Genomic DNA, 72,089 nt, shown 5'->3' with positions numbered 1-72,089 from the left:
TAGTCATGTGAATTTGGTATTCGTTCGATATTTTGATGAGATGTATGTTGTCTCTCCTCTAGTGGTGTTATGTGAACGTCGACTACATGACACTTTACCATTATTTGGGCCTAGAGGAAGGCATTGGGAAGTAACAAGTAGATGATGGGTTGCTAGAGTAACAGAAGCTTAAACCCTAGTTTATGTGTTGCTTCGTAAGGGGCTGATTTGGATCCATATGTTTCATGCTATGGTTAGGTTTACCTTAATACTTCTGTTGTAGTTGCGGATGCTTGCAATGGGGGTTAATCATATGTGGGATGCTTGTCCAAGTAAGGACAGCACCCAAGTATCGGTCCACCCACATATCAGATTATCAAAGTACCGAACGCGAATCATATGATCGTGATGAAAACTAGCTTGACGATAATTCCCATGTGTCCTCGGGAGCGCTTTCCTTCATATAAGAGTTTGTCCAGGCTTGTCCTTTACTACAAAAAGGATTGGGCCACCTTGCTGCACTTTATTTACTTTTGTTACTTGTTGCTCGTTACAAAATATCTTATCACAAAACTATCTATTACCTATAATTCCAGTGCTTGTAGAGAATACCTTGCTGAAAACCGCTTATCATTTCCTTCTGCTCCTCGCTGGGTTCGACACTTTTACTTATCGAAAGGACTACGATAGATCCGCTATACTTGTGGGTCATCAGCGCCTTGTAGGGCGCCGGAACCAGCATCTTCGTCAAGCACGGGATGGTTGGGTCCTCGGGCAGCAGAGCCGGACACTGAATCCGCTCCACCTTCTTCGTCCAAGCCTGAAAGAACAAATGGGAAAGTTCAGACACCCTCCTTGAATAAGCAAGTAAGGAATACACCTTGAAACAACGGAAAACTTACCGAACTGGCGGGATGAGCCAGGTCATGCCCACGATCCTCGATGGTCTTTGGCCACGTCTCGTTGGCCTTGAAGAGCACCTTCCAGATATCTTCGTGTGTAGTTCCGAAGAACCGTTGCAGGGTCTTGTGCTCGGCCGAATCGAACTCCCATAAGTGGCAAGCCCGGCTCTGGCATGGAGGATCCGGCGAATTAGCATCACCTGAATCACATCAACAAGCTGGACGTTCTTGTCCATCATGCTCTGGATGCGCATCTGAAGCGCTATCAGCTCGTCCGATGAGGACCAGTCCATGCCCTTCTCTTACCAAGAGGTAAGCCGCGTTGGGGCCCCGGATTTGAATTCGGGAGCCGCGGCCCAGGAGGAGCCGCAGGGCTCTGTGACGTAGAACCACAGCTTCTGCCACCCCTTGACGGTCTCCACGAAGGTGCCTTTGGGCCATGGGACGTTGGGCATCTTGCTCACCATGGCGCCTCCGCACTCTGCGTGTTGGTCGTCCACCACCTTCGGCTTCATGTTGAAGATCTTAATCCATAGTTCGAAGTGGGGTGGAATGCGGATGAAGGACTCACACATGACAATGAATCTCGAGATATTGAGGAAGGAGTTTGGGGCTAGATCATGGAAATCTAGCCCGTAATAGAACATGAGTCCGCGGACGAAAGGGTGGAGAGGAAACCCTAACCCACGGATGAAATGGGGGATGAATACCACCCTCTCATTGGGCTTCATGGTGGGGACGATTTGCCCCTTGGCCGGAAGCTGGTGGGCAATTTCTTTCGCCAGGTACCCAGCCTCCCAAAGATCGGTGATGTTCTTATCCTTGACGGAGGAGGCCATCCACTTGCCTTGCGCTCCAAATCCGGACATGGTCGAGTGCTTTCTTGAGGCGGAAAGGATGAGGACTTGGGCGTTGGAGCTCGAGAATGGGAGGGCAGAGAGAGAAAGAAGGTGTGGGGTGAAAGAAGGGAATCCTTATCTCCTTATAAAGGCAGTGAATATCAAGCGCCTCCCCACTCAACTTAAAACTCGCCTGTTCCCAAGGGCTGTGCAAATGGCACGGTTGGATTACCCATGCTCGTATTGATGAGAATCTCGTAATAAGGGGACATGATCTCTACTTTGACATGACGTGCCAATGAGACCGCATCTCGAAGCGGCAGGCCGAAAAATGGTTTGAAATAATTACCGGCAGTGACGTGGTGTCACATTATCAAAAATTGTCAGCATATTGGACTCATGAAATATTATACTCTCTACGGTGGTGTGTGATACTTGTTTTGCATATCCGGACATGTTAGTCGTATTCGAAGACTGTGTTGGAGTATTCGGAGGAGGAACCCGTCTTGCAATGCCGAAGACAATCTGCGTGTCGGACACCTCGTCTTTGAAGCCTGGTTCACGGGCTACTGAGGGAGTCCTGGACTAAGGGGTCCTCGGGTGTCCGGCCTGTTGGACATGGGCCGGACTGATGGGCTACAAAGATACAAGACCGAAGACTCTCACCCCTGTCCGGATGGGACTCTCCTTGGCGTGGATGGAAAGCCTGGCGTTAGGATATGAAGATTCCTTTCTCTATAACCGACTTTGTATAACCCTAGTCCCCTCCGGTGCCTATAAAAAACGGAGGGCTTAGTCCATAGGGACAATCATAATCAGATAGGCTAGACTTCTAGGGTTTTAGCCATTACGATCTCGTGGTAGATCAACTCTTGTAACCCCCATACTCATCAATATTAATCTAGTATGACGTAGGGTTTTACCTCCATCGAGAGGGCCCGAACCTGGGAAAACATTGTGTTCCCTGTCTCCTGTTACCATCAACCTCAGACGCATAGTTCGGGACCCCCTACCAGAGATCCGCCGGTTTTGACACCGACACCACCTACCACCTCCGGCCTCCCCTGCCACGCCTCGCCAGCACCGGCGCTGCCCGCTATCGCCGGAGCCGGCCAGAGCCTCTCCGCCTCCCCCTGCTGCCCGCCGTCGTTGCCTTCCACTTGGTCGTGCTCCGCACCTCCCCAGGTCGCGCTCGGCCGCGGCAGGCCCCCGCTTGTGCTCGCCCAGGCGTCCGCCCGCCGTGGCTGGCCGTTCCCGCCGTAGCCCCTGCTGGCTGGTGGCGCCGCGCCCAGCTCCCGGCAATGGCCTCTGTTGCCCGTGCCCGGCCGATCAACTCTTCAGCTTAGCGGGGTTAACCCACATTTTAATTTAAGCGTTACCCCACTGTGACACTGACACGTGGGGCCCCACCCCCTGTTAAAGTTAAAAAAAGAAACAGAAAAATTAGTTAAATAAATAAATTAATTAATTAACTTAATTAATTTGTCTAATTACCTAATTGATTAATTAGTTAACACTAATAGAAACTGACATGTGGGTCCCCTTCCTAGTTGACCAGTCAACTGGTCAATAGTTGACCTGGTCAACGGGGCCCACTATCAGCCTCTGGTGGGCCTGCTGTGTGCACTCTGCTGGGTGCACATAGCAATTTCACCTTTTAATTTGAATTAGAAATAATTTTAGAAATTGTTAAATTTAGGAAATTCATAGAAAACAACCCGTAACTCGGATGAAAATACTTTGTACATGAAAGTTGCTCAGACCGATGAGACGAATCCGAATATGCAGTCCGTTTGTCCGCCACACGTCCCTAGCATAGCGAACATGCAAAAATACCCCTTCATTTCATCTGTCTGGAAATGTCAAACACCGGGAATACTTTCCCGGATGTTTTCCCCACTTCACCGATATCACCTACTACTGCTTAGGTCACCTCTGGCATCGCGTATTGCCATGTTACGCTTTGTGATGCTTTGATTGCTCTGTTATTTATTGTGTTCCCCCTCCGTTACTTCTTTCCAGTAGACCCCGAGACTGCCGGCGACCCCTAGTTCGACTATGGTGTTGACGATCCCTCCTTCTTGCCAGAGCAACCAGGCAAGCCCCCCCTTGATCAATCCGATATCGCCTATTCCTTCTCTCTATTGCTTGCATTAGAGTAGTATAGCATGTTACTGCTTTCCGTTAATCCTATTATGATGCATAGCCTGTCTTTGCTACTACTATTGTTACCTTTACCTGCAATCCTAAATGCTTAGTATAGGATGCTAGTAATCCATCAGTGGCCCTCATTCTTGTCCGTCTGCTATGCTATATTATCGGGTCATGGTCACTTCAGGAGGTCATCACAGGTATATACATATTACACTATTATACATGATAAAAGGTGGTGACTAAAGTCGGGTCGGCTCGTAGAGTACCCGCAAGTGATTCCGATGTGGGGGCTGAAGGGGCAGGTGGTTCCATCCAGGTAGTGGTGGGCCTGGGTTCCCGATGGCCCCCGACTATTACTTTGTGGTGGAGCGACAGGGCAGGGAATTTTATCAATTCGAATAGCCATGTCCCTCTGTAAAAGGACGACCCGGAGTTGTACCTTGACCTTATGACCACTAGAACCGGATACTTAATAAAATACACCCTTCCAAGTGCCAGATACAACCCGGTGATCGCTCTCTCATAGGGCGACGAGGGGAGGATCGCTGGGTAGGATTATGCTATGCGATGATACTTGGTTAACTTATCATCTACTCTCTTCTACTGCTTCAAGATGAAGGCTGCTAGAAGCGTAGTCTTTGATAGGACTAGCTATCTCCCTCTTATTCTGGCATTCTACAGTTCGGTCCACATATTCTACCCCTTTCATTGATAACAATGCATATGTAGTGTAGCTCCTTGCTTGCGAGTACTTTGGATGAGTACTCATGGTTGCTTTGCTTGCCCCTTTTCCCCCTTTCTATACCTGGTTGTTGCGACCAGATGTTGGAGCCCAGGAGCCAGACGCCACCGACGACGACTCCTTCTACACTGGAGGTGCCTACTACTACGTGCAGGCCGCCGCCGACGACCAGGACTAGTTTAGGAGGATCCTAGGCAGGAGGCTTGCGCCTCTTTTGATCTGTATCCCAGTTTGTGCTAGCCATCTTATGGCAACTTGTTTAACTTATGTCTGTACTCAGACATTGTTGCTTCCGCTGACTCGTCTATCATCGAGCTCTTGTATTCGAGCCCTCGAGGCCCCTGGCTTGTAATATGATGCTTGTATGACTTATTTTATTTGTAGAGTTGTGTTGTGATATCTTCCCGTGAGTCCCTGATCTTGATAGTACATGTTTGCGTGTATGATTAGTGTACGATTGAATCGGGGGCGTCACAGTAACAGATAGTTTCGTGATAAGATAAATCGTAATGGGTAACAAGTAAATAAAGTAACTAAGGTGCAGCAAGGTGGCCCAATCCTTTTTGTAGCAACGGACAATCCTGGACAAACTCTTATATAAGTCAAAGCGCTCCCGAGGACACATGGGAATTGTTGTCAAGCTAGTTTTCATCATGCTCACATGATTCGCGTTCGTTACTTTGATAATTTGATATGTGGGTGGACCGGTGCTTGGGCACTGCCCTTCCTTGGACAAGCCTCCCACTTATGATTAACCCCTCTCGCAAGCATCCGCAACTACAGAAGAAGTATTAATGTAAACCTAACCATAACATGAAACATATGGATCCAAATCAACCCCTTACGAAGCAATGCATAAACTAGGGTTTAAGCTTCTGTCACTCTAGCAACCCAGCATCTACTTATTACTTCTCAATTCCTTCCCCTAGGCCCAAATAATGGTGAAGTGTCATGTAGTCGACGTTCACATAACACCACTAGAGAAGAGACAACATACATCTCATCAAAATATCGAAGGAATACCAAATTCACATGATTACTAATAACAAGACTTCTCCCATGTCCTCAGGAACAAACATAACTACTCACAAAGCATATTCATAATCATAATCAGAGGAATATTAATTATCATTAAGGATCTGAAAATATAATCTTCCATAGGATAAACCAACTAGCATCAACTACAAGGAGTAATCAACACTACTAGCAACCCACAGATACCAATCTAAGGTTTTGGGACCAAGATCGAATACAAGAGATGAACTAGGGTGAGAGGAGATGGTGTTGGTGAAGATGTTGATGGATATTGACCCCCTCTCGATGAGAGGATTGTTGATGATGATGATGGCGATGATTTCCCCCTCCCAGAGGGATATTTCCCCGACAGAACAGCTCCACCGAAGCCCTAGATTGGTTCTGCCCAGGTTCCGCCTTGAGACGGCGGTGCTTCGTCGTCCCGAAAGCTCATTCTTGATTTTTTTTTTCCAGATCAAAATACACCATATAGCCAAAGATGGGCACCAGAGGCCTGCCAGGGGGCCCACAAGGTAGGGGGCGTGCCCTCCACCCTTGTGGCTGGTTGGTGGCCCCCCTCTGGTACTTTCTTTGCCCAATATTTTTTATATATTCAAAAAACATGCTCCGTGAAATTTTAAGACTTTTGGAGTTGCACAAAATAGGTCTCTAATATTTGCTCCTTTTACAGTCCAGAATTCCAGCTGCCGGCATTCTCCCTCTTCATGTAAACCTTCTAAAATAAGAGAGAATATACATAAGTATTGTGATATAATGTGTAATAACAACCCATAATGCATTAAATATCAATATAAAAGCATGGTGCAAAATGGACGTATCAATATGCCTGTAGATAGGGGATCTATTCTTCAAAATACAAATTGCTAGGGTAGATGTTATTTACATGTTTGTCATTAAATTAGAAATAGAATTTATACATATCCATCCGGCCTTACAAAAGATATTTTGTGAACTCCACAATATACATGATCCTAAGGCTAAGAAAATTGCTACCATTATCCTTATGCGTGAATTTGATTATGTAGTCTGAGTGGCTAGAGAAATATCTACTTACTATAATATAAACTTTTAGCATCCCCCAATAGAAGAAATTCTTTATGATAAGTAAACCTTAATTGGATTGGAATATAAAGATTATGTTGCTTTTAGTAACAATCTAAGAAAAAGAGTCCCTTATGCGGAAGTTATCCAAGCTTTATATGTTGGTGCATATGATAGATATGATCGGGTCACTAAGGGAATTGATAAAGGGTTTAATAAAGAATGGATTGAAGAGATGTCTAGAGAACCTATTAAAAGTGAGATACATGTTTCATATGAAGATGTTTATGGTGATGATCATGAGTATGAAATTATGAATGTCAAAATTACTAATCAAAGTCTTTTCCATGCATTAAGCTCCCCCGCTAAAAGGAAGAACATGAGAAAAGAAATTTGCTAAGAAACGTGTTGGAAGATTTGATTATAAAGGAATTGAATACCAAAGATGACAACACCTAGATCTATGCAATAGGCCTAGCTAGGAGCGTAAAACAATAGCGCTTGTTGGGAGGCAACCCAATTTTATTCTTCTATTTTTACTTTTTGCTTCTGTTTTCAAGAAATATGCAATTATACTTCTGTTATGATTGTGTTTTAGTGTTTTAATTATTGTTTGTCTCAAGTAAGACCTTTGGGATGACTTGGAAGATTGTTGATTTGATTCTGTGAAAAATAGAAACTTTTGCGCCCAATAGAAGAATTGTTAAAATTCATTGGAGTGTGATAAAATTCTGATTTTTCGCACTTTATTGATATACAAATTTCCCACGTTGTCTTAATATTTCATAATTTTTGGATTTAAATAAGTTTGGCTAAAGTCCACATTACCCGAGACTATTCTATTTTTGACAGATTCTGTTTTCATTGTGTTGTTCGCTTATTTTGATGAATCTATGGGTTGTATCCGGGGGTATGAACCATGGTGAAGTTAGAATACAGTAGATATAATTCAAGTATAAAACTAGAATGAGTTTACAACAATACCTAAAAGTGGTGATTTGCTTTATTATACTAACGGATCTCATGAGTTTTCTGTTGAGTTTTGTGTTATGAAGTTTTCAAGTTTTGGGTGAAGTTTCGATGGACTACGAAATAAGGAGTGGCAAGAGCCTAAGCTTGGGGATGCCCATGGCACCCCAAGGTAATATTCATGGATAACCAAGCATCTAAGCTTGGGGATGCCCCAGAAGGCATCCCCTCTTTTGTCTACAATCCATCGGTAAATTACTTGGGCTATATTTTTATTCACTAAATGATATGTGTTTTGCTTGGAGCGTCTTGTATTATATGAGTCTTTGATTTATTTGTTTTTTAGTTTGCCACAATCATCCTTGCTGGACACACATTAATCGTGAATTTGTTAGAATACTTTATGTGCTTCACTTATATTTTTTGAGCTAGGTAGTTGCTCTAGTGCTTCACTTATATCTTTTAGAGCACGGTGATGGCTATATTTTAAAGAAATTGATGAGCTCTAATGCTTCACTTATATTACTTTGAGAGTCTTGTAAATAGTATTGCAATTTGCTTAGGTTATGAATTTATTCCTAATATGATGGGTATTCAAGAAGGATATAATAAAAACTTTCATGAAGATCATTGAATATATGAGAAGTTTGATTCCTTGCATTTGTTTTGAGATATAAAGATGGTGATATTAGAGTCATGATAGTGAGTAATTGTGGTTTAGTAAGGATATTTGTGTTAAGGTTTTTGATTCCCGAAGCATGTGCGTATGGTCTCTCGTTATGCGATGAAATTGGAGCATGCTTCATTATTGATTGTCATCCTTTGTGTTGAGGTCGGGAGCGCGCGATGGTTAACTCCTACCAACCTCTCCCCTAGGAGCATGCGTAGTAGTACTTTGCTTAGAGGGCTAATAAACTTTCGAAATAAGTATGTGAGTTCTTTATGACTAATTAGAGTCCATGGATTATACACACTCTCACCTTTCCGCATTTTGCTAGCCTCTTCAGTACCGTGCATTGCCCTTTCTCACCTTGAGTTGTCATGCAAACTTCACCCGGTGCATCCAAACCCCGTTTTATGATACGCTCTTTCACACATAAGCCACCTTATATCTTCCTCAAAACAGCCTCCATACCTACCTACTATGGCATTTCCATAGTCATCCAATATATATTGCCATGCAACTTCCACCGTTCCATTTCATTATGACACATATCATCATTGTCATATTGTTTTGCAAGATCATATAGTTGGCATAATATTTGTGGCTTGGCCATCGTTCATATTTTTTATACATGTCACACTAGATCATTGCACATCCCAGTACACCGCCGGAGGCATTCATATAGAGTCATATTATTGTTCTAGTATCGAGTTGTAATTCTTGAGTTGTAAGTAAATAAAAGTGTGATGATCATCATTATTAGAGCATTGCCCCGTGTGAGGAAAGGATGATGGAGACAATGATTCCCTCATAGGTTGGGATGAGACTCCGGAGGAAATAAAAAAGAAGAGGCCAAAGAGCCCAAAAAGAAAAGAAAAGGAGAAAAAAAGAAAAAAAATAGAGAAAGAGAGAGAAGGGACAATGTTACTATCCTTTTGCACACTTGTGCTTCAAAGTAGCACCATGTTCTTCATGATAGAGAGTCTCCTATTTTGTCACTTCAATATATTACTAGTGGGAATTTTCCATTATAGAACTTGGCTTGTATATTCCAATGATGGGCTTCCTCAAATGCCCTAGGTCTTCATGAGCAAGCCGGTTGGATGCACACCCACTTAGTTTTCTTTTGAGCTTTCATACACTTATAGCTCTAGTGCATCCGTCGAATGGCAATCCCTACTCCTTGCATTGATATCAATTGATGGGCCTCCATAGCCCGTTGATTAGCCTCGTCAATGTGAGACTTTCTCCTTTTTTTTCTTCTCCACACGACCTCCAACATCACGAAATACATGAGCGTGAGCCATGTATATATTAAAATTTTGTTTTAAATCTTGTGGATATGAATATTCATGCCACATAAAGAAAGATTACATGATAAACATGTTAGGTAGTGATGTCTACGACACAACCTTCTTCTTGTAGGCTCGTGTTGGGCCTCCAAGCATAGAGTTTTGTAGGACAATATCAATTTTCCCTCAAGTGGATGACCTAAGGTTTATCAATCCGTGGGAGGCATAGGATGAAGATGGTCTCTCTCAAACAACCCTGCAAGCAAATAACAAAGAGTCTCTTGTGTCCCCAGCACACCCAATACAATGGTAAATTGCATAGATGCACTAGTTCGGCGAAGAGATGGTGATACAAGTGCAATATGGATAGTAGATATAGGTTTTTATAATCTGAAAATATAAAAACAGCAAGGTAACTAGTAACAAAAGTGAGCAAAAACGGTATTGCAATGCTTCAAAACAAGGCGTAGGGTTCATACTTTCACTAGTGCAAGTTCTCTCAACAATCATAACATAATTAGATCATATAGCAATCGCTCAATGTGCAAAAAAGAGTCACTCCAAAGTCACTAATAGCGGAGAACAAACGAAGAGATTATTGTAGGCTATGAAACCACCTCAAAGTTATTCTTTCTGATCGATCTATTGGGCTATTCCTATAAGTGGCACAAACAACCCTAGAGTTCATACTAAAATAACACCTTAAGACACACATCAACCAAAACCCTAATGTCACCTAGATACTCCAATGTCACCACAAGTATCCGCGGGTTTGATTATATGATATGCATCACACAATCTCAGATTCATCTATTCAAACCAACACTAAGAATTTCAAAGAGTGCCCCAAAGTTTCTACGGGAGAGTCAAGACGAAAACATGTGCCAACCCCTATGCATAAGTTCACAAGGTCACAGAACCCGCAAGTTGATCACCAAAACATACATCAAGTAGATCACGTGAATATCCCATTGTAACCATAGATAAGCACATGCAAGACATACATGAAGTTTCCTCAAATCCTTAAAGACTCAATCCGATAAGATAACTTCAAAGGGAAAACTCAATCCATTACAAGAAGGTAGAGGGGGAGAAACATCATAAGATCCAACTATAATAGCAAAGCTTGCGGTACATCAAGATCGTGCCCAATCAAGAACACGAGAGAGAGAGAGAGAGATCAAACACATAGCTACTGGTACATACCCTCAGCCCCAAGGGTGAACTACTCCCTCCTCGTCATGGAGAGCACCGGGATGATGAAGATGGCCACCGGTGATGATTTCCCCCTCTGGCGGGGTGCCGGAACAGGGTCCCGATTGGTTTTTGGTGGCTACAGAGGCTTGCGGTGGCAGAACTCCTAGTTTGGGTCCTGTTCTGGAGATTTGGGGTATATAAGAGGTGTTGGCGTTGAGAACAAGTCAGGGAAGTCCACAAGGGGCCCACAAGGTTGGGTGGCGCGCCCCCACCCTTGTGGTGGCCTCGGGACTCCTCTGGTGCATCTCCGGTACTCCGTGTGCTTCTTTTGGTCCATAAATGTGATGCCCCCAATTCGACTGTGCACTAATCATACACGCAAATGTGTACGATCAAGATCAGGGACTCATGGGAATATATCACAACACAACTCTAGACACAAGAAGAAATAATACAAGCTTTATATTACAAGCCAGGGGCCTCGAGGGCTCGAATACATAGCTCGATACACAAGAGTCAGTGGAAGCAACAATATATGAGTACATACATTACCTAAACAAGACTACCTTAAGAAGGCAAACACAAAAGCAACAATGATCGAAGAGGCAAGGCCTCCTGCCTGGGACCTCCTAACTACTCCTGGTTGTCGGCGGTCTCCATGTAGTAGTATCCGTCGGCAGTGACTTCTGATTCCAGGGATCAAACATCTGGTTGCACAATCGGAAAGAAGATAGAAGGAGGAAAAGGGGTAGCAAAGAAACCGTGAGTACTCATCCAAAGTACTCGCAAGCATGAGATCTATACTAAGTATGCATTGGTATCAAATGGGAGGGTTGTATCCGTGGACTGAACTGCAAAATGCCATAATACAAGGGAAGGCCTAGCCTATCAAAGACTAGCATCTTCAAGCAGCTCCAAGCATCTTGCAGCATGTAGAAGAGTAAAGAATAGTAGTTTATATTTAACAAACATGTCGTAGCATTAATGCCTAGAGATCCTTTCTCGACTCCCTGCGAGAAAGCAATCCTGGAGCCACATATCCATCACATGTCTCAAGTATCCATTGCTAGTTATATAAGATCAGGATACAAGTCTGAACGTCCATTACCATGGACACAATATTCAAATATATATCTTCCATGCAGGGGTGCACCACGTTACCCAACATGCTCGATCACTTTGGCCGGACACACCTTTCTGGGTCAATGCCCGGCCTTGGAAGATCAACACGTCGCAGCCCTACCTAGGCTCAGCAGAGAGGTCCCCGCCAGTCTACATCCTAAGCACTCCTGGATCTGGGCCCATCGCCCGTTGCACTCTGGATCATTGTGTGCAGGGTGGATACTAGCACCACCCGTGTAGTGGATGGCACGATCCGACTATGCCACAATGCTGAACTGGACATCTAACAAAGCTTCGGCTGATATGACGACGTCGAGGCCCATATCTATTCTCGCATGGTGGTTAGCGCATAAAGGCCAAAGGCCAACTCAGAACAAATACCCAAACCTGTTAGTGCATTGGGGGCTCGCGGAGACGAGCAGAGACTCACGATAATGTGACCCCGTCGCCCCGTCTCGTGGACTTACGGCAAGGACCCAGAATGCCCGGCTGTGCCTCGTGGAAAACTCGCGGGTGCACAACAGGCCCGCTCGATTTTCACATCAACACACGGGTACCCCTCAGGGCCGACCCGACTTCCATAATGGTCTCAAGTAATGTCAAGGTAACCGTGTGTCCAAACATCAAGGGGTAGACCCGAGGAATCACCCTCGGTGGATTCCACTCGATGTAATCATCAAGGTGAACGTAAGAGGAACCACCCTTGAGGTTCACACTTGAGGGGTTGCACGACAGTCGTATCGGGAGTGGTAAAGGAGGAACCACCCTCGTTGACCACGACCGAATAGTGCTACCTCTTGAGCACTGCGTTGGATTTCCCCGAAGAGGAGAGGATGATGCAGCAAAGTAGCGTAAGTATTTCCCTCAGTTTTTGAGAACCAAGGTATCAATCCAGTAGGAGGCTACGCACGAGTCCCTCGTACCTACACAAAAACAATAGCTCAACGCAACCAACGCGCTTAGGGGTTGTCAATCCCTTCACGGTCACTTACGAAAGTGAGATCTGATAGAGATGATAAATGATATTTTTGGTATAGAGATGCAAAGTAAAAAGTAAAAGCAAAGCAATAATAAAGTGATGGAGATTGATATGATGAGAAAGAGACCCGGGGGCCATAGGTTTCACTAGTGGCTTCTCTCAAGAGCATAAGTACTCTATGGTGGGTGAACAAATTACTATTGAGCAATTGACATAATTGAGCATAGTTATGAGAATATCTAGGTATGATCATGTATATAGGCATCACGTCCGAGACAAGTAGACCGAAACGATTCTGCATCTACTACTATTACTCCACTCATCGACCGCTATCCAGCATGCATCTAGAGTATTAAGTTAAAAACAGAGTAACGCCTTAAGCAAGATGACATGATGTAGAGGGATAGTTTCATGCAATATGATAAAAACCCCATCTTGTTATCCTCGATGGCAACGATACAATACGTGCCTTGCTGCCCCTTCTGTCACTGGGAAAGGACACCGCAAGATCGAACCCAAAGCTAAGCACTTCTCCCATGGCAAGAACAACCAATCTAGTAGGCCAAACCAAACTGATAGTTCGAAGAGACTTGCAAAGATAAACAATCATACATAAAAGAATTCAGAGAAGATTCAAATATTATTCATAGATAGACTTGATCATAAACCCACAATTCATCGGTCTCAATAAACACACCGCAAAAAGAAGATTACATCGAATAGATCTCCATGAGAGAGGGGGAGAACATTGTATTGAGATCCAAAAACAGAGAAGAAGCCATCTAGATACTAACTATGGACCCGTAGGTCTGAAGTAAACTACTCACACTTCATCAGAGGGGCTTGGATGATGATGTAGAAGCCCTCCGTGATCGATGCCCCCTCCGGCGGAGCTCCGGAACAGGCCCCAAGATGGGATCTCGTGGATACAGAAAGTTGCGGCGGCAGAATTAGGTTTTTGGCTTCGTCTCTGATCGTTTGGGGGTACGTGGATATATATAGGAGGAAGAAGTATGTCGGTGGAGCTTTGAGGGGCCCACGAGGCAGGGCGCGCCCTAGGGGGTGGCGCCCTCCACCCTCGTGACCGCCTCGTGGCTTTCTTGCTGGAGGGTCCAAGTCTCCTGGATCTTATCTGATGAGAAAATCACGTTTCCGAAGGTTTCATTCCGTTTGGACTCCGTTTGATATTCCTTTTCTTCAAAACCCTAAAACAGGCAAAAAACAACAATTCTAGGCTGGGCCTCCGGTTAATAGGTTAGTCCCAAAAAATAATATAAAAGTGGATAATAAAGCCCAATAATGTCCAAAACAGTAGATAATATAGCATGGAGCAATCAAAAATTATAGATACGTTGGAGACGTATCAAGCATCCCCAAGCTTAATTCCTGCTCATCCTCGAGTAGATAAATGATAAAAACAGAATTTTTGATGCGGAGTGCTACTTGGCATAATTTCAATGTAAATCTTCTTAATTGTGGTATGAATATTCAGATTCAAAAGATTCAAGACAAAAGTTTATGTTGACATAAAAATAATAATACTTCAAGCATACTAACAAAGCAATTATGTCTTCTCAAAATAACATGGCCAAAGAAAGCTATCCCTACAAAATCATATAGTCTGGCTATGCTCTATCTTCACCACACAAAGTATTTAAATCATGCACAACCCCGATGACAAGCCAAGCAATTGTTTCATACTTTTGACATTTTCAAAACTTTTTCGATCTTCACGCAATACATGAGCGTGAGCCATGGATATAGCACTATATGTGGAATAGAATGGTGGTTGTGGAGAAGACAAAAAGGGAGAAGATAGTCTCACATCAACTAGGCGTATCAACGGGCTATGGAGATGCCCATCAATAGATATCAATGTGAGTGAGTAGGGATTGCCATGCAACGGATGCACTAGAGCTATAAGTATATGAAAGCTCAACAAAAGAAACTAAGTGAGTGTGCATCCAACTCACTTGCTCACGAAGACCTAGGGCATTTTGAGGAAGCCCATCATTGGAATATACAAGCCAAGTTCTATAATGAAAAATTCCCACTAGTATATGAAAGTGACATAATGAGAGACTCTCTATCATGAAGATCATGGTGCTACTTTGAAGCACAAGTGTGGTAAAAGGATAGTAACATTGTCCCTTCTCTCTTTTTCTCTCATTTTTTTGTTTGGGCCTTCTCTTTTTTTTGGCCTTTTTTCATTTTTCGTCCGGATTCTCATCCCGACTTGTGGGGGAATCATAGTCTCCATCATCCTTTCCTCACTTGGGACAATGCTCTAAAAATGATGATCATCACACTTTTTATTTTTCTTACAACTCAACAATTACAACTCAATACTTAGAACAAAATATGACTCTATATGAATGCCTCCGGCGGTGTACCGGGATATGCAATGAATCAAGAGTGACATGTATGAAAGAATTATGAACGGTGGCTTTGCCACAAATACGATGTCAACTACATGATCATGCTAGCAATATGACAATGATGGAGCGTTTCATAATGAACGGAACGGTGGAAAGTTGCATGGCAATATATCTCAGAATGGCTATGGAAATGCCATGATAGGTAGGTATGGTGGCTGTTTTGAGGAAGGTATTTGGTGGGTGTATGATACCAACGAAAAGTGTGCGGTATTAGAGAGGCTAGCAATGGTTGAAGGGAGGAAAGTGCGTATAATCCATGGACTCAACATTACATAAATAACTCATATACTTATTGCAAAAATCTAGAAGTTATCAAAGCAAAGTATGACGCGCATGCTACTAGGGGGATAGATTGGTAGGAAAAGACCATCGCTCGTCCCCGACCGCCACTCATAAGGAAGACAATCAATAAATAAATCATGCTTCGACTTCATCACATAACGGTTCACCATACGTGCATGCTACAGGAATCACAAACTTTAACACATGCATTTCTCAAATTCACAACTACTCAACTAGCATGACTCTAATATCACCATCCTCATATCTCAAAACAATTATCAAGCATCAATTTTTTTCTTAGTATTCAACGCACTCAAAAGAAAGTTTTACAAATCTTGAATACCAAGCATATTATTATTAAGCAAATTACCATGCTATTAGGACTCTTAAAATAATCTAAGTGAATCATGAGAGATCAATAGTTTCTATAAAACAAATCCACCACCTTGCTCTAAAAGATATAAGTGAGGCACTAGAGCAAAATTATATAACTCAAAAGATATAAGTGAAGCACATAGAGTATTCTATCAAATTCCAAATTATGTATGGCTCTCTCAAAAGGTGTGTACAGCAAGGATGATTGTGGTAGACTAACAAGCAAAGACTCAAATCATAAAAGACGCTCCAAGCAAAACACATATCATGTGGTGAATAAAAATATAGCTCCAAGTAAAGTTACCGATAGAAGTAGACGAAAGAGGGGATGCCTTCCGGGGCATCCCCAAGCTTTGGCTTTTAGGTGTCCTTAGATTATCTTGGGGGTGCCATGGGCATCCCCAAGCTTAGGCTCTTGCCACTCCTTGTTCCATAATCCATCAAATTTTTACCCAAAACTTGAAAACTTCACAACACAAAACTTAAAGTAGAAAATCTCGTGAGCTCCGTTAGCGAAAGAAAACAAAAGACCACTTCAAGGTACTGTAATGAACTCATTATTTATTTATATGGGTGTTATACCTACTGTATTCCAACTTCTCTATGGATTATAAACTATTTTACTAGCCATAGATTCATCAAAATAAGCAAACAACACACGAAAATCAGAATCTGTCAAAAACAGAACAGTCTGTAGTAATCTATAGCTAGCGCAAGATCTGGAACCCCAAAAATTCTAAAATAAATTTCTGTACGTGAGGAATTTATCTATTAATCATATGCAAAACGAATTAACTAAATATCACTTTCCAAATAAAAATGACAGCAGTTCTCGTGAGCGCTAAAGTTTCTGTTTTTTACAGCAAGTTCAACAAGACTTTCCCCAAGTCTTCCCAACGGTTCTACTTGGCACAAACACTAATTAAACACAAAAAACACAAACAAAACAGAGGCTAAATAAATTATTTATTACTAAACAGGAGCAAAAATCAAGGAATAAAAATAAAATTGGGTTGCCTCCCAACAAGCGCTATCGTTTAACGCCCCTAGCTAGGCATAATAAGCAAGAATAGATCTAGGTATTGCCATCTTTGGTAGGCAATCCATAAGTGGCTCTGATGATAGATTCATATGGTAATTTTATTTTCTTTCTAGGGAAGTGTTCCATGCCCTTTTTTAATGGAAATTGGAATCTAATATTCCCTTCCTTCATATCAATAATTGCACCAACCGTTCTAAGGAAAGGTGTACCGAGAATAATAGGGCAAGAAGGATTGCAATCTATATCAAGAACGATAAAATCTACGGGCACATAATTCCTATTTGGCAAAATAAGAACACCATTAATTCTTCCCATAGGTTTCTTAATAGTGGAATCTGCAAGATGCAAGTTTAGAGAGCAATCATCGAAATCACGGAAATCTAGCAAATCACACAAAGTTTTGGGAATAGTAGAGACACTAGCACCCAAATCACACAAAGCATAAAACTCATGACCTTTAATTTTAGTTTTAATAGTTGGTTCCCACACATCATAAAGTTTTCTAGGGATAGAAATTTCCAATTCAAGTTTTTCTTCATAAGATTGCATAGGGCATCAACGATATGTTTAGTAAACGCTTTATTTTGACTATAAGCGTGAGGAGAATTTAGCACGGATTGCAACAAGGAAATAAAATCAATCAAAGAGCAATTTTCATAGTTAAATTCCTTGAAATCCGTAATAGTGGGTTTAGCAACATTTAGGGTTTTAATTTCTTCAATCCCACTTTTATCAAATTTAGCATCAAGATCAACAAATTCCGAATTCTTAGAACGCCTTCTAGGTAAAGGTGGATAATATTCAGTCCCATCATTATCAAGATTCATATTGCAAAACAAAGATTTAATAGGGGACACATCAATAACTTTTAAATCTTCATCATTATTTTCATAGGAACTAGAAGAACACGCTTTTATAAAGGCATCTTTCTTAGCACGCATCCTAGCGGTTCTTTCTTTGCACTCCTCAATGGAAATTCTCATGGCTTTGAGAGACTCATTGATATCATGCTTAGGTGGAATAGATCTAAGTTTCAAAGAATCAACATCAAGAGCAATTCTATCAACGTTCCTAGCCAAATCATCAATCTTAAGCAATTTTTCTTCAATCATAGCATTAAAATTCTTTTGTGAGAAATAAATTCTTCAATATTAGATTCAAAATCAGAGGGCATCTTATTATAATTTCCATAAGAATTTTTGTAGGAATTACCATAATTATTAGAAGGATTACTAGGATAAGGCCTAGGATTGAAATTTCCTCTATACGCGTTGTTACCAAAATTGTTCCTACCAACAAAATTCACATCCATAGATTCATTATTATTCTCAACCAAAGTAGACAAGGGCACATCATTAGGATCAGAAGAAACACTTTTATTAGCAAATAATTTCATAAGTTGATCCATCTTTCCACTCAAAACATTGATTTCTTCTATCGCATGCACCTTTTTAGTAGATCTTTCAGTATGCCATTGAGAATAAATAACTATAATATTATCTAGGAGTTTAGTAGCTTCTCCTAAAGTGATTTCCATAAAAGTGCCTCCCGCGGCCGAATCTAAAAGATTTCTAGAAGCAAAATCCAATCTGGCATAAAAAATTTGTATAATCATCCACAAATTCAAACCATGAGTAGGGCAATTACATATCATTAATTTCATTCTCTCCCAAGCTTGTGCAACATGTTCATGATCAAGTTGCTTAAAGTTCATAATATCGTTTCTAAGAGAGATGATCTTAGCGGGAGGAAAATACTTAGAGATAAAAGCATCTTTGCACTTGTTCCATGAATCAATACTATTTTTAGGCAAAGTCGAAAACCAAACTTTAGCACGGTCTCTAAGCAAAAAAGGAAATAGCTTCAATTTAACAATATCATTATCGATGTCTTTATTCTTTTGCATGTCACACAAATCAACGAAGCTATTAAGATGGGTAGCGGCATCTTCACTAGGAAGGACGGAGAACGGATCTTTCATGACAAGATTCAGCAAAGCAGTATTAATTTCACAAGATTCAGCATCGGTAAGAGGAGCAATCGGGGTGCTAAGGAAATCATTGTTGTTGGTATTGGTGAAGTCACACAATTTAGTATTATCTTGAGCCATTGCGACAAACAAGCAAACTAACACACAAGCAAAAGAGGCAAATAGAGAAAGAGAGGGAGGATAGAGAGAGAGGGCGAATAAAACGGCAAGGGTGAATTGGGGGGAGAGGAAAACGAGAGGCAAATGGCAAATAATGTAATGCGGGAGATAGGGATTGTGATGGGTACTTGGTATGTTGACTTTTGCACAGACTCCCCGGCAACGGCGCCAGAAATTCTTCTTGCTACCTCTTGAGCACTGCGTTGGATTTCCCCGAAGAGGAGAGCGTGATGCAACAAAGTAGCGTAAGTATTTCCCTCAGTTTTTGAGAACCAAGGTATCAATCCAGTAGGAGGCTACGCAAGAGTCCCTCGTACCTATACAAAAACAATAGCTCAACACAACCAACGCGCTTAGGGGTTGTCAATCCCTTCACGGTCACTTACGAAAGTGAGATCTGATAGAGATGATAAATAATTTTTTTGGTATTTTTGGTATAGAGATGCAAAGTAAAAAGTAAAAGCAAAGCAATAATAAAGTGATGGAGATTGATATGATGAGAAAGAGACCTGGGGGCCATAGGTTTCACTAGTGGTTTCTCTCAAGAGCATAAGTATTCTACGGTGGGTGAACAAATTACTATTGAGCAATTGACGGAATTGAGCATAGTTATGAGAATATCTAGGTATGATCATGTATATAGGCATCACGTCCGAGACAAGTAGACCGAAACGATTCTGCATCTACTACTATTACTCCACTCATCGACCGCTATCCAGTATGCATCTAGAGTATTAAGTTAAAAACAGAGTAACGCCTTAAGCAAGATGACATGATGTAGAGGGATAGTTTCATGCAATATGATAAAAACCCTATCTTGTTATCCTCGATAGCAATGATACAATACGTGCCTTGCTGCCCCTTCTGTCACTGGGAAAGGACACCGCAAGATCGAACCCAAAGCTAAGCACTTCTCCCATGGCAAGAACAACCAATCTAGTAGGCCAAACCAAACTGATAATTCGAAGAGACTTGCAAAGATAACCAATCATACATAAAAGAATTCAGAGAAGATTCAAATATTATTCATAGATAGACTTGATCATAAACCCACAATTCATCGGTCTCAACAAACACACCGCAAAAAGAAGATTACATCGAATAGATCTCCACGAGAGAGGGGGAGAACATTGTATTGAGATCCAAAAAGAGAGAAGAAGCCATCTAGCTACTAACTATGGACCCGCAGGTCTGAAGTAAACTACTCACACTTCATCGGAGGGGCTTGGATGATGATGTAGAAGCCCTCCATGATCGATGCCCCCTCCGGCGGAGCTCCGGAACAGGCCCGAAGATGGGATCTCGTGGATACAGAAAGTTGCGGCGGTGGAATTAGGTTTTTGGCTCCGTCTCTGATCGTTTGGGGGTACGTGGATATATATAGGAGGAAGAAGTACGTCGGTGAAGCTTTGAGGGGCCCACGAGGCAGGGGGCGTGCCCTAGAGGGGGGGCCTCCACCCTTGTGACCGCCTCATGGATTTCTTGATGGAGGGTCCAAGTCTCCTGGGTCTTATCTGATGAGAAAATCACGTTTCCGAAGGTTTCATTCCGTTTGGACTCCGTTTGATATTCCTTTTCTTCGAAACCCTAAAACAGGCAAAAAACAGCAATTCTGGCTGGGCCTCCGGTTAATAGGTTAGTCCCAAAAAATAATATAAAAGTGGATAATAAAGCCCAATAATGTCCAAAACAGTAGATAATATAGCATGGAGCAATCAAAAATTATAGATACATTGGAGACGTATCAACCCGTTGGCATGACTCCTCGATTTTTAGGCAAGTCCCAAACGGCCACAAGGAGGACGCTTGATATTCACCCTCTTTATAAAGAGGCCAAGGCTTGTCCTTTTTTCCCTCTCGTACTCAATCGAATCCTTTCCCCGCCTCGAGTTCCAACACCAAAGGCTCAGGTCAGGCGCTTCAGACCTTCAACCATGTCCGGATCCAACCTTCAAGGTCGGTGGATGCCTTCCTCTATCATAGAGGAAGACATCAAAAAGCTAAGAGAGGCCAGGTATTTGACCCTCGAAATCTCGCATAGGCTGCCTGCTCGATTGCAGGTAATTCCCACTCCCGAATTCGGCGAGAGCGTTATATTCATCTCTCACTTCCTCGGAGGTCTAGGCCTCACTCTGGATCCCTTTGTTAGGGGGATCATGTTCTATTACGGGATGGATTTCCATGACCTGGCCCCGGATTCCCTTCTTCACATCTCGTCGTTCATCGTCATGTGTGAGGCCTTTCTCCGCATTACCCCACACTTCGGCCTATGGCTCAAGACTTTCAATGTGAAGCCGAAGATGATTGAGGGGCGACACGCAGAGTGCGGAGGTGCCGTGATAAGCAAAAGTGCTGATGTTCCGTGGCCAGAGGGTTCCTTCCTAGAGATGTCCGGTTTATGGCAACGGGAGTGGTTTTATATCACAGCTCCCCAAAGTGCCAAGTGGGTAGCCGCCCCTGCCTTTCGCTCGAGCCCCCCACCACAACTGACGTCATGGATCAACAAGGGGCTGAACTAGGGGCCAGTAAATGATGTGCCGATATTGCAGAGTCGCATCCGATATCTCCTCGAGAGAGAAGTCAGCCTGGTCACGGTAATGCAAGTCATGCTAGTTCATCGAGTCCCGCCTTACAAATGTCGACCCCTCCGTATGTGGGAATTCAACCCGGAAGGACCGCGAACCATCCAGCACTTCCTCGGCATGATGCTCGAAGAGATGTACAAATTGTTCTTCGGACCACAAATAAAGTGTCCGTACACCACCGAGGATGCGGGTCTGAGCTGTAATCGCCCAGATACCCAAGTAAGTAATCCCGTGGCCGAACATGCTGTCTTTTTATTTATCATAACATTATTCTGAAAAGGCGCTCCTTGACCAGGACTGGGTAACAAAGGCAAATATGATCAGGTGTTCGGCCCCCCTTCCCGAAGGCTCAGCAAATCCGGTACTAGCCAGAATGCTCGAGCCGGTGCCTTGTCAGGCGCCCTGAGGGGAAGATAAAGGGGGAGTAAAGAGGCTGAGAGCCGGCCTCACTCATTATTCATCCAAACCGGGGGAATTAGCACCTCCACGAAGGAGGATAACCAGGGAGAAGAATCTGAAATTCCCTCTCCCCAAGGAAGGAAGAGGACCACCTCTGAAGACCCGGAAGCAAAGGTTTCCAAACAGGGGAAGAAATCTTCGCCAGAGGGTCCTGCCTCGGAGGGTACTCTTGCCGCACAGTGCCCGCAAGGGGATCAGCCCTCTACCGAGCTGTAAGTAAACAAAAAGTACTTAATAGTAAAAATATCCTACATTACCTCTGAAGACAATAACCGAAGCATATATCTTGTAGTTCGGATCGTAGCCCTTCTCGACATAGTTCGTCTTCGGGGGATCTTCTTCCGGAGATGATGGAGAGCGAAACACCTCCCCCTGCCATCCCGCCTCATGAGGCGGGCGCCCCTGAAGTGTCATCGCGGAGGGTTTATCCTGATCCACCAAGGCCAGAGGGTAATCCTTTGGCCACCCGAAGTCCTCAGTATTCGTCTCCTAAAGAGAGCAACAGAAAGAGTCCGGAACCGTCCGGTGTGTGATCAGACGCACTGAAGAATCTTCTGGAGCAAACGGCCATCTCAGAAGCGCATCATACGCTAATGGGTACAGTGATTGAGAGGATTTCATCCACCGAAAGCGGGTTGCATGAAGCTTTTATGAGTCTGCTGAAAGGCTTTGAGGTACGTGAAATAGTGTATGTTTTTGACAGTACCGCACACGTTAGGTGTGCCCTATGCAGATAGTAGCCCCTGAGACTCTGGTTGCCGTCGAGAACGACGGCAAACAGAGGATCATAGTCCCAGTTAATAATCAGGCCGCCATCATGTGCAGGTGGCTGAAGGTCCGGTGGCTAGCCGGACTGATGAGTTTGCCGAGCTAAAGCGGCAATTTGATGCGGCAGATGTCGACATCGTGCTTGTCAACAAGCGGCTCGACGAGGCACATGGTATGTGATTTCTCCGGCGATCAACACATAGTAAGAGGAGCATGATGCCAGTATCTTTAATATGTTGTGACTACAGATGAAGCTGCCACCATGGAGACCCTTCGGGCGGAACTTGCCCGAGCCAAGGAACAAGCCAGGAATAGTAATGCGGCCGCTCTAAAGGCGGTCAAAGAGCTGAGGGCCGAACAGGCCGTGCATTGCCAAAGCAAGGAAAGAATAGCCAAGATGGCTGTTGAGTTGAAAGATGCCGCCGACCGTTACCAGCTTCTTGAAAAAGAAAGCCGAGCGAAGGCGACGGACCTTGAGAAGGCCATGGTAGCAGCCAAGGAAGCCCGCTCCAAAATCAGAGCGGCGAAGGAGGAGCTGCGTCAAGCTGGAGATATCGCGGCCGGGAAGCCCTTTTTGTTGCGGACTAAGTTCGGAGATCCGAAGTATGCCCCTCTTGATCAACTATGGAGTTCTGCAGACGCATACGTGGATTTGGCAGCAAGTGCTGCTGATGCGGCCGAGTACTTCAAGGATCAAAAAGATCGTGAAGTGGAAAAGCTGTTCTGGTCATAGTTCCATGCTCCAGTGCATCCGCTGCTGTTGAATGAGCGAATGGACGAGTGGGCCGAGCTCCATAGGTTGTCTGGACTTGCCATGAGGTCTGTTGTGGATCATCTGTGGCCGGAAGGGCCAAGGCCGAATAGTTACTTTAGTTTAGTGCAACAATTCCTTGGTGCTGTGCCGCACATCGATGCTATGAAGAGGTCGACGTGCATAGAGGGTGCGCGGATGGCACTTGCCCGTGTCAAGACATACTGGGCAAAGATGGAGGCCACCACCATTGCAACACAGGGTTCGGCCGTGGGCCGAGTAGCTGCCGAGCACTACTTTGAAGAAGTCCTTGAAGGCGCTCGTTCGATAGAGGCTCAGTGCTCGAAGAATATTATGTTGTAGTGACATGTATTCCCATTGTAAAAACAATGTTTTATTGAATTATAAAGGCTGTGTTTATACTTTTGCCTGAAAGTATTATGATGCCTCCTGTGCGGCCGTTTATGTATATATGTATATAACCTGAAAGTTTGCAGTCGTCGGCTTCAGCCCCCACGCATATAATGCGGGGGTGTTCGCAAAAAATGCGTATTCACACTTGATCCAACGTCTTGGTCCATGAAGGAGGTGGTAGCGCAGCGAACGAGGCAATCGGACTATATTGCTTTAACACTTTCGCTTAGCCATAGGAGTTTGACGGTGGGACTACTATATAGCCCCTTGTACTTCCACGCTCGTCCGAATACGGGGTGCATACGTACATGACCGAGAAATGGCCCTTCGTTAATGCGGAGGAATACCGAAGATTCCACTAAGTCATCGAGTGGTTGACCAGTCTCGCGCTTTATCATGACAGTCAATTTTCGGCTTTCTCTACTGAGGTGCTCATCCGGATGAACCAGGGCACAATCGCAGTAGTTCTCCCGGTGCCGCCTTAGCCGATAGAGCGGAACGTAAGGTAGAAAAACACGGGAGCCGGGCAAACCCAACATTTGACCAAAAGACATGATTTGGAGCTGATGCATATAAGGCCAAACTCGCGACGCCGAACACTCCCTAAGGTATTCGGTCTTTATAACATATGCCGGGCTAAACAATGCCCTTAATAATAAACCCCGAGTGTCCAGGTACGTACAATATCCTGACGTGGCCACATGCCAATAACGTCAGCAACCTTCTCGGTTGTATTGAGTATCCGGAGGATGTGAACAACAAGAGACAGTAAAAAAGGTTTACATAGGGTCTTAATCTGAAAAGAAACCTTTGAGCGGGTCCCTGCTGCACGTCTGCGCCTGTGTCTCCGTTGTGCCGTGTCCTGGACGGGTGTAGCACGATTGTCATCTGTAAAAGAGAAGAACTTAGGTGAAAGTTGTCGTGCCAGAAAATTGGCTATTATCAATAAGCCATTAAAATTCAAGATAAGTCAAGTTGAGCCGAACTAGCCCTGATTACACGCGGAAAGCCCCTGGTACCTGATGTCTACTACACAACCTTCTTCTTGTAGACGTTGTTGGGCCTCCAAGTGTAGGGGTTTGTAGGACAGTAGCAAATTTCCCTCAAGTGGATGACCTAAGGTTTATCAATCTGTAGGAGGTGTAGGATGAAGATGGTCTCTCTCAAACAACCCTGCAACCAAATAACAAAGAGTCTCTTGTGTCCCCAACACTCCCAATACAATGGTAAATTGTATAGGTGCACTAGTTCGGCGAAGAGATAGTGATACAAGTGGTATATGGATAGTAGATATAGGTTTTTGTAATCTGAAATTATAAAAACAGCAAGGTAACTAATGATAAAAGTGAGCATAAACAGTATTGCAATGATAGGAAACAAGGCATAGGGTTCATACTTTCACTAGTGCAAGTCCTCTCAACAATAATAACATAATTGGATCACATAACTATCCCTCAACATGCAACAAAGAGTCACTCCAAAGTCACTAATAGCGGAGAACGAACGAAGAGATTATGGTAGGGTATGAAACCACCTCAAAGTTATTCTTTCCAATCAATCCGTTGGGCTATTCCTATAAGTGTCACAAACAGCCCTAGAGTTCGTACTAGAATAACACCTTAAGACACAAATCAACCAAAACTAATGTCACCTAGATACTCCAATGTCACCTCAAGTATCCGTTGGTATGATTATACAATATGCATCACACAATCTCAGATTCATCTATTCAACCAACACATAGAACCTCAAAGAGTGCCCCAAAGTTTCTACCAGAGAATCACGACGAAAACGTGTGCCAACCCCTATGCATAGGTTCATGGGAGGAACCCGCAAGTTGATCACCAAAACATACATCAAGTGAATCACATGATATCCCATTGTCACCACAGATATGCACGGCAAGACATACATCAAGTGTTCTCAAATCTTTAAAGACTCAATCCGATAAGATAACTTCAAAGGGGAAACTCAATCCATTACAAGAGAGTAGAGGGGGGAGAAAACATCATAAGATCCAACTATAATAGCAAAGCTCGCGATACATCAAGATTGTAACACCTCAAGAACACGAGAGAGAGAGAGATCAAACACATAGCTACTGGTACATACCCTCAGCCCCGAGGGAGAACTACTCCCTCCTCGTCATGGAGAGCACCGGGATGATGAAGATGGCCACCGGAGAGGGATGCCCCCTCCGGCAGGGTGCCAGAACGGGTCTAGATTGGTTTTCGGTGGCTACGGAGGCTTTTGGCGGGGGAACTCCCGATCTATTGTGCTCCCGGATGTTTTTAGGGTATATGGAGATATATAGGTGGAAGAAGTACGTCAGGGGGGCCACGAGGGGTCCACGAGGGTGGAGGGCGCGCCTAGGGGGGGTGGGCGCGCCCCCTACCTCGTGGCCTTCCAGAAGCTTCCTTAACGTGGACTCCAAGTCTCCCGGGTTGCTTTCCTTCCAAAAATAAGTTCCGTGAAGTTTCAGGTCAATTGGACTCCGTTTGGTTTTCTTTTTCTATGATATTCTAAAACAAGGTAAAAACAGAAACTGACACTGGGCTCTGGGTTAATAGGTTAGTCCCAAAAATGATATAAAAGTGTATAATAATGCCCTTAAACATCCAAAACAGTAGATAATATAGCATGGAGCAATCAAAAATTATAGATACGTTGGAGACGTATCAGTACCGTCTATGAGGGTTTAACCATCAAACCAATCTCATGTATATGTAGTGATGCGCCGGACTCGTCTAACTGTGTCTGTGGTCTTGACGACCTGTCATTTATTCTGGTTGGTGAGGCCGTCTAGTGCTCGGCTGTTAAAGCCGCCGCATGTTCTTCCGCGCGTAGAGAACGCTCAATATTTCCACTAACTGTGATGGTGCCACATGGACCGGGCATCTTAAGCTTGAGAGAAGCGTAATGCGGTACTGCATTAAAATGAGCGAAAGCCGCTATTCCGAGTAGTGCTTGATAGCCACTTCGGAATGGAGTGATGTAGAAAGTTAACTTTCCGCTTCGGAAGTTGTCAGAAGAACCGAATATAACCTCTAGTAATAGAGAGCCCGTGTAGCGGGCCTCTTATCCTGGTATTACTCCCTTGAAGGTAGTATTACTGCGGCTGATTTTTGTTGGGTCTATCCCCATTTTGCGGACTGTGTCCTGATATATCAGATTTACACCACTGCCGCCGTCCATAAGGACTCATGTGAGATGGTATCCATTTATTATTGGGTCTAACACCAAGGCAGCCAATCCTTCATGCCGGATGCTTGTCAGGTGATCCATGCGATTGAAAGTGATCGGGCAGGCCAACCAGGGGGTGAACTTGGGTGTGACGGGCTCTACGACGCGTATGTCTCGGAGTGCATGTTTGCTTCTCCTCTTCGTCACATGGATCATCTTTACTTTTTTAACCTCTGGTGGGAATTTTTTCTGTCCTCCAGTGCTTTGCTGGCGAGGTTCGTCCTCGTCTTCGCTTGGTGTCTCCCACCCCTTGTGTTTGGCGTTTAGCTTACCGGCCTGCTTGAAAGTTGCTAAGGCTTCGGCGTCCGGACAGTCGACGATTTGGTTCTTCTTAGGGAGAAACCTGTTCCAAAGCTTTCGGGCTGACTCTCCAGGCTGTTGAATTATATGACTTAAATCGTCTGCATCCGGAGGTCGGACATAGGTCCCTTGAAAATTAGCCCGAAAAGCATCCTCGAGCTCCTCCCAACTTCCAATTGAGTTTTCGGGGAGGCTTTTCAGCCAATGTCGAGCTGGTCCTTTAAGCTTGAGGGGCAAGTACTTGATGGCGTGGAGATCGTCTCCGTGAGCCATATGGATATGGAGGATAAAGTCGTCAATCCAGACCCCAGGGTCTGTGGTCCCGTCGTACGCCTCTATGTTCACTGGTTTGAATCCTTCTGGAAATTCGTGGTCCAACACCTCATCGGTGAAACATAGGGGGTGTGCGGCACCCCTGTGTTTGGATGCGTCATGGCGTTCAGACGGTTGTAGTATTCGGTTTTGATTTTGTGCCGGAGCGCGCTTCCTAGATCCATAGATGGATCTGGTCATACTGGTTTTTTGGCGCAAGTCCTCACATAGATCGTGTGTTGGCTTATGTGCGGCCTTGTTAGCCGCTCTATCGTGGTCACAAGGTGGTTGATCCAGCCGGTTGGCCGTTTTATTTTTCGGCTGTGTGGGCTCTAAGGCCTCATCTTCGAATTCAGGTAATAGCTTGCGCTTTGGATAGCTCTTTGTGTGGTAACTTCCACCATACTCTTCTTCATTGTCGAGCACTTTGTTCCACCTGCTGTTCAGCGTATTTTGTGCGGCCTTAAGCCTTTGCTTGTGCTTCTTCAGACTCCTTGCTGTGGCAATAAGCCTTCTGCAGAGGTTCTCTTGCTCCAAGTGTGTTTCCGGGATGATGTGTGCATCTTCGTTCGGACTGTTTTCCTCCCCAGAGGGGGTTTGATAAGGTTTATCCTTGGCGTTGCCGTGTTCGGACATAGGATCCGTACTATGTTCGCCGTTTGCAGTTTCATCGTGCTTTGTCGCTGGGTCGATGTGGTCGTCGTTTCCTCTGGAGTCGACTGGAGTGTTATTTTCTCTTGCACTGTTATCGCTGTTTTTGCCGAGGCGGGATTTTGAGGGGCGCCTACGCCAACGCTTTGATTGCTTCTCGAGGAAGCTATTCTTCGCTGCATCCTGCTGTTCTTTGTCATTGTTTTCTTTGGGTGTATCTACCATGTATATGTCATGTGGTAAAGTGGTTGTCCAGCGCCCTGTGGGCACTGGTTCCTGTTCTTCTCCTGCATCGTTGTCCATGCCATCGATGTCTTAGGAGTCGGAATCGAGCATGTCAGTTAAATCATCGACAGAGGCTACTAAGTGGGTGGTGGGTGGGCAGCGAATTTCTTCGTCGTCTGCATCCCCTTCTAGCCGGGCATAGTTTGGCCAAGGATCTCCTAACAAGGAGAGAGACCTTAATGAATTTAGCACGTCCCCGAAAGGTGAGTGCTGAAAGATATCCATGGAGGTGAACTCCATGATCGGCGCCCAATCGGATTCGATAGGCACGGACGCAGGCGGCTCGGAGTCTATGGCCGGGGATGAATCCAGTAGTTCAGCAACACGGCTCTCGTAAGGGGTAAAGTCAGTATTCGGCTCCATCGCCACTGAGAGTGCAGCCTCCATGGCGGGGTCTATCCCCCCGTCCTCGGACGGTGCAATTTGCTCCGGAATGAGGGCCGGAGTAGTTGCACGTGTGATCTCCCGAACACTATCCGATGGCAGAGTTACGTCATGCTCGTCGTGATTGTGCAACACACCTGACATGGGCTCGAATCCGTCGAAGATCAAGTCTCTGCGGATGTCGGCAGTGTTGTTTAAGTTTCCGAACCTAACCTGATGGCCAGGGGCGTAGCTCTCGATCTGCTCCAGATGGCCAAGCGAGTTGGCACACAGTGCAAAGCCGCCGAATATGAAGATCTGTTCGGGGAGGAAAACCTCACCCTGGACCACATCGTTACAGAAGATTGAAGTAGCCATCAAGCCTTACAGTGACGACACAATGGAACTCTCAATGAAAGCACCAATGTCGGTGTCAAAACTGGCGGATCTCGGGTAGGGGGTCCCGAACTGTGCGTCTAAGGCGGATGGTAACAGGAGGTAGGGGACACGATGTTTACCCATGTTCGGGCCCTCTCGATGGAGGTAATACCCTACGTCCTGCTTGATTGATCTTGATGATATGAGTATTACAAGACTTGATCTATCACGAGATCGTAGAGGCTAAACCCTAGAAGCTAGCCTATGGTATGATTGTTGTTGTCCTACGGACTAAACCCTCCGGTTTATATAGACACCGGAGGAGGCTAGGGTTACACAGAGTCGGTTACAAGGGAGGAGATCTACATATCCGTATTCCCAAGCTTGCCTTCCACGTCAAGGAATGTCCCATCCGTACATGGGACGAAGTCTTCAATCCAGGACTCCCTCAAAGACCCTGTTACTAATGTTGATGACATTTCGGTAACCACCGATGGACGAGAACTTTGCCTATTGGTCTGCCTCGTTCAACGAGCAGGAGAATGGTTCTCTTCGTCTCTCTCCCTTGGTACCAACGTTGTTGACAACATAACTAATAGTCTATGCTCTGACATGCCTTGCTATCATTGCCCTTCCTACTTTTAACCCACATGGTGGGCCCATAACCCACAGTTCCACAGGGTCAAAACCTGACTCTCCTGTACACCCTTGTTTCTAAAGTTATTTCTCATGCTTGGCTTCGTATGAAAATCCCGAGCCGCCTTTCGAGAGTCGATCTACTCTGGTATCAGACACAATACTTATTCCCGTTGCTCTAAACCCCTTTTAACACTCTGTTCCACACATCGGACGATTGTCTATCCGCTTGAAGCTTCCTATTGCACCTTCTTACCTTGCTCTTGATGACTTTCTTGAATTTCAACTCGAGAGATGTCTCTATGCCACATTCATTGAGATAGCCCCCCAGGTACCTATCAGGTGTTGAGCTTCGTCCTTCCCGAGTCTTTCCCCCTTATTCCTCCCCTTAAATCTCGACACGAGATTTCTTGTAGTGGAGGAGAATTGTGACGCCCGGGTAATTAAGCTATAGTAAACTCCTGCAAATGACTGCCAAGTCATCGAAATTATTTTGCTAATCATCATTTAGTTCCAAATCAAACTCAAGTTCAAATTCAAATTGCTAGTCAAATTATTTTCTTCAAAAATTTAAAGACAAAAATGTCCGTTGGGTTTCAAGTATTCACTAGCTAATTATCGTGTAGAAACCAACATCATTCGACTCACCATTTGATCACTAGGAAAATATAAAGTGGTCCAACAGCATCTTAAGTGGCTTATTCAATTTCTAAAAATGCTTGAACAATTCCTTTGGCTCTGAAACTTTTTATGAAACACTACAATGTTGTGCCTTATTTATGTGTTAAGTTTAACATTCAACTAAATTCATTTGATCACTCAAATTAATATGAAATAGTAGCTAACTTAGATACATAGAAGAAAAATATAAGTATGGCCTAACTAACTATTGTGCCATCGGGCCTTTGATGACCACAATACTTTTGGCCCAACCCAACTGACTTTTCCTCCACCTCCCGCTATAGGAGACAGAGGACGTGCGTGTTACGCATCCATGGCACCTTGTCCATGGATGGCCTCCACGCGGCCCCCTCTGGACGTACAAATAAGCCCCTTGAAAACCCTAGCTCATGCCCATCCGATTCCCTCCCATTCCCCATCACACCCCTCCTCCTCGGCTCGAAAACAAGCTCAGAGCTCATGGAGTGACCATGCTCGTCGTCGTCATTGTCGCGGCCACCGCCGTCCCCGCGCCAAGTTAGTGTGTCCACCGGCTTCCTCATTGTCTTCCACGTCGTCTACAAGGTCTAGATCGAGCCAGGGCATCGCCAAATGATGGGATCGAAATCGTCTTCTTCCTTCTGCCGTCGTCGATTTCCTCCTCGATTCGCTGCCTCCTGCAACTACTAAACTCCCACCGGCCTTTCTTGCACCTCGTGGTGAGCTCTGGCACCGAATCCCCCTATTCCCCTCTTGATTTAGTCGTCGTAGTTGTCTGATTATTGCCGTAGGCCGCCGTCCATAGCTGTCGGTCTCCGGCCAGTGGCCATGGCCACCGCGACCGTCGAGCCCTGTGTCGCCATTCCCTCGCGCCCTTTCTGCACGCTCGCGCGCGGCCTCGCCGCTGCTACCTCGCGCTCGGCTTGCACGCGTGCCCGCACCGCCCGCTCCCCCACTGCCTCCCACTACCGCTGTTTTGCCTGGCTGCCGCCGCCCGAGGGAGTCCTGGACTTAGGGGTCCTCGGGCGTCCGGCCTGTTGGACATGGGCCGGATTGATGGGCTATGAAGATACAAGACCGAAGACACTCACCTACGTCCGGATGGGACCCTCCTTGGTGTGGATGGCAAGCCTGGCGTTAGGATATGAAGATTCCTTTCTCTGTAACCGACTTTGTATAACCCTAGTCCCCTCTAATGCCTATATAAACTGGAGGGCTTAGTCCATAGGGACAATCATAATCAGATAGGCTAGACTTCTAGGGTTTTAGCCATTATGATCTCGTGGTAGATCAACTCTTGTACCCCCATACTCATCAATATTAATCTAGCAGGACATAGGGTTTTACCTCCATCGAGAGGGCCCGAACCTGGGTAAACATTGTGTTCCATGTCTCCTGTTACCATCAACCTCAGACGCACAGTTCAGGACCCCCTACCCGAGATCCACCAGTTTTGACATCGACATTGGTGTTTTCATTGAGAGTTTCGTTGTGTCTTCATCAGGAGGTTCGATGGCCCCATCAATTGTCTACAACAATGTTGTCTAGGGAGAAACCTTCCTCCCCGGACAGATCTTCGTATTCGGTGGCTTCGCACTGCGGGCCAACTCGTGTGGCCATCTAGAGCAGAATGATAGCTACGCCCCTGGCCGTCAGGTCAGATTTGGAAGCTTGAAATACGTCACGGATATCCGCGGAGACTTGATCTTCGACGGATTCGAGACCATGGCAGCTGCTCCCTGCCGCCACGATGAACATGAATTAAATCTGTCATCGGACTATGTCCAGGGGACATCACTTGTAACTGCTCCGGCCCTGGATCCGGAGCAGATTGCGCCATCCGAGGACGGGAGGCTTAACCCCGCCACGGAAACCGCAGATTCAGCGATGTTTGAGCCGCACACCGACCCAACCTTGAGTGGGATCCGTGTCACCGGAACCTCAGACCCATTTCTGGCTACAAGTTCCAAACCATGTGCGTCCGCGCACGACAAGCTTGATCAGGCGTCGATCGTCGAATTCACCTCCGCGGACATCTTTCGGCACTCGCCTTTAGGCAACCCGCTAAACTCATTAAAAACACTCTCCTTAGCGGGGGACTCTCAGCCGAATTATATCCGGTTTGAACTGGAGGCTGACGACGGAGAATTTCTCTTCCCACTCCCCACCCACTTAATAGCCACAGTCGAAGACTTAACCGACATGCTCGATTACGGCTCCGAAGACATTGATGGTATGGATGACGATGCTGGAGAGGAGCAGGCCGAAAACCCGCTGTCCACCGGACGATGGACGTCCACCTCCTCATACGATGTATACATGGTAGATGCACCAAAAGAAAATAGTGGTGATGACAAGGAAGATCCAGTTGAGGATAAACCTCCTGAGATACAACCAAAGCACCGGCGTCAGCAGCGCCGCTCTAAATCACGTCGCAGCAAAGACAGTAACACTGGCACAGGAGAAGATAACACTCCGGGCGGTGCCAAAGACAATGAAGACCCCGTTGAGGCAACTTCCGAACAAGATGAACGGGAAGATGGGCGAGCCAGCTCTGATGAACAGGCCGCGCACGAAGACTCGGAGGATAGCAATTATCTTCCACTCTCCGAGGATGAGTTGAGCCTTGGAAACGAGGATTTTGTCCTGCCTGAGGAACCTCTCGAGCAGGAGCGCTTCAAGCGCCAACTAATAGCCACTGCGAGGAGCCTAAAAAAGAAGCAGCAACAGCTTCAAGCTGATCAAGATCTGCTCAATGACAGATGGACTAACGTCCTGGAAGCCGAGGAGTATGGCCTCAAGCGACCACTCAAAATTTACCCGAAGCACAAATTACTACCTCAATTCGATGTCGAGGCGTTGGAGCCCATGCCATCAGTGCACAATGCAGCTGACCGACCACCACGTGGTCGGGACAAAGCGGCAACCCAAGCCGAACACCAGCCCGTACCACCTTGCCGTAAAGACAGACAAAACTGCTCAGGGATACACATATGATCTCCGGCAGGGCCTGAAGAATAAAGCAGGTCCGGCTAGATCGATCTACGGATCACAGGGACGTGCCCCGACGCGCGACGACGGCTATCGAGCCGAACATGGCAAGCACAGATACATCCGAGCCGAAAATCATAGACGGACTACATTCGAAATACGTCGCGACCTGGCCGGATATAGAGGCGCACGCCGCACACCCCCTCTGCTTCACTGATGAAGTAATGGAACATGAATTCCCAGAAGGGTTCAAACCCATGAATATCAAATCATATGATGGAACCACAGATCCCGCAGTATGGATTGAAGACTTTATCCTCCATATTCACATGGCGCGTGGCGATGATCTTCATGCCATCAAATACCTCCCCCTAAAACTCAAGGGGCCAGCCCGACACTGACTGAACAGCCTGCCTAAAAACTCCATTGGCAGCTGGGAGGACCTAGAAGAAGCCTTCCTTGACAACTTCCAAGGTACATATGTTCGACATCCAGATGCCGATGACTTCAGTCACATAATCCAACATCCCGGAGAGTCAGCCAAGAAATTCTGGACTAGATTCTTAACCAAAAAGAACCAGATCATCGACTGTCCGGATGCCAAAGCCCTAGCGGCATTTAAACACAACATCCGGGACGAATGGCTCGCCCGACACTTCGGCCAAGAGAAGCGGAAGTCCATGGCAGCCCTCACGGCACTCATGACCCGCTTTTGCATGGGCGAAGATAGCTGGCTAGCCCGTAGCAATAACAACACAAGCGAACCCGGCACTTCGGAAGCTAGAAATAGCAACGGCAAGCCCCGACGCAATAGACATAAGCGCCGAAGCAACGGTGATCATACCGATGACACGACGGTCAATGCCGGATTCAGTGGCTCCAAGTCCGGACAATGGAAGAAGCCATATAAAAGAAATAATCAAGGCCCTTCTAGCCTGGACCGCATACTCGATAGCCCATGTCAGATCCATGGCACCCCTGATAAACCAACCAACCATACCCACATGAGTTGTTGGTGTTGGAAATATGCCCTAGAGGCAATAATAAATTAGTTATTATTATATTATATTTCATTGTTCATGATAATCGTTTATTATCCATGCTAGAATTGTATTGATAGGAAACTCAGATACATGTGTGGATACATAGACAACACCATGTCCCTAGTAAGCCTCTAGTTGACAAGCTCGTTGATCAATAGATGGTTACGGTTTCCTGACCATGGACATTGGATGTCATTGATAATGGGATCACATCATTAGGAGAATGATGTGATGGACAAGACCCAATCCTAAGCCTAGCATAAAGATCGTGTAGTTCGTATGCTAAAGCTTTTCTAATGTCAAGTATCATTTCCTTAGACCATGAGATTGTGCAACTCCCAGATACCGTAGGAATGCTTTGGGTGTACCAAACGTCACAACGTAACTGGGTGGCTATGAAGGTTCACTACAGGTATCTCCGAAAGAGTCTGTTGGGTTGGCACGAACCGAGACTGGGATTTGTCCCTCCGTGTAAACGGAGAGGTATCTCTGGGCCCACTCGGTAGGACATCATCATAATGTGCACAATGTGATCAAGGAGTTGATCACGGGATGATGTGTTACGGAACGAGTAAAGAGACTTGCCGGTAACGAGATTGAACAAGGTATCGGGGTACCGACGATCGAATCTCGGGCAAGTATCGTACCGATGGACAAAGGGAATTGTATACGGGATTGATTGAATCCTTGACATCGTGGTTCATCCGATGAGATCATCGTGGAGCATGTGGGAGCCAACATGGGTATTTAGATCCTGCTGTTGGTTATTGACCGGAGAGTTGTCTCGGCTATGTCTGCATGACTCCCGAGCCCGTAGGGTCTACACACTTAAGGTTCGATGACGCTAGGGTAATAGCGAATAGATGTACGTGGTTACCGAATGTTGTTCGGAGTCCCAGATGAGATCCCGGACGTCACGAGGAGTTCCGGAATGGTCCGGAGGTAAAGATTTATATATGGGAAGTCATCATACAGTCACCGAAATAATTCGGGGGTTACCGGTATTGTACCGGGACCACCGGAGGGGTTCCGGGGGTCCACCGGGAGGGTCCACCTGCCCCGGAGGGCCCTATGGGCTGTATGTGGAGAGGGACCAGCCCCTTAGTGGGCTGGGCGCCTCCCCCTAGGGCCCATGCGCCTAGGGTTTGGGGGAACCCTAAAAGGGGGGGCGCCCCCCTTGCCTTGGGGGGCAAGGCAACCCCCCTTGGCCGCCGCCCCCTCCTCAGATTGGATCTGAGGGGGCCGGCCCCCCTCTCCCTTGCCCCTATATATATGTGGGGATTGGGAGGGCAGCCGCACCCAAGTTCTGGCGCAGCCCTCCCCCTCTCCCAAGTCCTCCTCTTCTCCTACGGTGCTTGGCGAAGCCCTGCAGGATTACCACGCTCCTCCTTCACCACCATGCCGTCGTGCTGCTGCTGGATGGAGTCTTCCCCAACCTCTCGTTCTTCTCTTTCTGGATCAAGGCGTAGGAGACGTCACCGGGCTGTACGTGTGTTGAACGCGGAGGTGCCGTCCGTTCGGCACTAGGATCATCGGTGATTTGGATCACGATGAGTACGACTCCATCAACCCTGTACACTTGAACGCTTCCGCTTAGCGATCTACAAGGGTATGTAGATGCACTCTCCTTCCCCTCGTTGCTAGATTACTCCATAGATTGATCTTGGTGATGCATAGAAAATTTTAAATTTCTGCTACGTTCCCCAACAGTGGCATCATGAGCTAGGTCTATGCGTAGTTTCTATGCACGAGTAGAACACAAAGCAGTTGTGGGTGTTGATTTTGTCAATTTACTTGCCGTTACTAGTCTTATCTTGATTCGGCGACATCGTGGGATGAAGCGGCCCGGACCGACCTTACACATACTCTTACGTGAGACTGGTTCCACCGACTGACATGCACTAGTTGCATAAGGTGGCTAGCGGGTGTCTGTCTCTCCCACTTTAGTCGGATTGGATTCGATGAAAAGGGTCCTTATGAAGGGTAAATAGAAATTGGCATATCACGTTGTGGTTTTGGCGTAGGAAAGAAACGTTCTTGCTAGAAACCTATAGCAGCGACGTAAAAACTTGCAACAACAATTAGAGGACGTCTAACTTGTTTTTGCAGCATATGCCTGTTGGGGAACGTAGCAATAATTCAAAATTTTCCTACGTGTCACCAAGATCTATCTATGGAGAGACCAGCAACGAGGGGAAGGAGAGTGCATCTACATACCCTTGTAGATCGCTAAGCGGAAGCGTTCAAGTGAACGGGGTCGATGGAGTCGTACTCGTCGTGATCCAAATCACTGATGATCAAGTGCCGAACGCACGGCACCTCCGCGTTCAACACACGTACAGCCCGGTGACATCTCCCACGCCTTGATCCAGCAAGGAGAGAGGGAGAGGTTGAGGAAGACTCCATCCAGCAGCAGCACAACGGCGTGGTGGTGGTGGAGGAGCGTGGCAATCCTGCAGGGCTTCGCCAAGCACCACGGGAGAGGAGAAGGACTTAGCAGAGAGGGAGGGGCTGCACCAAAGGCATAAGGGGTGTCTCAAGAGGCCCTCCTACCCTCACTATATATAGGGAGCCCAAGGGGGGGGTGCGCCAGCCCTAGGAGATCCAATCTCCTAGGGGGCGGCGGCTAGGGGAGGTTTCCCTCCCCCCCAAGGCACCTAGGAGGTGCCTTCCCTCCTTGGGACTCTTCCTTAGGGTTCCCCCTTCACCCTAGGCGCATGGGCCATAAGGGAAGTGGTGCCCCAGCCCACTTTGGACTGGATCCCTTCCCACCTCAGCCCATGGGACCCTCCGGGATAGGTGGCCCCACCCGGTGGGCCCCCGGGACCCTTCCGGTGGTCCCGGTACAGTACCGATGACCCCGAAACTTGTCCCAATGGCCGAAATAGGACTTCCTATATATAAATCTTTACCTCCAGACCATTCCGGAACTCCTCGTGACGTCCGGGATCTCATCCGGGACTCCGAACAACATTCGTTAACCACATACAAGCTTCCTTTATAACCCTAGCGTCATCGAACCTTAAGTGTGTGGACCCTACGGGTTCGGGAGACATGCAGACATGACCGAGACGTTCTCCGGTCAATAACCAACAGCAGGATCTGGATACCCATGTTGGCTCCCACATGTTCCACGATGATCTCATCGGATGAACCACGATGTCAAGGACTTAATCAATCCTGTATACAATTCCCTTTGTCTAGCGGTACGATACTTGCCCGAGATTCGATCGTCGGTATCCCGATACCTTGTTCAATCTCATCACCGGCAAGTCTCTTTTACTCGTTCCGTAACACATCATCCCGTGATCAACTCCTTGATCACATTGTGCACATTATGATGATGTCCTACCGAGTGGGCCCAGAGATACCTCTCCGTTTACACGGAGTGACAAATCCCAGTCTCGATTCGTGCCAACCCAACAGACACTTTCGGAGATACCTGTAGTGCACCTTTATAGTCACCCAGTTACGTTGTGACGTTTGATACACCCAAAGCACTCCTACGGTATCCGGGAGTTGCACAATCTCATGGTCTAAGGAAATGATACTTGACATTAGAAAAGCTTTAGCATACGAACTACACGATCTAGTGCTATGCTTAGGATTGGGTCTTGTCCATCACATCATTCTCCTAATGATGTGATCCCGTTATCAACGACATCCAATGTCCATGGTTAGGAAACCATAACCATCTATTGATCAACGAGCTAGTCAACTAGAGGCTCACTAGGGACATGGTGTTGTCTATGTATCCACACATGTATCTGAGTTTCCTATCAATACAATTCTAGCATGGATAATAAACGATTATCATGAACAAGGAAATATAATAATAACCAATTTATTATTGCCTCTAGGGCATATTTCCAACATTGCCTTGTGATGTGATATGGCCAAAAGGATGTGATGAATGATATATGTGATGTATGAGATTGATCATGTTCTTGTAATAGGAATCACGACTTGCATGTTGATGAGTATGACAACCGGCAGGAGCCATAGGAGTTGTCTTAATTTATTTATGACATGTGTGTCAACATAAACGTCATGTAATTACTTTACTTTATTGCTAAAGCGTTAGCCATAGTAGTAGAAGTACTAGATGACGAGACAACTTCAAGAATACACGATGATGGAGATCATGATGATGGAGATCATGGTGTCATGCCGGTGACAACGATGATCATGGAGCCCCGAAGATGGAGATCAAAAGGAGCAAAATGATATTGGCCATATCATGTCACTATTTGATTGCATGTGATGTTTATCATGTTTTACATCTTATTTGCTTAGAACGACGGTAGCTTAAATAAGATGTTCCCTCACTAAAATTTCAAGAAAGTGTTCCCCCTAACTGTGCACCATTGCGAAGGTTCGTCGTTTTGAAGCACCACGTGATGATCGGGTGTGATAGATTCTAACGTTCGAATACAACAGGTGTAAGCCAGATTTACACACGCAATACACTTAGGTTGACTTGACGAGCCTAGCATGTACAGACATGGCCTCGGAACACGGAAGACCGAAAGGTCGAACATGAGTCGTATAGAAGATACGATCAACATGAGATGTTCACCGTTGATGACTAGTCCGTCTCACGTGATGATCGGACACGGCCTAGTCGATTCATATCATGTTTCACATAGGTGACTAGAGGGATGTCTATCTGAGTGGGAGTTCATTAAATAATTTGATTAGATGAACTCAATTATCATGAACATAGTCTAAATTGTCTTTGCAAATATGTTGTAGATAAAGAGCTCACGTTGTAGCTCCCTGTTTCAATACATTCCTAGAGAAAGATTAAGTTGAAAGATATTGTAAGCAATGATGCGGACTAGGTCCGTAGTCCGAGGAGTGTCCTCACTGCTACACAGAAGGCTTATGTCTTTGATGCACCGCTCGATGTGCAAACCCCTACAACATCGTCTGTGGATGTTGTGAACACCTGACAGACACATCCTGATGACTACTTGATAGTTTAGTGCACCATACTTTACGGCTTAGAATCGAGATTCCAATGACGTTTTGAATGCCATAAGACATATGAGATGTTCCAAGAGCTGAAATTGGGATTTCATGCTCATGCCCGTGTTGAGAGGTGTGAGATCTCTGACAAGTTCTTTAGCCAACAAGATGGAGGAGAATAGCTCAGCTAGTGAGCATGTGCTCAGAATGTCTGGGTGCTACAATCACTTAAATCAAGTGGGAGTTAAACTTCCAGATAAGATAGTGATTGATAGAGTTCTCTAGCCACCATCACTAAGCTACTAGATCTTCATGATGAACTATGACATGCAAGGGATGGAGTTGATCCCGGAGCTGTTCGCGGTGCTTAAGACCGTAAAAGGTAGAAATCAAGAAGGAGCATCAAGTGTTGATGGTTTAACAAGACCACTAGTTTCAAGAAGGGCAAGGGCTAGAAGGGAAACTTCATGGATGGAAAACGAGTTGCCGCTCCAGTAAAGGAACCCAAGGTTGAACCCAAACCCGAGACTAAGTGCTTCTATTGTAAGGGGAACGGTCACTGGTAGCAGAATTACCCCAAATGCATGGTAGATAAGAAGGCTGGCAACTTCAACAAAGTATATACGTGTTATTAATGTGTACCTCGCTAGTACTCCTGGTAGCACCTGGGTATTGGATACCGGTTCAGTTGCTATTACTGGTGACTTGAAGCAAAAGCTACGGACTAAACGGAGACTGGCTAAGGGCGAGGTGACGATGTGTGTTGGAAGTGTTTCCAAAGTTTATGAGATCACCATCGCACGCTCCATCTGCCTTCGGGATTAGTATTGAACCTAGATAAATGTTATCAGGTGTCTACGTTGAGCATGAATATGATTAGATCATGTTCATTGCAATACGGTCATTCATTTAAGTTAGAGAATAATGGTTATTCTGTTTACATGAATGATACCTTTCATGGTCATGCACCCTATGTGAATGGTTCATTGAATCTCGGTCGTGGTAATACACATGTTCACGCCAAAAGATGTAGAGTTAATAATGATAGTACCACTTTCTCGTGGCACTGCCACTTAGGTCATATTGGCGTAAGATGCATGAAGAAACTCCATGTTGATGGATGTTTGGAGTCACTTGATTTTGAATCGCTTGACACATGCGAGCCATGCCTCATGGGCAGGATGACTAAGACCCCGCTTTCAGGTACAATGAAGCGGGCAAGTGACTTGTTGGAAATCATACATGCTGATGCGTGTGATCGAATGAGAATTGAAGTGTGCGGTGGATATCGCTATTTTCTCATCTTCACTGACGATTTGAGTAGATATAGGTATATTTACTTAATGAAGCACAAGTCTAAAACGTTTGAAAAGTTCAAGCGATTTCAGAGTGAAGTTAAGAATCATCATAACAAGAAGATCAAATTCCTACGATCTTATCAATGAGAATATCTGAGTTATGAGTTTGGCAAACACTTAAGACATTGTGGAATTGTTTCAAAGTTGAAGCCACCTGGAACACCACTGGGTTATGGTGTGTCCGGACGTCGTAATCGAACCTTATGAGATATGGTGCGATCTATGATGTCTCTTATTAATCTACCGTTTTCATTTTGAGGTTATGCATTAGAGACAGCTGCATTCACTTTAGATAGGACACCATCTAAGTCCGTTGAGACGGCGTCGTATGAACATTGGTTTGGCAAGAAACCAAAGTTGTCGTTTCTTAATGTTTGGGGCTGCGATGCTTAAGGCTTCAGCCAGAGAAGCTCGAACCCAAAGCGGACAAACACATCTTCATAGGATACCCAAAGGTGATAGTAGGGTATACCTTCTATCTCAGATCCGAGGGCAAATTGTTTGTTTCTAAGAACGGGTCCTTTCTCGAGAAGGAGTTTCTCTCGAAAGAATTCAGTGGGAGGAAGATAGAACTTGTTGAGGTTGTCGAACCTTTACTTCAACCAGAGAGTGATGCAACACAGAAAGATGTTTTCTGTGGCGCCTATGTCTATTGAATAGGAAGTTAATGATAGTGATCATGAAGCTTCGGATCTAGTTGCTATCGAACCTCATAGGTCGACAAGGATATGTACTACTCCTAAGTGGTACGGTAATCCTGTCTTAGATATCATGTTGTTAGACAACAATGAACCTACGAGCCATGGAGAAGCGATGGTGGGCCCGTATTCCGGCAAATGGTTACAAGCCATGAAATCCGAGATAGGATCCATATATTATAACAAAGTATGGACTTTGGTGGACTTGCCCGATGATCGGCAAGCCATTGAGATAAATGGATCTTTAAGAAGAAGACGGACATGGGCGGTAATGTTACCTCCTATGAAGCTCGACTTGTGGGAAAAAGTCTTTTCACAAGTTCAAGGAGTTGACTACGATGAGAATTTCTCACCCGTAGCAATGCTTAAGTCCGTCGGAATCATGATAGCATTAGCTGTATTTTTTGATTATGAAATCTTACAGATGGATGTCAAAACAAGTTTTCTTACCAGTTTTCGTAAGAAAAGTTGTATGTGATACAATAAAAGGTTTTGTCGATCCTAAGGATGCTAAAAGGTATGCTGGCTCCAGCAATCCTTCTATGGACTAGAGCAACCATCTCGGAATCGGAATATATGTTTTGATGGAGTGATCAAAGCTTTTAGGTTTATACAATGTTTGCTAGAAACTTGTATTTACAAGAAAGTGAGTGGGAGCACTACAACATTTCTGATAAGTATATGTGGATGACATATTGTTGATCCGAAATAATGTAGAATTTTTGGAAAGCATAAATGGTTGTTTGAAGAGTGTTTTTCAAAGGAAGACCTGGATAAAGCTGCTTACATATTGTGCATCAAGATCTATAGAGATGGATCAAGACGTCTGATGGTACTTTCAAAGAACGCACACCTTGACATGTTTTTGAAGGAGTTCAAAATAGATCAGTCAAAGAAGGGGTTCTTACCTGAGTTGTAAGGTGTGAAGTTGAGTAAGACTCAAAGCTTGACCATGGCATAAGAAAGAGAAAGGACGAAGGTCGTCCCCTATGCTTTTGTCATAGGCTCTATACGGTATGCCATGCTGAAGTACCGCACCTGATGTGTGCCTTGCCACATGTCTGGCAGGAGGGTACCAAGGTGATCTAGGAGTAGATCACCAGATAGCGGTCAAAATTATCCTTAGAGGAATAAGGAAATGTTTCTCGGTTATGGAGGTGATAAAGAGTTCGACGTAAAGAGTTACGTCGATGCAATCTTAACACCTATCCGGATAGCTCTGAGTAGAGATACCAAATACGTATAATGGAGCGTGGCAGCAGCATCTATGATATAAAGTTTTGTGAAATACATAGGGATCTGAATATGGCAAGACCCGTTGACTACAACCTCTCTCACAAGCATAACATGATCAAACCCAGAACTCTTTGAGTGTTTATCACATAGTGATGTGAACTAGATCATTGAGTCTAGTAGACTCTTGGATGTTGGTCACATGGCCACGTGACCTGTGAGTGTTAATCACATGGCGATGTGAACTAGATTATTAACTCTAGTGCAAGTGGGAGACTGTTGGAAATATGCCCTAGAGGCAATAATAAATTAGTTATTATTATATTATATTTCATTGTTCATGATAATCGTTTATTATCCATGCTAGAATTGTATTGATAGGAAACTCAGATACATGTATGGATACATAGACAACACCATGTCCCTAGTAAGCCTCTAGTTGACTAGCTCGTTGATCAATAGATGGTTACGGTTTCCTGACCATGGACATTGGATGTCTTTGATAACGGGATCACATCATTAGGAGAATGATGTGATGGACAAGACCCAATCCTAAGCCTAGCACAAAGATCGTGTAGTTCGTATGCTAAAGCTTTTCTAATGTCAAGTATCATTTCCTTAGACCATGAGATTGTGCAACTCCCGAATACCGTAGGAATGCTTTGGGTGTACCAAATGTCACAACGTAACTGGGTGGCTATAAAGGTTCACTACAGGTATCTCCGAAAGTGTCTGTTGGGTTGGCACGAATCGAGACTGGGATTTGTCACTCCGTGTAAACGGAGAGGTATCTCTGGGCCCACTCGGTAGGACATCATCATAATGTGCACAATGTGATCAAGGAGTTGATCACGGGATGATGTGTTACGGAACGAGTAAAGAGACTTGCCGGTAACGAGATTGAACAAGGTATCAGGGTACCAACGATCGAATCTCGGGCAAGTATCGTACCGATGGACAAAGGGAATTGTATACGGGATTGATTGAATCCTTGACATCATGGTTCATCCGATGAGATCATCGTGGAGCATGTGGGAGCCAACATGGGTATCCAGATCCCGTTGTTGGTTATTGACCAGAGAGTTGTCTCGGCCATGTCTGCATGACTCCCGAGCCCGTAGGGTCTACACACTTAAGGTTCGATGACGCTAGGGTTATAGGGAATAGATGTACGTGGTTACCGAATGTTGTTAGGAGTCCCGGATGAGATCCCGGACGTCACGAGGAGTTCCGGAATGGTCCGAAGGTAAAGATTTATATATGGGAAGTCATCATACGGTCACCGGAATAATTCGGGGGTTACCGGTATTGTACCGGGACCACCGGAGGGGTTCCGGGGGTCCACCGGGAGGGTCCACCTACCCTGGAGGGCCCTATGGGCTGTATGTGGAGCGGGACCAGCCCCTTAGTGGGCTGGGCGCCTCTCCCCTAGGGCCCATGCGCCTAGGGTTTGGGGGAACCCTAAAAGGGGGGGTGCCCCCGTTGCCTTGGGGGGCAGCCACACCCAAGTTCTGGCGCAACCCTCCCCCTCTCCCAAGTCCTCCTCTTCTCCTACGGTGCTTGGCGAAGCCCTGCAGGATTACCACGCTCCTCCTTCACCACCATGCCATCGTGCTGCTACTGGTTGGAGTCTTCCCCAACCTCTCCTTCTTCCCTTTCTGGATCAAGGCGTAGGAGACGTCACCGGGCTGTACGTGTGTTGAACGCGGAGGTGCCGTCCGTTCGGCACTAGGATCATCGGTGATTTGGATCACGATGAGTACGACTCCATCAACCCCGTTCACTTGAATGCTTCCGCTTAGCGATCTACAAGGGTATGTAGATGCACTCTCCTTCCCCTCGTTGCTAGATTACTCCATAGATTGATCTTGGTGATGCGTAGAAAATTTTAAATTTCTGCTACGTTCCCCAATAGTTGGGTCTTCAAACAGGCCGGCAAATTAAATGGCGAAGATAAGGAGAAGCGGTCACAAAGCAAGAATGATGACGAGGAGCCCCGTCCACCGAACACAGGGGGACAGAAGAAGTTTCCCCCTCAAATCAAAATGGTGAACATGATATACGCTACCCATATCCCCAAGAGGGAGCGCAAGCGCGCGCTCAGGGACGTCTATGCGATAGAGCCAATCACCCCAAAATTCAACCCATGGTTGTCATGCCCGATCACCTTCGATCGCAGGGACCATCCGACCAGCATCCGTCATGGCGGGTCACCCGCACTGGTCCTCGACCCAATAATTGATGGATTTCACCTCACACGAGTCCTCATGGCACTACAAAAAAAGACACATCCGTGACATTTAGGGCCGAATGAATTTTTTTTCTGTCATACATATGACACTTCTGTGACGATAATTGTGACAAAACCCGTATCATCATAGATATGGTGGGCTCCTACTTCTATGACAAAAAATCATGACAGAAAATGGGCTTGTCGTCCTGGGCGGGCCGGAGACGCAGCTGCATGACATTCTTTGGGCCGTCCATGACAGAAAAAACCGTGGTAGAAGCGAGGGGGAGGAAAATTTCGGGGAGTTCCCGGTTACGGTGGGAGGTCGGGGGCCGAGCGATGCGCGTTTCTCTCGTACACGTACGCGCGTGTGTGCAAGGCGGTGGCTCTAACTGAAACCGAGCTAGGCGTTGGGCTCTAACTAAACCCGAGCGATTGCACTGCAGGCTACGCGTTACTGAACCCGAGCGATCGATCGATGGCTGTTAACTGAACCCGATCGAGCGATTCCTTCGCTACTGCTGCTAACTGAAGCCGATCGATGCTGCCTCTGGGATGAACAGTGAGCATTGCGGGGGGGGGGGGTTGGATGAACAGTGAGCGGTGGCGTTGCCTCTTGATGAACAGGACCCCGTGGTGTGGTGGAGGGCTGGATGAACAGTAGACGGTGGAGGGGTGCCCGTGGAGGGGTGGTTGAATAGGACCCCATGGTGTGGAGGGCTGGATGAACAGTAGACGGTGGAGGGGTGCCCGTGGAGGGGTGGTTGAACAGTAGCCGGTGGAGTAGCGCGCGGTGGAGGCTGGATGAACAGGAGCCCGTGGAGGCTGGAGGAGGTCGACGGTAGCCCGTGGAGGCTGGAGGAGGTCGACGGTGGAGATGAACAGTATCCCGTGGAGTCCCGTTTTGCGGTACGCCACACCCCTCCCGATGAACAGGACCCCCGTTTCGACCGTAGCGCTCCAACACAAGTTCGTTTCGTCCGTTTTGCGGTACGTCACACCCCTCCCGATCAACAGGACCCCCGTTTCGACCGTAGGAGGTCCGTTTCATCCGTTTTGCGGTACGCCACACCCCTCCCGATCAACAGGACCCCCGTTTCGACCGTAGGAGGTCCGTTTCCTCCATTTTGCGGTACGCCAGACCCCTCCCGATCAACAGGACCCCGTTCCGAACGTAGGAGGTCCGTTTCGTCCGTTGTGCGGTACGCTAGGCCTCGTTTCCATCGCCTGTTCCGTCCAAGCCCTCCCGATGAACACGACCACGCATTCTGTTCCAACCCAGCCGGTTGCCTCCCCATGAACACGAGGCATTCCGTTGCCTCCCCATGAACACGACGACGGTGCTGTTTCTCCGTTCCGACCCAGCCATGTACACGAGCCCTGGTCGTATGTATGCGCGAGTAGGCGTTCGAGACCCCGCCCGTATGTACACATACGTGGCTGTATTTTCTTTCTTGCACCCTGGCCGTTGTACGTACGTGTACATGCTACGTGCACGCCTCTACTACGACACATACGCGCCTCTACTACGACACGTGTGCGCCTCTACATCCACCAGTATATATGTACATACATGTTCGCGACCAGAATGACAATGCTACGTACGCTTCGACCAGGTGGGTACCGACTGTCAGGCACTTCCTTGCTTGCGAAGATGTAGCTGGTGGGTCCCAACAGTCAGGGGGCGAATCGTTTTTTTTGCCCGGACGCACTTCCTTGCGTGCGAATATGTAGCTGGTGGGTCCCAGCAGTCAGGGGCAAACGTTTTTTTCGTGAAATACGGTGGCCCGTCCGGTGGTTCCCCGCTGTCAGGTGGAGGAATAATTATTTTGCATGTAATAAGGAGGCATTTCCTTGCTGCAGCCGTGGACCCAGCTGCCAGCCTCTCCACGTACTGTCCACGCTCGATGGAAGCTGTTCCTTGACCACGTTGACCACGCTGCACCGAGAGCACCAGGGCGGTGGATGACGGTGAGGCCTAGGAAGGGGACGACGCGGAGCCGGGGAAGATGCGGCACTGGATGCCCACGTGTAGAGTAGTATGAGGGTTCACTGGTTCGCTGCGGTGTGAGGCTGCCGTCACCACAGAATAACAGGGGGTGTCGGTCGTTGACCACGTTGACCAGGCTACGCCGAGAGCACCAGGGCGGTGGATGATGGCGAGGCCTAGGAAGGGAACGGCACAAAGGCAGGGAAGACTCGGCAGTTGTTTCCCACGCGGAGGGGAGTACGACTGTACGAGGGTTTACTGGTTCGTCTGCCATCGCCAGAGAATAACAAATGGTGTGGGTGAGTAGAGGGATGGCTAGGCCAGCGATGGGAGTACGGTGGGGCGGTGAGGCCTACGCGGAAGAACAGCCGGCCGCGGGGAGGAGGGAGCAGGCAGTCCCGCCGGCGCTTGTTTGAGCACTTGGAGCAGGAAGAGCAGGGATTGAAGAAGCACGACGACCGTTCGATGGACATCCAACAGTCACTGCTTGTGCATCAACCTTTTTTTTAGGAAAGGCTCAAATCTGTGGAAAACAGCATACATCCCATCTACCATTATTTCTAATAATTTACAACCCATTTGCTAATTCTTAAGGTTTTTTTGGAGCCCATATTATTTTTGTTAGCATTACAGCCCATATTGTGGCCACGATTAAAAAATTATACGAAATTTTGCATATTTCAGTGCGGTCCGAACTGTTTTTAATCCCAAAATATTGACTCACATTCAAACTGATTTTAAAAATAAATGTATATCAATATAAAATCCAACAAATTCTCCATGCATAAAAATTAATGTAATTTAAAATCTCGAAATGAAAAAAAGATATTTGAAACTAATTGCCGGTTTGATGTGTTTTAAAAATGTACAACCCATTTCTCATTACTGATGGGCCATTTTCTCGGCCAGTCGAATGAAAGCTCTCCTCATCTTGAAAGATTTGCAGCCCAACAGGCCTGACAAAGCGACTTACTTGGAAAATCACAAAAAAACTAGGCTGTGTTCGTGGACCCAGCTGTCAGCCTCTCCACGTACAGTACTCTTCCGATGGAAGTCGTTCCTTGACCACGTTGACCACGCCGCGCGGAGAGCACCACGATGGTGGACGACGGTGAGGCCTAGGAAGGGGACGACATGGAGCCGGGGAAGACGCGACAGTGGAAGCCCGCGCAGAGAGGAGTACGAGGGTTCACTGGTTCGGCTGCGGTGTGAGGCTGCCGTCGCCGCAGGGCCTGGCCAGCGGTGGGAATAGTAGGGGGCGGTGAGGCCTCCGCGGCAGCACAGCCGGCCATGGGAGGCAGGAGCACGCGGCACGACCGACGCTGCTTTGGGCGGCTAGAGCAAGAAGACCAGAGGTTGAAGAAGCACTACGGCCATTGGATGGACATCATACAGTCACTGGAGCTAGAATCGTTCATATTGACTAAGTTGACAAAGCCCTTCATCCCCGTCAACTTAGTAGGCCCACAAGTCAGCCTCCCACCAAGGTGGGTCCCAGCTAGCCGGGGGAGTATTCATTTTTTTGTGCGTAATAAGGAGGAACTTCTGATGGGTCCGAGCTGACAGCGGGGGGAACGTTTTTTTTTCATGAAATATGGTGGCCCGTTAGGTGGGTCCCAGCAGTCAGGGGGCAAATGTTTTTTTCACAAAATACGGTGGCTCGTCCAGTGGGTCCATGCTGTTAGTTGGAGGAATCATTATTTTCCGTGCAATAAGGAGGCACTTACTTGTTGCGACCGTGGACCCAGCTGATACTCTCCACGTACAGTATACTTCCAATGGAAGTCGTCCTTGACCACGTTGACCTCACCGCGTTTCATTGCATGTATGTGTCCATGGGCGTGGTGCGTCCCCACTGTCAGCCTCTCATGTATAGTCATCTTCCGATGACTCTCGGTTGTTGACCACGTTGACACCACCGTGCCGAGCGCACCCAGACTGGAACGACCCGGAGATGGGGAAGACGGGGCAGTGGAGTCGCAGATGGAGAGGAGTGAGAAACTTCACTGGTTCGGGTGCGCGACAGCACAGCCGCGGTGCCGCCCATGGGAGACAGGAGCAAGAACAGAGGTTGAAGAAGGAGCACGACTGTTGGATTAACATCCAACGGTCCAGCTGCTAGAATTATTTGTTGATTAAGTTGACAAAGCCGTGCGTACACGTCCGCTTAGTAGGCCCATAAGTCAGTCACCAAATCTGACGGGTCCCAGCTGTCAACGGGATGAATATTTTTTTTGCAAAACAAGGAGGCGCTTCCTTCCGTGTGAAGATATAGCCGGTGGGTCCCAGCTGTCAGGTGGAGGAAACATTTTTTTCAGCTTAATAAGGAGGAATTTTCCTTGCGTGCGACCATGGACCTCGTGGGTCCCAGCCGTCAGGCTCTCCACGTATAGTCCTCTTCCGATGACTCTCGTTTGTTGACCACGCCGCACCGAACGCAGCGAGGCGGTGGACGACGGCGAGGCCCGGGATGGGAACGACTCGGAGATGGGAAAACTCGGCAGTGGAGTCGCAGATTGAGAGGAGGAGAAGGGTTAAAACTGGTTCTATTGCGGCGTGGGGCTGTAGTCTGTGGAGAATAACAGGAGGTGTCGAGGGGTGGAGGGATAGCCTGGCCGACGGTGGGGTAGCGCTTCGCAGCGATGCGTGCTAAGCAGAGCCGCTAGCCGCCGGAGGCCGGACCAGGCGGTCCCGGCGACGCTGGAGGAAGAAGACGAGAGATTGAAGGTGCAAGCTGGCCGTTGGATATAAGTCCAATGGCTGTGGATGACACAATCATTTGTTGACCAAGTTGACAACGCCCTGCATAGGCTTCGACCTATTGGCCCACATGTCAGCCTGCAAAAATGTGGCATATATTTAACCCATATTTTCTAGAATGTACAGTCCATTTGCTGGGCTGGGTGAACAAATAATTTCGCATCAATCAGGCCCATTTATATTTTCTAAGAAATCCCAGCCCATTTGCACTTCCTTGAAATACACGTATTAGGTGGGCTCGTTATATATATAATGTTATGTTAGAAGGAGCAATTGATATCAAAGAATAAACCGGAGAAGCACATTATATATATATAATTAATAAATTAGTGAGTTATTGCTCAAAATAAAAATGAGTGCGTTATTATTAAATTGGTCCTTAAAATCTTCGCAAGCTTTTGTATGCAATCACCAGGATTTTCCTTGCCTGTGAGTCAAAAACAACCAGGATTTTCCTTGCCAACTTCCGTTAAACATTTACTTTTATAAGTTAATAACACATGGGATGTTTTATAATGTATATATAGGTCTCTATAAAATATACGATAATAGTAATAATATAAATATTTCCCTAATAATAAAGCACGGATTGACTCTTTGGGTTCACCGTCACAATACGCTTCTTTCCGTGAATTTACGCTTTCAGTTTTTTCCGTTAGTTTTGATCGACAGTCCGTCCAATTGCTGCGAGGCGGTACTAAAAACTTTGTCCATCCAATTGGTCCACGTCCACATTCTCTTATTAGTCTTGCATGCATGTTTCGGCCTGCATGCACGCTTCTGTATCTGTACCTTACCTGATTTTCACACATGTACTCGGAGTAATCCCACCTCGATTGCTTACATGAAAGTCTACCAATTTATATACCTAGGAAAATTGCATATCAACAACGAGCCTCTTGAATCAACAAACACAGAATGGGAACGAAGGGACATTGTACAATAAAACGGCAGTCCGGCGCGAAGCTGTTCAGTCCGGCGCTCGCCGAGGTGAGGAAGCGGAGGCGCAGCGCGCAGATGCCTGTGACGCAGCCTGTTCCACACGCTGGCCACCTCTACACCACGCACGACATGGACACGAGCGCGGCGGCAGGGTGGCTTGAGGCTCGTGGTGGACCGGATCCAGCGAGGGGAAGGTCGGATCCGTCGGCTTGGAGAGGGAGGTGTGGAGGAGCACGCGGGACAGAGGGCGGAGGAGGATGGAGGCGGAATGCCGAGGTCAGGCTGTGGACTCGGAGTGGAGGAGCCATGGAGAGGCCCGAGAGCCACCACGGCAGCCACGAGAGCGAGATGGGCCTGGCCATGCTCGGCGGTCGTCAGCCGACTTCGTGTTTCTCTGCTGATGATCCCTGACCACCTGCTGCCCGGGGTCGGCAACATGCTGTTATCTCAGTTTGCTTGGTAGTTTCATTCTTGCTTAAGATTAGACCTAGCCGTGTCAATGCAGATGGACATTGGAGGTACAATGTTGGCATTGACGACTTGGATAAAAATATTTTTGTATGCACTCCGAGTGGGTCAGTCTATATACACTTAAATTTTCACATTCAGTTTCCTTCAGTTAGACGACAGCAAGGAGATAATGAACTCCTTTTTTCTGAAAAATATCATAAGGGACATCTTTTGGAAGAATGACGAGCCATGTTGTCCGTAGTTGGAGTGAAAGAATTACAACTTTTTTGTGCCAAATAATCAAATATAGCATTGGTTCAGAAAAAACCGAAACCATGAGAAATGTTGTTGTTGGATGTCAGTGCGCATCATATATCCTCTTGGCCATGCCAGTCATAACAGCAACAACTTTCTTCAGGCTGGTGATGCTCATATTGTCAATCATTCTCACTGTGGTGCTTGAGACAAAAACTCCTAAGGCAGTTTGGTAATTTATGATGTTATTACACCGGAGCACATGTAATGACAGACCCGGTAAAGAAGAATAGAACATAAGTGTGTGCCATATTTTTTTTCCCGTTGCAACGCACGGGCCCTTTTGCTAGTATATATAATGTGGTTAGAAGGGAAAACATAAATTGGACAGAACATTACTTTTATAAGAGACATGCGTTTTATACCCCACAGTAGGCATACTAACAAGTTCACACACAAATACAACAGAAAAGGTAAACATTCATATCAAACTCAGGTTCACATGATACATTCATATTCATAGCCAACATTCACTATCAACAACTCAAAAGATTCATATATACACAAGCTCAGCATATCTATGCATCCAAATGATTGATAGATCACACGACAATATTCATACATAATTCACAAAAAGATTAAGATATACACATGTTCAGTATGTTTATGCATCCAAATGATTGAGATCACAGCCAATATGATCCATGGACGAACTTTAATTACCTAGGGTACAGACTGGTAAATGGTGTTCAATCGGAGGTACTTCTTGCTAAAATTAGTTCTTGTATGAGTAAACTTTCGAGTACATAAGAGGCAGCACAGACAATCTGAACTTTGCTTGTAGGTTTATCCTCAAATAGCGGCCTCGTGCCGAGGGAGGTTTGAGCAACTTGGCCACTACTTTCATCCAACTAGTTTACTGGCTCATCTTGGTCATGTATCTCGCCAAAATACTACATTGCAGACGAGAAAGGAGGCTGTTGAGAAAATGAACCACCCAAATTTTTTGTGCAGTTCAACTGAAATGGAGCATCCTTGGTGTGCAGACTGATTTAGTGCCAGATGAATATACGTGTCAACCAACTTGTCTGGAATCTTTAGACTCCATGCCATATAGTTCGCTACCATATGTGCCGATAACCAAAAGGCACAAGTTGGGACCAAAGACTGGACTGTGTTTTTCTGGGCTATGCACCAAGCAATATTTTTGGCTTTCACTCTCCTAATACTCGGAGTTTGACAATTGGTTGACGCCGGTTGATACTCGAATGAATATAGGCACTTCTTGTCAACATCGATGCTTGTCTGAGTGAACTTTGGAGTACATAGCCGCAGCATAAGTACCTGTCCATCTAATCATTTTGTGTAGTTCTACTGAAATCACCCGATGTAATGATTTGCCTGCGAGTTCAGGCTCCAAATTACTCCTTTATGAAATTGGCAAACAGTAGCACAATACCAAATTACCAATACATATGACAGGCACAATAATCAGGATAAAGACCAGTACCAACCTGTGTGAGGTAGCATATCAATTACTATTTCCTTTGACTGGAAGCCGAGCTAAGCCAAGCGACTGACAGCAAAGGAAGAAAGCAAGCGGAGATTAGCAACTGACAGGAAAGGACGGAAGCTGTCGAGGCAATGAAGCACCCAAAGTTTTTGTGCAGTTCCACCAAAATCGAGCATCCCTATTGGCACATATATTGAGAGAGTGAGATTACTATAATAGTGGGACTAGTTGATGAAACATACACTAACAAATAGAAGCACCCTCATTATCTTAATGGGTAAAGTTAGCAACATAGTAGTCTTGCTAAAAGAGGGTATTAGTTTATTTAATCAGTGCCAATTAGCTCAACTCAACACTCAAAGCATTGCCATTTATCATAGGTTGCAAAACTTTAACATGCAAAGATAAAGGAGTTTCTCATGACAGTAGCATGATACAAATAGAGATGACAGCAAACTAATATGGATGAAGGCCTTAGGCCCGTACCAACCTGAGAAAAAAAGCTTATTCATGTAGTCCCATAAGAGATGATAAAGCACTCACTAGAATCACACAATAGTATTTATTTTTGTGCACTTCAAATGTATGGTTGAAATCACTCTTGTTTACCAGTGTTGAGATTATATCGAAAGATTATCAAGAACTTCCAGCGGAGTTAAAGCACTGGCTGGGATACAGTTCATTGTATTGTCTTGTATAGTTCCACTAAAATGTATGATTGGCACAACATGATCCCTATTTGCACAAGTAGGAACAAGGTGAAACCTTCATTAGCTTAGTGATAAAGGATAGGAAGACATTAGCATATTACTCAAACAGTAGCATCAAATTCATGATGGACAATACGCAAAACATAGCCTCATTGAACCAATGGAAATAAATTGACATGCAAAACAATAGCACTATTATGTCATGACACTAATAATATTCCCTCCCTGCTCCACCACATGATTCACCTCCATAGACAAACATACACACGTACATGATTCAGCATAGGGTCCTACTAAAGATTTGTTTAACTCCAACAGGAAAATTAGGCAGTAATAAATTAGTGGTACCTAAGTACTCCTAATTAATTAAGTGAGACAGCAGAAGTGGAAGGGCTCCCTGGAGGATCGTCTCACATGTAAGGTAGTCGTTACCGGAGCCCTTGAATGGCCTCGACTGAGGCCTCTGGCTTCAGCAAGATCTCCTTGGCACTGTTTATTCTTCTTCTTCTTCCTCTTCATGCTCTGTTTCTCTTTCTCCTCGCCAGTTGGTGAAACCAAGTACATGATTGGCCTTCTAATTCAGAATTGGTTTTGTCAGTGAGGGAGTACAAGTGTACTAGTAAAAAACAACATTATTTTCCCATGGCAGTCGGAAAATAGAGATGAACACATGCATTAAATATCATTCTTACCTAAAGGAAGGTTATGGCGCAAATATGGATGATGAGGATTGGAACACAGATCTCCCTTTGTGCAGTTCCACCAAAATGAACCAATTGTTCCATTCTAACATTCCAGTTAAACAACACAAAAGTCACTTCTTTTAAGAAGAGTTTTGTGCAGTGCACCAAAAGGTCACAACAGCAACCAAGTGAATTGGATATCCCTGTTTGCACAAAAGGCACAGAGGAAACAGTCAGAGTCTCAAACAATTACAGGCAAAAACATTTGGCTAAACTTTTCATGGCTTATAACAGTGGCATGGCTTCATTTTTACCAGGGACATTAGATTAAGAACAGTGTGTGCACCATCAGTCCAGCACCATGTACGTAAACAGGGGCATAAAGTGGTGATTCATATTTTGTTGCCCCGAGAAACAAACATCCAAGAAACATATCTGGGTTGGTCCCATTTTTGTTCACTCTGGCCACCTACTCCTATGTGTGGATAGCAAATCTAGTCCTGGTCATACCACTGTGTACAACGTTACCCCTATATTTCCCTTTTTGACCAAGAGACTAGTTGGATGACCAGTCTGTACTACTTTCACCCCCTTTCGTTCCTGTTTGTTCCAAGTCTGATGTACATACTAAATTCCCCCACCCCCACTTTATTTCTTGTTTGAACCAAGTACTCCCTTCGTCCGGAATTACTTGTCATCAAAATGGATGTGTCTAGAACTAAAATACATCTAGATGCATCCATTTCAATGACAAGTATTTTCGGACGGAGGGAGTACAAGATTCGTCTCCATGAAGTGGCTTTACCTCTAACAATAGAAGAAAAAAATGTGACGTTGGACCATCTGATCGAGAGGGGCTGAGAGGTAGAAAATGATGCACATGCAACAACGTAGCGAGCTGGGGAAGTAGAGCTAAGGCGGTTTCGAACGAAGATATACCCGAAGGTCGTCGGGTTGTGGATAGGTGGGCGGCGGGAGGCCAGATCCGCCCACAGGCAATGATGAAGGGATCGGAGGACCTCCCGCGCTGGCGCTCGGCCAAAGATAACGGTGCGGCCGGTAGTGGGTCTCCTCCCTCGCTGTCGTGGACGGCCTAAACGCTGGCCCTCCTCCCCTTCACCGGCGGAGGGAGATACGTCCGGATCTGTAACCAGCGGTGAGGATAGAAAGCCAGTGTTTTTTGAAGGGAGAAAGACAGTGTTACTACCCCTATCTTGTTTAGATCTGGAGAGGATGAGAGTGTGTGAATAGAGCAACCCTAGCAAGAAAGCGCGGAGGCTTCGGCCTATATATACGTAGTGGGGTAGTTTTCCTTTTTCACTCCATCAAAACAATCGTTTAAAATTGTGTACTACTACATGCCAGGTCGCGGTTTTTTTAGTTGTTGATTGTTTTTTGAGATAGCTACCCGCTTGTTCCAAGTGGTGTTACGGTGTGCCTGGTCGCACTTTGTATCGTTCAAGTCTGGTACTACAAGTCCCTCCATTAAATGAACAACCACCCCCTCGTAAAAATTATGAACAAGCCCACGACTAAAAATAGCAGAAACGTGGGTTGCCCCAACATGCATTATTATTTATATTTTATACTCCCTCCGTTCCTAAATATAAGTCTTTTTTATTAGCCACTCCTAAGACAAGATTTTTTTATTAGCAGTGAACCCCACATGTCATAGACACAAAAATTGTGGCAAGATTCCCTTAGGCAAGCCAAAGTGTGGCTAACAATTTGAGCAACTCATGTTAGGCAAGTGTGGCAAGTGTGGGAAAAATAATGTGGCAACACAAGACAAACATAGTCACAATCCAAACAGCCCCGTAATTTTTTGTGACATGCATGAAAATTTGGTTAGTTAAATTTATAGTCAAAATTTGGCAAGGTGCATCAAATCAACACATGCAAGTATCAAAAGGAAAATCACGTCATGCATGCATGCGTTGTACTCCCTCCATTTCCAAATATAAGTCTTTTTAGAGATCGCAACAAGTGACTACATACGAAGCAGAATATGTCTACTCCTACATATGAAGTAGCCCATTTGAAATGTGTAAAAAGACTTATATCGAGTGCAATGCTTTGATGTGTCGCATCAACTCGTACAAGACCAAGAAATTTGATTACTACAACGCCCTCTCCCTCGCGGACTGAGCTCCAGTGCCTTAACTGCACCTGCCTTTGGCTGCATGATAGGAGGGCCAACCACCTGTTGGGCCCACCTATCATAGACGCAAAGGCAGGAGCAGTAAGTAGAAGCTTTCGCTACACGCTATCCCTCCCGCACAAGGTGGACGGACATGCAGCAGTGGATTAGGTACTGTAGAAGTAGGAGTAACATCATTGTTCGTCTTCTCGAAGAGGCGAAGAGCCAAGCACAACCCGAACATGGCAGTTGCGAACGCTCGCGTGGTGCGGTTCCTTGGAGTACTAGCCAGGCTCTTGCATGAGACAAAATTGCTATTGTTTAACAATTAAACTCCATTATCCATTGGTTGATACTCATTCTGCATAGGTCCACGTGCTTAGCACCGTTTCCTCCTAGGGTCACCAATGTTTATTTGCTAATTAATAGCATTGCATGCAATGAACTAGCCATTGCAAATCGTTAAAAGCATGCACACCTCTCATCTCTTATTGGTTGACATGTCAAGAAATAAGAAACAAGGTAGAAGTTAATGCACCGCGCCTAAGTGTTTTGGGACTATTTGGTTTTCGTAAGATGACTTACACACCTAGACGGAGGGAGTAGTATTGCCGTGTAAACCGAAAAGGAGTATTTGCCTTTCTAGAGATTTCAACAAGTGACTAGACTGCACCATGTGTAGTACTCCCTCCCTTCCGGTTTATAGGGCTCAAATCTCAAATGTCATGAACCAAGGCATTTTGCGATTGGAGGAATGTATCTCGTACTTTACAAAACTACCCTAATTAAACTCATGCATTAATTACGTAGTTCTCTCGTTTTCCTCTCTGCCTTGGTCGCGGTGCACAATATTGAGCACTCCTATATGACTAGCCGCTCTATCTACATGCGGGACATTTCAAAGCATCCGGGCCCACGTGCCATCCACCAAATCACAACGAGGTGCTACAGTCGAGACTCACCTATCACCCCGGTGTGGCCGTCATGACCCGTCATATCACAAAACCCACACCTTTACCAGAAGTGGTAAGGTGGCATCCAAGTTGGACTGGACAAAGCAACCATCATTTCACTAGAACGCTCGTTCAAGCCCTTTCTTCCCTTTCTTGAAGAAAACCTCACTCCAGGATACTCACTTCTGCCATTTTTCTTCTGTACCGACGAAGGAAAGGTGGGCAAATCAGTTATGCTGCTATATTTTCATTCCAAGAATCTTCTTTTTGTGAAGCACCGATCGATTCTCACATCCTATTCTTTTCTCGTTTTCATTGCGATTGTGGTTTCCTTTCGATTGCTTTTTGTTTGTCAGTTCATTGATGGATCCTGGAGCACTAGGCAAAGAGTTGCCGGCGGACAACCCACTGGAGACAGCGATCTCCAGGAAGCGAGCACCGACCAACGAGTTGACCATGTTGGCGGGCCAACCCATGGAGACGAAGAACTCCAAGAAATAAGCACTGGCCAAAGACTTGAGGACGTTGGCAGAAGAACTCCTCAAAGGAAGTTGGAAGAACAGCAAGGGCCCCACCGTGCCTACCCCAGGAACTCTGATTGCCACCTATGTGAGGCTCAAGGCCGAGTTTGAGGAGATAGTCGCCGTTGAGAAGCAGTATTCCCCTGGCAAGGTGATGGCCCCCATCGAGGACGAGGAGATGGCCACCGGAGGGATGAGATCCCCTGGTGAGCTGCACAAGGTAAAAAATAATGGCTTATTACCATAGTTGTGGTTTTTGATTATTTGCAATGTGCTTGCTAATATGTTAGGGTTGTGCAGGTGCCGGTGGACGTCCTTGATGATTCTGATGTCGTGGCCCATCCTGTTGGCATCGCCCCGGAGATCGATTCCGATGCCGTTGTCCATCCTGTGGACATCGCCACAGAGATCGATTCCAATGCCGCGGTCAGTCATGTGGACATCGCCCCAAAAATCGATTCCCATGCCGTTGTTCGTGCTGTGGTCATTGCCCGAGAGATCGATGACAAGAAATAGTTGGTCGCGCTAATCCTTCAGGGTAGTTTGCATTGCCCTGTGTTTAATTACCAGAACGATGCGTGTTATCAAACCATCTTAGGGCTAGTGCACTGTCTTGTGTGGGTGGATCTTGCTACTTTTGTTTGATAGTGAATCATGCGAACCCTCTCCGAGTTATGGAAACAGATGTATCCTCACCAGCTTTTGATGTAATATATGGCATGCTTAGATGTAAGTTTGAACTGTTTATCATATCAGCAGGGCTTGTTTGATGATTCTTGGTGTTAGTAGGCTAGCTACTGTGCAAGCTATAGTACTTGCAAAACACTCACCAAAGAGAAACGTTGGTGCTGATGAGCTCGTGGTACGCTTATACTTATCCCTCGTCGATCGACCAATAGCCCTAGCTCCTAAAATTGTAGGCTTAGCGATCGATCAGACAATAGTCGACATACATTCAGGCCTCATTTGGTTCATAGGATAGGAAAATCATAGCAAAAGTACAGAGAACGTGCAACAGAAAATCATACAGTGCAGAGACATACTCCCTCCGTTCCAAAATAGATGACCTAGGCGGGCTAGTTTGGCCTAGTGGGTTTCAGTGATATGACGTGGTACAGTGCCGTCCAGTCTTCGCGTGTGGTAGCAGTATTGCGGGTACAGTAAGTTTTCTTGAAGAAGCGGAATTCAACGAAGTCATGATGGTTCCTTTGTCCGAACAACTTACAGTGGGAAAGGTTGGGCCTGCGATACGACCGGGGTAGACCAGGATAATTTTGTGCATGGCAGGTGGACCAGGATGGTCGACGTCCCACATGTCGGCGAATGAAAGTATTCTTTCCGATATAGAGGATGAGCAACGAGTATTCATTGTTTATTTTTGATGAAAGCTATTGTCTCCACTGTTACGACGGAGGAGTGTGAAACACGGCAACGCAGTGAACTTGGCATGTGCACCACTCCCTCCTTCCTCATGTAATGCCCAGGTTACAACTTTTTCTCACTTTCTCTCTATCTATTTCCTCTCAAATGTTTTTTACCTTTCTTTTTTTAAGACACAATTGTTTTTTATGCCTTTCTTTAGAATTATTTTTTATACCTAGGAGCACGTGTAGAGACGGGCTCTTGCAGAGCCCACTCCTTGACTTTGTCAATGCCTCTCTCTCCTCCACATAAGGAGTACTACTTGCTATGCATGCATGCGGCGGGCAGCTGGCGTCTTGAGAGGCCAGGGCGGCGAGAGCGGGATTCGGAAGCGTTCCGGACTCCAGCATGGCCCACCTCACATTATCACCATATATTTCTTGGAGTCCATGCGCGGCGGGCGGGCGATCTCTTCACCCTTCCCTGTTTCTCTCTTCTCAGCCGACGCCTGCCGAGCGATTAGATTTCGGCTATCGACCGTTTATTCAATTACGGTCCCACATGTCAGTGAAATTGCAAGAGAACGCGTGTCCCCTCTGGTGAGTGGCGTGCGAGCCGGACTGTCGGGGTTGCGACGCGTACGAGTCGTAAGTGTGCTGCCTTTTCCTTTAGAACTTGCAAAGCGTAACATTTTCGAGCAATCGATCGATAGAAATCCAGAACAAGATGACGAGGGCGGTGCTTTCCCGCTCGTTAGGCGGGCTAGTTCCTAGTTCGAGTGATAGGACGTGCTACAGTGCCGTCCACTTGCTCCATTTTTATGTAAGCAAGAGTTTACACTCTTACACAGGAGGAGTGCGAAACACCGCGGATCTGATTTTGATCGAGGGATAACTGTTCCCTGCCAAATAATGGAGGATTGTTAGCGATTATAGGATGATAGTTAGGGATTCTCCAGCGCTGGCCCACAAATTTACACCGACATCTGTCCGAGGACACTGATGGATGCCATCCTATGCTGCCCGCATACCTTTCGACAACTATATTAACTAACCGGACAAAATTCGTGCAAACAAAGCAAATTTCAAATTAACCGAATGAAATTCATTACATTTTGAAAACTTTTCCTACAAACTGGACGAAATTCATTACATATTTCGCACAAACCGTACTAAAACCTAGTGTAAACCTAATCTAAATGATCGCCGGCGCCCGACCACCATGTCCGGCCATGAACCCGAGAAAGCCGGCCATTTCCTTTGCCTCCTCCTCATCCGCCTCGATAACCTCCTCCTCCGGAGCACAAGGTTATGAAGATTTCCGCCTCCACGTCGCCGTCAAGTGGCTAATCGGCCGCCGATGTTTACCCCACCAAGCTTGGCGTCGATTGAGTGGAGTAGCGGTGGCCTTCCCGGGACCGGAGCGGCGGCGACCTACCGTGTACTACTCTTCCTCGCTGCCGGCTGCGCCCGTGCACGCGCGCCGGCTTCGTGGTCGGGGCGGCGGAGGGTGGCCGGGGGTGGCGGCGATCTCCTTCATTTGCTCCTGCGACAGTACGTCGAAGAGAGCTTTGGAGCGCGCCCGGAGCAAAGCCGCCGATGTCCCTCGTCGGCTCCTGCGATAGTACGTCCAAGAGAGCTTCGGAGCGCTAGGAGGCCATGGTTGAAGTAGTGCCGACAGAAAGAAGGGACCGGAGGAGAATAAGTGTGGGTCTTTGGCTATGGCTGGGAGCTGGGGCTCAAGTTAATATAGCGGGCGAATGGCAATGAGCCGCGGCAGACGTATGGACAACTGGCGCCGGAGTAGGTTCATCGGGCGTGAATGCGGACACTGCTTCAGTGACTTAAGTGCAGATGCGTTTAGGTTACTGACATGTGGGCCCAATGGGCATCTGGCCCGCATGTCAGTGACACACCAATTGCACCTGCAGTTAAGTCTGGTGAATGCGGCATTGACATTCTGGAGAGACGGTGACCATTTCAGGCGGGAAGCGCGCGCTAGCGATGGAAGGGGTTTCGCTGTGCAGTGGCACTAAGATCGGTCGCTCACGATAGTACATACTCCGTACCATACTACCATAGTACCCTCTCTAGCTTAGGCTGTTTTATAGATTGTCGTTGTGATGGACGATATACCTGAGCAAGGTGGTCCGAGTATGACCGTTGGTGTTGAGCCAGGTGAATACATGCTCGGCGTTCGCGTAGGCCTCCATCAAACGTCTAAACAGTAATGTCAGGCACCGCCGGGGCGCGCAGGTGATGGGCTCGCCGTTTGCGTTGCGCCATGAGCAGGACTTTGATTTAGAGGGCGACGTGCATGCATTAGCATGCTTTGACAACGTGAGCGTGAGTGTCTGACGCGAAGTATTTCATTTTCATTTGGCTGACGAGGGTGCATTGCAGCGACGAGTCCGTGGTTCGATTCCCCACATACGCATAATTTTGATTTTTACAGTATTTATTTCTCCATTGACAGGTAGGCCCGCGTAGATAGATAAAGAACACGAGCTGATGAGGCGCATGCGGATTGTTTGACTGGTTAACCAGACAAATACGGAGCTATACGCTGAGCCAGTGACCGTATAATCACCATATCTCGTATACAATGATCAAAGTGAGCTATCAAGACAAGTTCGATGACCGCCAATACATTTAATCGATAATAAATGACCAGGATTGAAGGGGAATCCAAATTTGCTTCATATTCTGTCCTTGAGCTCTTGGCAAACCAATGGACTATACGATTGTCCGGCCACTCCACCCCAGAGCTCTCACCAAGCGTCGTTCATGCCACCGCGCCGCACACTAACTGGTAAGGCAGTGATGGCATCCCGCTGTGCCGAGTTCCTCGCCGCCCACGACCGCACACAAAATGGTAGGGAAGCGATGGCATCCCACCATGCCGAGTTCATCGCCGCTCGCGACCTCACAACTATGTGGGAGGAATTTGAAGATGCCAAGGCCGAATGGGCGGTAGAGCAAGAGGCGGCCAAAGCCGCACAAAGGGAGCGGAAAAGTCAGAAAGCACTCAAGAAAAGAGAGGCCCGCCGCCACAAGAAAGAAAAGGACGCATGCGCTGCCGCGGAGAGGTCGGTGGAGATCCAAGCACGGTGGGGTGTCGCCGACAAAGCCGGGAAGGAGAACGACGACGTCTGGCCAGCATCTGAGAAGTAGTAGTACTAGTAGTTAGTGTGTGTGTCTGTGTCTGAGTATGAGCATGTACCAATACTACTAGTTACTACTGTAGTTTTTAGAGAAAATTACCAGTACATTAGCCTAGACTAAATGGAAAAATTCCTATCCTAAGCATCAAATGGCATCTCTTTCTCTATAGGAATTGAGATGCATGTCATCTCACTTGCTATGATTTTCATCTTCCTATCCTATGAACGAAAGGAGGCCTCTGTTGGAGTAACTACTGTAGCTAGCAGTACTGCTGGTACAGTAGTTTTCTTCAAGAAGCGGAATTCAACGAAGTCATGATGGTTCCTTCGTCCGAATAACTTCAAAGTGGGAAGTGGGCCTGTGATTTGACGGCTCATTAGTCATTGTTACTGCAGCGCGACAACCTGGGTGACTCTCCCTTGGAGTTCTGCGTGCATGGCAAGTGGACCAGGATGGTCGACGTCCCACATGTTGGTGAAAGGAAGTATTCTTTCCGATATCGAGGAGCAAGGAAACCGCATGGTATAGTATCACTGCTGATTGGTTCACAAAAAATAGTATCACTGCATGGCAAGTATTCTTTCCACTTCTTCCACTTCGGGGTCGGAGACCACACGTAGTAGTAATTAGTGGTATGAACGATACAAAGTGCGACCTGGAGAGAAAGACACGTCTAGTTGGAAAGTCTCGGGGCATACACGTAAACAAATATAAAAGTTAATATGTGCCTCCAACTAATATAGTAGTAGTAGAGTACTTAGGCACGTACTCCATAACATCACCGTGCATTGCACGTACAACATTTAGTGGTAGTACGTAGTAAGAGACAAATGCCTCCCAAGAGTTCCCTTCTCGACCTACTTTTGGGTGTTTGGTAGAGTGTATGGAGGGTGCATGAGTCCACACTAGTTTAGCACAAATACACTAGAAGCATGCATGAAGAGAGCATGCATGAAGATGGCTGTTGAGTTGAGCATGCATGAAGAGGGTGTTGGAAATATGCCCTAGAGGCAATAATTAATTAGTTATTATTATATTTCCTTGTTCATGATAATCGTTTATTATCCATGCTAGAATTGTATTGATAGGAAACTCAGATACATGTGTGGATACATAGACAACACCATGTCCCTAGTAAGCCTCTAGTAGACTAGCTCGTTGATCAATAGATGGTTATGGTTTCCTGACCATGGGCATTGGATGTTGTTGATAACGGGATCACATCATTAGGAGAATGATGTGATGGACAAAGACCCAATCCTAAGCCTAGCACAAGATCATGTAGTTCGTATGCTAAAGCTTTTCTAATGTCAAGTATCGTTTCCTTAGACCATGAGATTGTGCAACTCCCGGATACCGTAGGAGTGCTTTGGGTGTGCCAAACGTCACAACGTAACTGGGTGGCTATAAAGGTACACTACAGGTATCTCCGAAAGTGTCTGTTGGGTTGGCACGAATCGAGACTGGGATTTGTCACTCCGTGTAAACGGAGAGGTATCTCTGGGCCCACTCGGTAGGACATCATCATAATGTGCACAATGTGATCAAGGAGTTGATCACAGGATGATGTGTTACGAATCGAGTAAAGAGACTTGCCGGTAACGAGATTGAATAAGGTATCGGGATACCGACGATCGAATCTCGGGCAAGTATCGTACCGCTAGACAAAGGGAATTGTATACGGGATTGATTAAGTCCTTGACATCATGGTTCATCCGATGAGATCATCGTGGAACATGTGGGAGCCAACATGGGTATCCAGATCCCGCTGTTGGTTATTGACCGGAGAGTCATCTCGGTCATGTCTGCATGTCTCCCGAACCCGTAGGGTCTACACACTTAAGGTTCGGTGACGCTAGGGTTATAGAGATATTAGTATGCGGTAACCCGAAAGTTGTTCGGAGTCCCGGATGAGATCCCGGGTATCACGAGGAGTTCCAGAATGGTCCAGAGGTAAAGATTTGTATATGGGAAGTCTTGTTTTGGTCGCCGGAAAAGTTTCGCGCATTATCGGTATTGTACCGGGAGTGCCGAAAGGGGTCCAGGGGTCCACCAAGGGGGTCCACCTGCCCCGGGGGGGCGACATGGGCTGTGGGGGTGTGCGCCTTGGCCTATATGGGCCAAGGGCACCAGCCCCAAAAGGCCCATGCGCCAAGAGATAAGGGAAAGGAAGAGTCCTAAAGGGGGAAGGCGCCTCCGAGGTGCCTTGGGGAGGATGGACTCCTCCCTGGCCGCACCCTTCCTTGGAGGAAGGGCCAAGGCTGCGCCCCCCCCTCTCCCTTGGCCCTATATATAGTGGGGGGAAGGAAGGGCAGCAACACCTAAGCCCTGGCGCCTCCCTCTCCCTCCCATGACACATCTCCCTCCTCCCGCAGCGCTTGGCGAAGCCCTGTTGGAATCCCGCTACTTCCACCACCACGCCGTCGTGCTGCTGGATCTCCATCAACCTCTCCTCCCCCTTGCTGGATCAATAAGGAGGAGACGTCGCTGCTCCGTACGTGTGTTGAACGCGGAGGTGCCGTCCGTTCGGCGCTAGGATCATCGGTGATTTGGATCACGACGAGTACGACTCCATCAACCCCGTTCTCTTGAACGCTTCCGCGCGCGATCTACAAGGGTATGTAGATCCACTCCTCCCTCGTTGCTAGATGACTCCATAGATAGATCTTGGTGACACGTAGGAAAATTTTGAATTTATGCTACGTTCCCCATCAGTGGTATCAGAGCCAGGTTTATGCGTAGTTTCTATGCACGAGTAGAACACAAAGTTGTGGGCGTTGATTTTGTTCAATATGCTTACCGTTACTAGTCCAATCTTGATTCGGTGGCATTGTGGGATGAAGCGTCCCGGACCGACCTTACACGTACTCTTACGTTTGACTGGTTCCACCGACTGACATGCACTAGTTGCATAAGGTGGCTAGCGAGTGTCTGTCTCTCCCACTTTAGTCGGATCGGATTCGATGAAAAGGGTCCTTATGAAGGGTAAATAGCAATTGGCATATCACGTTGTGGTTTTTGCGTAGGTAAGAAACGTTCTTGCTAGAAACCCATAGCAGCCACGTAAAACATGCAAACAACAATTAGAGGACGTCTAACTTGTTTTTGCAGGGTATGCTATGTGATGTGATATGGCCAAAGGATGTGATGAATGATATATGTGATGTATGAGATGATCATGTTCTTGTAATAGGAATCACGACTTGCATGTCGATGAGTATGACAACTGGCAGGAGCCATAGGAGTTGTCTTAATTTATTTATGACCTACGTGTCAACATAAACGTCATGTAATTACTTTACTTTATTGCTAACCGTTAGCCATAGTAGTAGAAGTAATAGTTGGCGAGACAACTTCATGAAGACACGATGATGGAGATCATGATGATGGAGATCATGGTGTCATGCCGGTGACGATGATGATCATGGAGCCCCGAAGATGGAGATCACAAGGAGCAATATGATATTGGCCATATCATGTCACTATTTGATTGCATGTGATGTTTATCATGTTTATACATCTTATTTGCTTAGAACGACGGTAGTAAATAAGATGACCCCTCATTAAAATTTCAAGAAAGTGTTCCCCCTAACTGTGCACCGTTGCGAAAGTTCATCATTTCGAAGCACCACGTGATGATCGGGTGTGATAGATTCTTATGTTCGAATACAACGGGTGTTGACGAGCCTAGCATGTACAGACATGGCCTCGAAACACATGCGAAACACTTAGGTTGACTTGACGAGCCTAGCATGTACAGACATGGCCTCGGAACACAAGAGACCGAAAGGTCGAGCATGAGTCGTATGGTAGATACGATCAACATGAAGATGTTCACCGATGATGACTAGTCCGTCTCACGTGATGATCGGACACGGCCTAGTTGACTCGGATCATGTAATCACTTAGATGACTAGAAGGATGTCTATCTGAGTGGGAGTTCATAAGATGAACTTAATTATCCTGAACATAGTCAAAAGGTCTTCGCAAATTATGTCATGGCTCATGTTTCTGTTCTACTGTTTAGATATGTTCCTAGAGAAATTTAGTTGAAAGTTGATAGTTGCAATTATGCGGACTAGGTCCGTAAACTGAGGATTGTCCTCATTGCTTCATAGAAGGCTTATGTCCTTAATGCACCGCTCAGTGTGCTGAACCTCGAACGTCGTCTGTGGATGTTGCGAACATCTGACATACACATTTTGATAACTACGTGATAGTTCAGTTAAACGGTTTAGAGCTGAGGCACCGAAGACGTTTTAAAACGTCGCGAAACATATGAGATGTTTCAAGGGCTGAAATTGGGATTTCAGGCTCGTGCCCACGTCAAGAGGTATAAGACCTCCAACGATTTTTCTTAGCCTGCAAACTAAGGGAAAAAAGCTCAATTGTTGAGCTTGTGCTCAGATTGTCTGAGTACAACAATCATTTGAATCAAGTGGGAGTTGATCTTCCAAATGAGATAGTGATGTTTCTCCAAAGTCATTACCACCAAGCTGCTAGAGCTTCGTGATGAACTATCATGTATCGGGGACATATATGATGATCCTTGAGATATTCGCGATGTTTGACACCACAAAAGTAGAAATCAAGAAGGAGCATCAATTGTTGATGGTTTGTGAAACCACTAGTTTCAAGGAGGGCAAGGGCAAAAAGGATGCTTCATGAAACGGCAAATCAGCTGCTGCTCTAGTGAAGAAACCCAAGGTTGAACCCAAACCCGAGACTAAGTGCTTCTGTAATAAGGGGAATAGCCACTGGAGCAGAATTACCCTAGATACTTGGTAGATGAGAAGGCTGGCAAGGTCGATAGAAGTATATTGGATATACATTATAATGTGTACTTTACTAGTACTCCTAGTAGCACTAGGGTATTAGATACCGGTTTGGTTGCTAAGTGTTAGTAACTCGAAATAAAAGCTACGGAATAAACGGAGACTAGCTAAAGGTGAGCTGACGATATGTGTTGGAAGTGTTTCCAATGTTGATATGATCAAGCATCACACGCTCCCTCTACCATCGAGATTGGTGTTTGCGTTGAGCATAGACATGATTAGATTATGTCTATCGCAATACGGTTATTCATTCAAGGAGAATAATGGTTACTCTGTTTATTTGAATAATACCTTCAATGGTCTTGCACCTAAAATAAATGGTTCATTGAATCTCGATCATAGTGATGCACATGTTCATGCCAAAAGATATAAGATAGTAATGATAGTACCACCTACTTGTGGCACTGCCACTTAAGTCATATCGGTATAAAACGCATGAAGAAGCTCCATGTTGATGGATCTTTGGACTCACTCATTTTTGAAAAGTTTGAGACATGCGAACCATGTCTATTGATGTATATGCATGAAGAAACTCCATGCAAATGGACCGTTTGGTCTCACTTGATTTTGAATCACTTGAGACATGCAAATCATACCACATGGGCAAGATGACTGAAAGCCTCGTTTTCAGTAAAATGGAACTAGAAAGCAACTTGTTGGAAGTAATACATTTTGATGTGTGCAGTCCAATGAGTGCTGAGGCGTGTAGTGGATATCGTTATGTTCTTACTTCATAGATGATTTGAGTAGATGTTGAGTATATTTACTTGATGAATTACGAGTCTGAATTATTGAAAGGTTCAAGTAATTTCAGGGTGAAGTTGAAAGATCGTCGTGACAAGAGGATAAAAGATCTATGATATGATCATAGAGATGAATATCTGAATTACGAGTTTGGCACAGAATTAAGACATTGTGGAAATTGTTTCACGACTAATACAGCCTGGAACACCATAGTGTGATGGTCTGTCCGAACATCATAACCGCACCCCATTGGATATGATGCATACCATGATGTCTCTTATCGAATTACCACAATAGTTTATGGGTTAGGCATTGGAGACAACCACATTCACTTTAAAAGGGGCACCACGTAATTCCCATGAGATGACACCGTATGAACTATGGTTTACGGAAATCTAAGCTGTCATTTCTTAAAAGTTTGGGGCTGCGACGCTTATGTGAAAAAGTTTCAGGCTGATAAGCTCAAACCCAAAGCGGATAAATGCATCTTCATAGGACACCCAAAACAGTTGGGTATACCTCCTGTCTCAGATCCGAAAGCAATAAGGGATTGTTTCTAGAATCGGGTCCTTTCTCGAGGAAATGTTTCTCTGGAAAGAATTGAGTGGGAGGATGGTGGAGACTTGATGAGGTTATTGAACCGTCTCTTCAACTAGTGTGTGGCAGGGCACAGGAAGTTGTTCCTGTGGCACCTACACCAATTGAAGTGGAAGCTTATGATAGTGATCATGAAACTTCAGATCAAGTCACTACCAAACCTCGTAGGATGACAAGGATGCGTACTACTTCAGAGTGGTACGTAATCCTGTCTTGGAAGTCATGTTGCTAGACAACAATGAACCTACGAGCCATGGAGAAGCGATGGTGGGCCCGGATTCCGATTAATGGCTCGAGGCCATAAAATCCGAGAGAGGATCCATGTATGAAAACAAAGTGTAGACTTTGGCAGAACAGCTCGATGGTCGTAAGACTGTTGAGTGCAAATGGATTTTAAAAGGAAGACGGACAATGATGGTAAATGTCACCATTAAGAAAGCTCGACTTGTCGTTAAGAAGTTTCTCGACAAGTTCAAGGAGTTGACTGCGGTGAGACTTTCTCACTTGTAGCGATGCTAAGAGTCTGTTGGAATTATATTAGCGATTACTGCATTATTTATGAAATCTTGCAGATAGGATGTCAAAACATTGTTTCCTCGACGATTTTCTTGAGGAAAGGTTGTATGTGATACAACCGGAAAGTTTTGTCAATCCTGAAAGATGCTAATAAGTATGCAAAGCTCTAGCAATCCTTCTAAGGACTGGAGTAAGCATCTCGGAGTTGGAATGTACGCTTTGATGGGATGATCAAAGATTTTGGGTTTATACAAAGTTTATGAGAAACTTGTGTTTCCAAAGAAGTGAGTGGGAGCACTATAGAATTTCTGATGAATATATGTTGTTGACATATTGTTGATCAGAAATGACGTAGAATTTCTGGAAAGCATATAGGGTTATTTGGAAAGTGTTTTTCAATGGAAAGCCTGGATTAAGCTACTTGAACATTGAGCATCAAGATCTATAAGGATAGATCAAAACGCTTAATGGTACTTTCAAATGAGCACATACCTTGACATGATCTTGAAGGGGTTCAAGATGGATCAGTCAAAGAAGGAGTTCTTGCCTGAGTTGTAAGGTATGAAGTTAAGACTTAAAGCTCGACCACGGCAGAAGAAAGAGAAAGGACGAATGTCGTCCCCTATGCTTTTGTCATAGGCTCTATACGGTATGCCATGCTGAGTACCGCACCTGATGTGTGCCTTGCCACATATCTGGCGAGAGGGTACAAAGGTAATCTAGGAGTACATCACTAGATAGCGGTAAAAAATTGTCCTTGGAGTAATAAGGACATGTTTCTCGATTATGGAGGTGATAAAGAGTTCGGCGTAAAGGGTTACATCGATGCAAGCTTTAACACCTATCCGAATGACTCTGAGTAGCAAACCGGATTCGTATAGTAGAACAGTTATTTGGAATAGCTCCAAATGTAGCGTAGTAGTTGCATCTACAAGATGACATAAGAAATTTGCGAAGTACATACGGATCTGAAAGATTCAGACCCGTTGACTATAACATCTCTCACAAGCATAACATGTTCAAACCCAGAACTCATCGAGTGTTAATCACATGGTAATGTGAACTAGATTATTGACTCTAGTAAACTCTTTGGGTGTTAGTCACATGGGGATGTGACCTTGAGTGTTAATCAACATATCGATGTTAACTGGATTATTGACTCTAGTGCAAGTGGGAGACTGTTGGAAATATGCCCTAGAGGTAATAATTAATTAGTTATTATTATATTTCCTTGTTCATGATAATCGTTTATTATCCATGCTAGAATTGTATTGATAGGAAACTCAGATACATGTGTGGATACATAGACAACACCATGTCCCTAGTAAGCCTCTAGTTGACTAGCTCGTTGATCAATAGATGGTTACGGTTTCCTGACCATGGGCATTGGATGTCGTTGATAACGGGATCACATCATTAGGAGAATGATGTGATGGACAAAGACCCAATCCTAAGCCTAGCACAAGATCATGTAGTTCGTATGCTAAAGCTTTTCTAATGTCAAGTATCGTTTCCTTAGACCATGAGATTGTGCAACTCCCGGATACCGTAGGAGTGCTTTGGGTGTGCCAAACGTCACAACGTAACTGGGTAGCTATAAAGGTACACTATAGGTATCTCCGAAAGTGTCTGTTGGGTTGGCACGAATCGAGACTGGGATTTGTCACTCCGTGTAAACGGAGAGGTATCTCTGGGCCCACTCGGTAGGACATCATCATAATGTGCACAATGTGATCAAGGAGTTGATCACGGGATGATGTGTTACGAAACGAGTAAAGAGACTTGCCGGTAACAAGATTGAACAAGGTATCGGGATACCGACGATCGAATCTCGGGCAAGTATCGTACCGCTAGACAAAGGGAATTGTATACGGCATTGATTAAGTCCTTGACATCGTGGTTCATCCAATGAGATCATCGTGGAAATGTGGGAGCCAACATGGGTATCCAGATCCCGTTGTTGGTTATTGACCGGAGAGTCATCTCGGTCATGTCTGCATGTCTCCCGAACCCGTAGGGTCTACACACTTAAGGTTCGGTGACGCTAGGGTTATAGAGATATTAGTATGCGGTAACCCGAAAGTTGTTCGGAGTCCCGGATGAGGTCCCGGACGTCACGAGGAGTTCCGGAATGGTCCGGAGGTAAAGATTTCTATATGGGAAGTCTTGTTTTGGTCGCCGGAAAAGTTTCGCGCATTATCGGTATTGTACCGGGAGTGCCGAAAGGGGTCCGGGGGTCCACCAAGGGGGTCCACCTGCCCCGGGGGGGCACATGGGCTGTGGGGGTGTGCGCCTTGGCCTATATGGGCCAAGGGCACCAGCCCCAAAAGGCCCATGCGCCAAGAGATAAGGGAAAGGAAGAGTCCTAAAGGGGGAAGGCGCCTCCGAGGTGCCTTGGGGAGGATGGACTCCTCCCTGGCCGCA

The sequence above is a fragment of the Triticum urartu genome, chromosome 6, assembly GCF_003073215.2.
Source record: "Triticum urartu cultivar G1812 chromosome 6, Tu2.1, whole genome shotgun sequence".
Classification (NCBI taxonomy): Eukaryota; Viridiplantae; Streptophyta; class Magnoliopsida; order Poales; family Poaceae; genus Triticum; species Triticum urartu.
This window is presented reverse-complemented; position numbering follows the sequence as displayed.